The 72,089-nt window shown below is 33.2% G+C and overlaps 1 protein-coding gene and 1 non-coding gene across 3 annotated transcripts; one reads left to right on the forward strand and one right to left on the reverse strand.

Annotated features, from left to right (window-relative positions):
• Nucleotides 1-10,734: 10,734 nt before the first annotated feature.
• On the forward strand, nt 10,735-27,225 carry LOC120146356 (transcription factor MYB20-like). 2 transcript variants are annotated; one of them, XM_039159946.1, is made up of 4 exons: nt 10,735-10,952; nt 11,024-11,153; nt 11,854-12,556; nt 27,215-27,225. In XM_039159946.1, the coding sequence occupies exons 1-3, from the start codon at nt 10,817-10,819 to the stop codon at nt 12,542-12,544; spliced, it is 957 nt and encodes a 318-aa protein (XP_039015877.1). In that variant the 5' UTR covers nt 10,735-10,816; the 3' UTR covers nt 12,545-12,556; nt 27,215-27,225. The 2 variants fall into 2 exon arrangements, with proteins under 2 accessions (XP_039015877.1, XP_039015876.1); XM_039159945.1 differs by lacking the exon at nt 27,215-27,225 and having other exon boundaries at nt 11,854-12,644.
• A 20,204-nt stretch (nt 27,226-47,429) lies between these two features.
• Nucleotides 47,430-47,628, reverse strand: LOC120146375. Its single transcript, XR_005518215.1, has one exon. It is a non-coding gene; the product is annotated as a U2 spliceosomal RNA (small nuclear RNA).
• Between the last annotated feature and the right edge of the window lie 24,461 nt (nt 47,629-72,089).

Here is a 72,089-nt window from a genome sequence, read left to right on the forward strand (position 1 = left end):
AACCAAGGCCACTCCACCACCCCAACAACCGCAGAGGTCATCATTAGAGTCAATTGTTGAAACATTAGCTCTTTCCCAAGAAAAGTTCCAGATTCGTACTGAAGTCGACTTGCAAGATATAGAGAAGCAGATAAGTTAACTGGCTTAAACCGTAGGACGGTTGGAATCATAAGGTAAACTTCTATATCAAACCGAGGTAAATCCAAGTGAGAATGTCAGCGCCATCGCTCTTCGGAGTGGTATAGTAGTGGCGCCACTTGTTCCAAAAAATGAAGTAATCCAAAAAGGGAAGAAGACTGTTGATTCAAGATCCCAGAAGAAGAGTGACGAAGAACAAACGGATCCAACGCCATCTCCCTATGACGTGCCACCACATTTTCCATTGAAGTTAGTAAAAAGGGATAAACAAGCTGAGGAAAAGGAAGTACTAGACACACTTTGAAAGGTGGAAATCAACATACCTCTCATTGAGGTTATCCGAAAGGTTCCAAGATATGCCCGATTTCTAAAGGATCTTTTTACGACAAAGAGAAAGCTTACCAGGAATGAGAAGGTAAATCTAGAAGAACATGTCTCAGCTGTATTCCAACAAAAGTTACCACCGAAGCTAAACAAAACAAGGTATATTTGCAATACCCTGTAAAATTGGTAAAGTTGAGATAAAACGAGTCATGTGTGATCTTGGCGCTTTTATTAATGTAATGCCTCTCTCTGTTTACAATATGATTACTAATGAGCCCTTGAAGGATACAAAAATATCAATTCAGCTTGCCGAAAGGTCTTCATTTACCTAGAAGGACTCTTGGGAAATGTGCTAGTAGAGGTAAACAACTTAATATTTCCTGCTGATTTTTATGTAATTGACATTGAGAATGATCACACTACACTTCTTTCGATATTCTATTGGAGCGACCTTTCCTAAGTACTTCGCACACAGAAATTGATGTAAGAAGCGGGACTTTAACCATGGAATTTGATGGTGAGATCGTTAAATTTGATGTGTATAAGAAAATGAAACACCCAGACACAGTGGCGAGCGTAAATTTTGCCGGAATTATATATCCTTTGGAAAATGAGTTTGTAGAAACTAATTTTTTCGTTTGATCTATGCAGGGAGTTAACAGATCATGATGAGGAAATCAGAAAGTTGAAAAAAATATTTTCAGATTGTGCCGATTTAAAATTTATCTTTCTAAGTCTGAAGTTTTGCCTTCTTTTTTTTAGGCACCTGAGATAGAACTGAAACAAATGCTGAAAAACTTAAAGAGTTCATTTTTAGGAGAAAATACTACTTCGCCAATTATTTCGGATAAGTTTTCAAAGCTAAGAAATATCCGAAGAATGACCTATGAGAATGCCAAATTCTATAAGGAGAAAATAAAAGAATTATACGATCGTAGAATTTCTCATAAGGAAATTCTTAGTTGGAAAAAGTGTATGAAGTGGAAGAAGTATTTCTCTTAGAACATGTAGTCTGAACCAAGTCGTCGAGCTAGCGACGATAAACAAAAGTGCTTCATGGGAGGTAACCTATTGTTTATTTCTAATTTTTATTTTATTTCATTTCGATTGAGCAAGTTTCATTTAATTTTTATTATTATTTTACATGAACCAAATGTTTTTAATCAAACTTAAATGATGGAGATTTACAAAATTTTCATTCAAACAATGCCAATTTCGGACCCCAGAAGCAATGTGAATAACGCAGTATAGTGAAACAAGGTAAAAACCCATGCGCACTGTTTCATTAAACGGTGCACGTTAGCGCAACCCTTGAAGGCCGACACATGTTAGTAAAACCCACATGAAAATTTCCCCCTTTTTGTTAACATTCTATCGCCTACTTGACCCTATCCCCCTTTCTTTTACTTTGATAGTAGGCCCCACCCCTATCCCTATCTCTATCACTTCCCATTTTAATTTTAACTCCACTTTATTATAATCAAAAAACAATTTCACTCAAACTCAAACACCCCTATGCACGGCAGAAACAAATTAAACCCAACCTCTTTTCTCTTTTTCAAACCGATTATTTCACCTCTTCACCGACGCCGACCTTATCGGATTACTCCGCTCGTGTTACCATGTTTCAAATCATTTGATCCTCTTCACTCCACAATGGTACGCATAAGAAACCAATCAGATGATGACGTTGTTCCTCTGCCCGTCGTCCTTGGAAGACGTCGTCGCCTTAATACGCCGACCTTTGTTACCACACCAAGCGATTCTGACTCTGTTTCACCGCCATCTCAAGTTCGCTGACACGAGGTCGTGCCACGTTCCATCTTCGCCGTATCATTCGAAGTTTGCACCAACTACCTCATTACTTCTCGTGCCGAACACTTTTCGCTGTCCGTCACTGACGTGCTCCCCTTCTCCATCGTTTCAGTCAAAACTGACTGTAGGAACATCATCATCTCATCCGCGACCATCAAGCTTCCCATCGTGTTCAATGCATTCGGCGGCATCGAACAACACTCCGGAGGTAAATTCTGCTCTATTTCAGTTCAACATTTGCTATTGTACCATATGGTTTATGGTTTTACAGAGGATTTTAATGATGGCTTTCCGCCCCCGGATTATTCTCCTGTAACATCGAGCTCTCGGTAACAACCCAGGTAGCACGCTTCGCTAGCCCATTCCTCTAGCCCAGATGATTTCCCTTCTCCTAAAAGTCCACCGCCTGCCCACGAGAATCCTGAGCGCAACCGACAGGGTTGGTCATATGCTGTCCCTATCGAAGAAACTCTTAAAGGTTACTTATAGTTTTGAGACGAGGAATTGGTACGTTTTGAGTCAGTAAGACATCGTCCGTTTTGTGTAGGTAAATATATTCCGACTCGAACTTTAGAAACCTTACATTTATGTGAATATGTCCATACTTATATTGCTGCCATTGGTTGGACTTTATATCCGATAATTAATTGTGGCATGTTTTATGAACTTGTCTTTGAATTTTATGCCACTTTTAATTTTTGCCAAATCGTCTTATTAATGTTAATTCTCCCGATGTCATTACATTTCGATTATGCGGAAACTATTTTTCAATGTCTATTTTTGAATTTAATCTTGTTATGGGGTTCATGACGGATATCACAAATCATGTGTATCTGACTACTCTGCTTGAGATTATGCAGGACTTCAATGCCGATATGGCCTATGAGACACTTATCGTCTTGGCTAGTCATACGTTCAAAGCTCGCTCGACTTGAGCTCATCTTATCCACGACCCGGCCTTACGCTACATACATCGTTTCCTCGCCTACAATTATTCCGGCTGAAATGACTCGTCTTCCTCCTTAAGCTGAATTGAACTTTTCTTTTTATGGTGCATGTCAGCTGACCATCGGATGAACTTGGGATTTTGGTTTGCTTAGGCCTTTGAGATCGCTATTTGATCCAATCGCCCACTTATAATTGGCTTTTACATTACTCATTTAGCCTCTCGCATCGCTAATTTTGACGTTACAAGGTTTACTTGTGATTTTTCTACATATGCTTTGGATGAGTGATGCTTGGACTCGATGGGCTTACTTACTGGAACCCCGACCGCACCATACTTTGTTTCACCTGATGTTCTCACTCTATGCACGAGCAAGTTTTTGTTCGCCATAATGCGTCACAATCACCACCTACAACACAAATGGATAAAGTCCATAGACATTACCAAAATTCTTTCATACCTTCGTCCCAGCGCCTCTCACCACGGCCGTGGTCGTGGCCATGGCTGACATTAAATCCGGGGAGTAATATATTCCTTATCTTGTACTTTAATTTTATGTTTTGAGGCAAAGCGCTTTTAGTGAGGGGGAGTAGAGTGTAGATTGAATTTCCCTTTATTTTTCTATATGTTTTGATGCTAATATGTGTTGATTGGATTTGCGAAAAATTTCATTGAATTCTTTTGTCTTGTTGAATATTTTTGGTATGACATGATTGTTTGGGAACACATAATTGTTTAGGTTAGGATGTTCATGATAGTGAATAGTATGAATTGTGGTCACGTTGGTATTTTTGTGATACTCCATGATTTTGTTGGTTGAAATGTGCTTAACTCAATGCATGAAAACAATTTGGTGAGATTTGAGCTTTTACGAGCATATCATTTTGCTCTCATTTTGTTTGATTGAATCTGTGAATTTGGCATTGGTATTCTAGAACTTGCATTTTAATACTGTCGAGATTACACATGAACATGATACTTAAAATTGATTTATGCACTTTAGGATTAACCATTCCATTTTACCCACTAAAATTGCTTACCCATGCATTTTCCCCTAGTTAACCACTTTTGAGCCTATTCCCATTTCTTTGCTTTCACCATATTCATAAACCCAAGCCTTTTTATTTTATCACTCTTTTCTACCCTTTTCAGGGCAAGTGAATATGCTCCATGAAAAAAAAGAAATAAGCTTTTTGAAAAAAAGAGAAAAGACATGAGAAAAAATGGAAAACAAAACAACAACAAAGAGAAAAAAATCAAATGCATTTCGAAAAGAAATTTGTTGTTTGATAGTTTGTATTTTTATCTTGTTGTGCTTAATGTTTGATGGAGTTGAACTTGTTATTTGTTAGTTCCTTGCCTTGAATTAGCCATATATTTAGCATTTTCCCCACCTTTACCTAAGCCCCGTTACAACCAATAAAAGCCATTTGATTTATGTATCTTGTTCTCATTAGTAGTGGAGATTTGATTTACTTGCAGGCTTATGGTAATATCGTGGCGGTTCTGATATTGACGCTTCTATACCCCAAACACATTGAGTGATTTGAGTGAATCTCGGTAAGGTGTTGAGTTATGGGAATTGAGATTAATGAATGAATGGATGTTACAATTGCATTTAACTTGTTCCGATTGGTGATGTTCAATTGATTGATATCTTGGCTTGAATAATTCTTGTGTCTATACCTTGTTTCCTTGAATGTGAAACTTGACAAAGAAAGGTAAATGAAATTTTTGAATGATTTGATTTTGTCATACTTGATGACAAGCATGAGATAAGTGAGGTGGAATTTGATGAGTGTTCTGAATCGGTAATATTTGCTCGTTAATTCTTCGATCTTATGGATTTATTGTTGTTGATTTGGTTGTGTTATGCTTATTTTCATGCAGGGTCTTACTTTCTAGAATTAGTGGTAAAATAGGGGTATTATATTTTTTTATTATTTGGTCATGACTGGAGACATGGGCACGACTCTGGACATGACATGGTCTGACGTGGCAGTTTTTAGAAGGTCCAGTTAGCGGCAGTTTTCTAGAAGATCTAGTCAGCGCGCCTTCTAGAAGATGGCCGGGTAGAGTTGCATTAGGAGACTTATTTTAAAGTTTGAATTTAGAAAACATTTATCTTTAGGATTATTTTTATTTTAATTTCTTTGTTTATCTCTAGGTTTTTAGAGGCTATAAATACCCTCTTGAGGTAAGCCTAAAATTACAACTTAGATTACAATCTTCTTCTTCTTTCTAGTTTTTATTAAAATTCCCTCTTTTATTTTGTTTTTCAAGTTTCGGTTTTCCTTTTATTTTCAAGCTTTTTTTTTAAATATGCTAAGTATGACTTTTGTCATGCTTAGCTAATTTTCTCATAAGCCGAGAGCTGAAGGGATGACTCAATTCCAACGGGAGAATTTGAAAAAGGCCCTTAATAACTTTGGAATATCTCTCTCAATCTCTACGCTTATTTTTTCAAAATCAAAATAGTTTTCAAAATCAAGATTGACTTTGGTCAAGATTGTTGTTGCGATTAACTGTGTGGGAGGAAGGATTGGTTTGTTGAAAGCACATTCGACTTCCTGGGAACACACTTGGCAAGATAGCATTGCCAAGAGGGAATTGAGATCGAAATTAATGGTTATTGAAAAAACACTCTGAGTCGGTCGTCACGAACTTAAACTATAATTGATCTACGACAATTGATGTTGATCAGATCAGTTTTCGAAGCCAGAATCAAAGATTGCCTTAGGTATTTGGTATACAAAATAGAGTCAAGAGGATTGACCTTGTAGACAAAGTAATCGACGTGAATCTCGAAGGGAATATCTTATTCGATGATCTGAAGGAAATTGAGTCAAAGCGAGGCTTGAGGCTATTTTTACCGTATTCATTTACAATCTTTATTCTCTTATTTTTACTTTAATTGCCTTTATTCATTTAATCTCTTTTTACTATTTAATCTCATTTTACCAAAATCCCCCATTTTACTACTTTTCGCCTGGTTAAAACCATTCAAACATTAATTTGGAATTTTCTAAGTCCCTGAAGATCGATCCTTACTTCTCTTTACTACGTATTTCCTTATTCATTAATTGAGAAGAAGGAATTTATTTTGACATCAAAACGATAGTTGTCACCTATACTATTAAAAGAAAGAGCTTATGGTAGAGACTAGAGATATTGCATCCATGAGTGATAACTCAACCAAACCATGCTTTTGTAATAACCAGGATCTTAATTTCCGAATATGGTAGGTCCATTTCCCCACTCCATTGCTCCTCCTTAAAGCTAAGCATATAATGATTCAGGCCTTTCAATCCTTACCCTTCCCCTAAAGCTCTCTTTTAAAATGATTACTTTCAAAGCTTAGCTTGCGATGCATCCAAGCAAAATGTCTTTTCCTTTTTTAATTTTTCACATCAAATGCGGTGAGTTGATTCGAATCAATCAACACAAACCACCCCTTCCACTATCACAAATGTCTTCATATATATTTTTTATCCATCTACATGTACATTAAAAACGTTTCTCACACCTGAACAAACCATACAAATTCAGAAATTCCCTAGTTTTTATTTTAATTTCTAACTAACCTTGATGTATCACAAGACGAAAATCATATATAAAATATATAATAATCCTTTTTTAATCTTTGTTAGTGTGCGTTGCACTCTACCCATGATTGGGTACAATACAAATTTAGATTATTAGCTATTGAACCCCTAGTTTCCTATATTTCTTGGTTCTATTTTTTAGGGTAAAGTATGCATTGAATACCTAAATTATCAGTTTGATCCATTTTAATAACAAAACTTTCAATTTTTTTCAAAATAATACGTAACGTTTAATTTTTGTTTCATTTTAGTATGTCGCTGTTAAAAGCTTAACGGGTTTAGTACCTAAACTATCGGTTTTGGTCCGTTTTAGTACCTAAACTTTCAAATTTTTTTCAAAACTTAACGTTAAGTTTTTAACAGTACTAAATGAAACAAAAACTATACATTAGATATGGTTGAAAAAATTAAAAGTTTAAGTACTAAAATGGACCAAAACTGAAATTTTAAGTGCTAAACGAGTAATTTACAGTATTTTTTATCATTTGATTTTGGATATTGATTTATAGAACTAAGAACAAGGGAACTTTCTAAGGCAGTTGTTGCTGGTTTCGCTGTCTTTTGACGGTATTTTTTTTTAGAATCTTTAAATATTTGTTGAGGTCTTTAAATGTTTGTTGGGGTTGTAATATTTTTTCAAACCTTGATTGAGAGTTGATTAGTGAAACGATAAAAGATTAATAGATGCAATAATAAGAGATTCTAGAATTATTTTTTGATTTAAGTTTGGATCTTGTATGGATTTTTTGGACCATTTTATATTCATTGTATATAAATTTTTAAATAAAATAAAATATTTGATGCGCAAAATAATTTTTTATCAAAATTGTTTAAGAACTGAATATATATATATCAGAATGCGAGAAATTTATGCTGAAAGTTTGTGTTCATATAGCTTAGATTGTTACATACGATGGGAAGGAAAAAATAAATTTTGATTGAAACATTTCACAAAAGTTTAGTTGTTATCGATAAAGAAAGAATTATGATTATATTTCAAGTTATGTTCATCCAAAATGAGATTTGCAAACAAGATGAGGGCATTCGTTACCTTAAAATTTTCAGATTCATATATATTTTATATTTTTTTATATATTTTTTTATTAAAAATCTATTTCTATTCTCATAAAATTTTATATGTTTGTTCCTCTTAAAATTTTATAAATTAATCCTCTAATGTAAAATTTTATGTCCTGTTTAGATTCATTTTGATAAATCTCATCAAATCAAATAGGATTACATTACGTGACATTAACCATGCTACGTACGTATTTGTTGTATATTCACTTACGGTAAATATTTAGACAGTGAACCGCTCCTACAAGACCAGACAATTAACATATCTTTAGACAGTTACAGCCATAGTTTAATACAGGAAATATCTCAATTAATGTTACGTTTTTTTTCCATTTAATGAAGAAAACTAAATTAAGTTTGGTCTGAAATGATATATAGGTGACATGGAGTTTCATGAGTTACGTGATGCAACCGTCATCAAGATTAGTGAAACAATCAATAAAGAGAGAAACAATTGTAATGATAATAAATAAGAATTAGAAATGAGGTCATGTCTATGACAGGATTGATTCAAGTAGTAAGTAATTTGATATTGTTTAAATAAATCTTGAGTTCAAGTATATGTGTATGTCGAAAATCTCTGTTGATAAACTCACCCACCAAAATTAAATATGTTGTGTGTAATCCGGATCGATCAGGATTAATCAAGACAAAATTTTAGAACCGGAAGAAAAAAAAAGTCATGTTCTTTGAATAGTGGGTGATATATAAGTATTATCCCATGATTAAGCGAGTATGAAGAAAAATCAAAATTGACTTCATTTTCATAGCCTCTCAAATTGTCTCCCAACTCATGAGAGTCTTGTATTACAATCATTCCCTTTTTATATATAAACTTTGTGTTTCAACATCTCTCTGTCGGCATTCTTCTTAAACGGTCTTATAATTTGGACTTTCCGATATAACATTTATCGGCTTATAAAATTACTCTCCATTTATATATGGTATACTTTTGTTTCGATATATATATATAGAGAGAAATAATTATGTACAATGTAAAAAAAATTAGTTACACAGATTTAAGACAGTTGGATGAGTAAAAATAAATGGTTGAGATTAATATTAAAAAATAAGAAGATATTCAGTGATCTGTTTTCACTCATCAAACGGTCCTAAATCTATGTAAAACTAAAGAGTTTTACATTATGTAAGCGGATCCTAACCCATATATATATATATATATATATATATAGAATTAGGGGTCTTCACTTCTCGAAATTGACTTAATCGAAATAATTCGGTTGGAGAACGTTTTTTTAATATTCGGTAATAGTTAATTCTGTTCGAAATTTATTAATTAACTGAATTAACTAAAAATATTAAATATTTAATATATTATGTATATTAAATACACATTTTAAGCTCAAACTCATTAATAACTAAGACCAAATTATTTGTTAACTATACTAGACTCATTAAATTGTCAAGACTCAATTAAATTTTAACTCAAATAAAAAAATATCTCTATTAAACTCAAGTAATCTAACTAAAAAAAATTTAGTTAATTCGGTCACCGACGAAAGTAACTAAACTTTATTCGGTTCGGTTAATAGTCTAAAAAAAGTTTAACTAGATTAACGATTAAAAAAATTAGATTAATTTGATTAATGAATATTAGATCGGTTGGGTGACTAAACCGACCATTTAAACATCCCTGTATGGTATAATTTGCTGTAATTAATTTATAAGTTTACTTATCAAATTTAGAAGAAAAGTAAAAATGAAAAAGTATTAAAATAAAGAAAAATAGATCGATTAAATACATTGGATGAAGAATATTAAGAAAAAATATGAAAGAATTAAACTTCTCAAAGTTTAATATCAAATTTATATTAAATAAATAAATGATTATATCAATAGTAAAAGCAATAATTATATTTATGTATCAAAATTAATCAAGCAAAAGAGCCCCCAAAATAGAGTCCAATCTTTAAAGAAAATAAAATAAAATTTGCATCATGCAAGTAGTGAAGACCAACATGTTTAATAGTAATATTACGATTCACAAAAGTGTTATATTAAACGTGCCACACGGTAGAACTCTTAACTTTACCCTCTTTTCTAGGCATAATTGTTTAAAAAAAAGTTTTATAATCCCTATGTACACTGATTTTATAATTTAATCTTTATATTAAAATTTAATTGGACATAATTTCATATTTTATTTTTATAATATTATTAATAAATCCAAATTTCTATCATTAGTTTATTTTTATTGAGACGATAACATGTAATTTTTTAAAAAGTTCTAAAAAAATTCATAACGTCTAAATTTATTATCGATTAAATATGATTTTTTAACGATAATATCTAACATTATTATTAATTCTAAATACCTAAACACATTACAAGGAAGCTTCATTTTTATTAATAAATTATATTGTCACCGAGTAAAAATGTAACATTATAAAAGTATGCTAAATAAAATAATTAGAGATAAACGTAATGTAACTGAAAACGTGATCATAAGTGCAATTTAAATCCCTAATTAAAACAATAAATAATTAGAGATAGATTAAAAAAAAATAAGTGAGGGAAAACAAACAACAGGCTAAAGATTTTGAAAGAATTGAATGAAGGGTACGTGAGAACATGGTTATCTGAATTACGTAATACAACTCTATGTAGAAAATGTTGTTCTCCGGGTGAATAGAAGCTGATGAAATGTCTTTTTTAGGGTTAGATGAAAAATATTGTAGGGCCCCTTTGAATGATGGACCCCATCCTGTTTCAATGTCGGTATTTTGTACTTCTCCAGACATTTAAATGGAGCACCTGTTCCAAATCCCAAAGAACTATACTTGTTTTTTATATTTTCTTTTACTAATTTTGATCAAATTTAGCAAAAGATTGAGAAATCAGCCGAAACTAGAAAGAAGAAAGAAAGGGGTTTTGATCGAAATTAAATTATATGATGGGTCACCATTCATGCTGCAATCAACAAAAGGTTAAGAGAGGCCTCTGGTCCCCTGAGGAAGATGAAAAGCTCATTCGATTCATCACCACTCATGGCTATGGCTGTTGGAGTGAAGTCCCTGAGAAAGCTGGTGATTATATTCTGTCATTGCTCCATATATATATATATTCTTTTGCTAAGTGTTCTTCGTTTTGATTTTAGGTCTTCAGAGATGTGGGAAAAGTTGTCGGCTGAGATGGATTAATTATCTGAGGCCTGATATTAGAAGAGGGAGGTTTACTCCTGAGGAAGAGAAGTTGATTATTAGCCTCCATGGGGTTGTAGGAAACAGGTTAATTCCATTTATTTATAATTTTTTTCTTAAAATTTTGTATCGGTCTCTGATTATATATTGTTTCTAAAATTCTAAAAGATCATGAAAATCTTCTAATAACCGAATATTGGAGTTAATCACTTAAATAAGAAAACTTCACTATTAAGTCTTGTTTGTAAATGTCAATAGTTTTTTTTAAGTAAAAGGCAAGCTCCATTATTGTTGTTTAAGTAGTTGCGGTTAGGGTTATGACTCAATTCCTTCTTAGTTTTCGTTTTCAAGTTGCAAGCAAATCAGTAATAAAAGTGCGAGGCATGCTTCATTTGATCCCTATAAATAATAATTAAGGATCAGGATTTTGAGGTGTAACAGATGTAATAGATCTTGTATTTATGACATAGTGAACTTATGTTCTTCTCTGTCCGTGGCTGGATTTTTCATGTAAATTTTGATGTCTTTTTATTTTTCTATTCGAGCGTACTCATCTGTCGTTAATCGTTTCGACAATCCTAACAGGTGCTTCAAAGGGCGTTAAAAAGGCATTATCATGATGTTTAAACAAAAGTTTTCAGCTAGAAAATCACATGTTTAACATCTCTAGAACACGTTTTTTTTTGTTTTCATTCTCTACAGCTACAAAGACTTTCTCCCATTTTCACTACAATTTAATGGACTGATGTTTCATACTACTGATCTTTTCTGCATTTGTTTCTTCTAGATGGGCTCACATTGCAACTCACTTGCCTGGAAGAACAGATAATGAAATAAAAAATTATTGGAATTCATGGATCAAAAAGAAGATAAGAAAGCCTTCATCTTCACCGACGAACACTGCTCCGAGCATTCAAACTTTCCAGATAAATTATGCTTCAAATCAATTAGAATTAGCAAACCAGAACTTGGCAATCCCTGCTCAAGAAACCCTATTTTCATCTCAAGCACCATTATTTATGTTTGACACAACAATTACTCCACTAGATGAGGTGCTTCAAGATGCCAATGTAAGAGGAGAGGTTTTCCATGAATCAGCTCATTTAAACACTGAGACCACTTGGAATAATCTCAATCAGCTTCAAGTTCTACCATTTCCTCCTTCAAATTCATTCACAATGGACATAAATAATTATTTGCCACCATTGATAGATAACATGGTTCGTGTCGAAGTTCAGTCTTGTACTAGCATGGATGAGGAAGGTGGAGAAATAACACCGGAGAGCTTACGGATGCAGCAGCTGGAGTTGAATGAATGGGTTGAATCCCAGCAATGCTCCAACTTTGTGTTGTGGGATAATATTATTGAAGGACAAATTGGTGGCGGTGTTGGTGGTGGTATGGAAGCAACAATTTCGCCACCATCTTCATCATCAAATATGGGAGCCAGACTTTCTTCTTTCCCTTCCGCTCTATAAATTATTAATGGCGTCGTGAATGAAAAAAGTGTGGTTTTCTTTTCTGGTTTTTTTTTTTTTGGTTAACTTTATTGATTGGTCATGAGCTTGTAAAAATGTGAGGGACTGTTGCATATTATGCATGAGTTTTTTCTTTCTTTCTTTCTTTCTTTCTTCTTCTTCTTCGTGTTTGGAAGGACAGAAAAGGGAAAAATAAAAATGTAATGTGACAGCTGAAAAAAATGATTCTAATGAGAACTTTTATTCGTTTCTTTTGAAAAAAAATGACTAAGATTTATAGACTAAACGTAAATGGGTGAATGAAGTTGATCTTCGATAAGATCAATTCAAATTTTAGAATTAATTTTTAATTTTAGTCATACTAAATTAGATATAATATTAAAATTAACTTCCAGCATTTATTAAACTGATTATTTTGATTTATGTTTTTTTCTTTGAGTATCTTGCTTCAAACATTTTATTTTAGGGTAATAAAATCTTTAACGTTTGATCGAATAGTTACTTTCACTCTTATTCTTTCTTTCTAGAGCATTTTGACCCTTAACATTTTCATTTCAGGGTAAAAGTCTCCTATTTTGGAGCTTAATCGTTTGATAGTTAACGATTTTCATTTATAGAGGGGCCTTTTTGTCCCAAAATAAAATATTAGGTGTTAAAATGTTCCAAAAAAAGAATAAGAACTAAAATGATTACTAATCAAATGTTAGGAGTATCTTTTTATATCATGCCTTCAAATTAAGGTACGTTTACTTCGAATTTTTAAAATTTGGATTATTTAACCAATGTGTGTGGGGAAGGAAACTGCAATTAGTTTTTAATTATTATGAAGGTTTTGATGTCTCTGTAATGTATATTACTGATAACCGTCGTTATGTTATTAAAATAAATTCTAATTCTTAATAAATAGAAAGGAAAAGATAGTATAGAGAAGCAGAGTCAATCCATGGGGACTATGGTTTTTTGTGATTTAGTAAAACTCTTTGATTTAGAGGAGGATATAATTTCAGATGAAGTTTGAAATAAAATAAAAATAAATAATTATTATTTAAAAAGAAAAAATAATAAAATAAGTAATAATAAATAATAATAGTAAAAATAAAAAGGGGTTTTTAAAATAAAAGATAAGAATTAAATAAAAGAAAATAATTAAATAAATAATCTAATGAGATTGAGATAAAGAGAAACTTATAGTGAAAGCAGCCTCAGACTTTAGCTTTGTCTCAAATTCCTTGGATCATCGAAACATATTTTTACTTCAAGGTTCACGCCGCTTACAAGGACAATTCTTTGATGCCAAATCAGATTGTGTTGTTTCAACAATAATTGATTCCCATATCAGTTTTCTCTTAGCAAACAATTTCGCTAAGTATGTTCTCAGGAAGTCAAATGTGCTTCAATAAGCCAATCATTCTTCAAACATTAACCATAACAACATCCGGACCAATTTCGAAATTATTTTGATTTGAAAAGTAAGCTCAGAAGACAGAGAGAGAAATCTGAAGATATTTAAGTACCTTACAAGTCTCACGTTTGGAATTTAGCCTTCGCTTTAGCCTCGACTTAAAAGAAAATTATTTAACCATGACCAAAGTCATACTTAGCGTAATTTTTGAAAACAAAATTTAAAAGAAATAAAGAAGTGTGCGAAAAATAGAGAGAAAGCTAGAGAGAAAAAGAAGATTTAATTCTTAGATAAGAGAAATATGTTTCTTGGCTCACCCTTAGAGGGTATTTATAGCCTTCAAATTCCTAAAAATAAGCTAAAGATAATTCCTAAAATAATATCTTTTATCTTAATAAAAACACTTAAAACTATTTAAACTAAAATACCTAAAACAAAGATAAACTAAAATACTATCTAAAATAATATCCTAAATCCTAATTGAAATACTAACATCTATTTAAACTAAAATACAAAGATAAAATATAATGTTTAAAATATTATCCTAAAACTTGAGTTTAATCCAAATCCGTATTCCAGAAACGTGTGACCAATTCATTCGTTCATCTAGAAACACTAACTGGATCTTCTAGAAGGTGCTGACATTATTGCCATGTCGGATGTTTCATGCCCGAGTTCATGCCCATTAATCCAGCTTTGATTCCGAAAATAAAAAAAACTGCAGAATTCTTTCCTTTCAGTGCAATTTCTAGAATCTGATGTCCTGCACATAAAATGAATGAAAACGAACAATTAAGCCACAAAAACCAATGATTGAGGAGTAATTTAAAAGTAAAATATTAACTAAATTAAGCACTTATCAAATTCCCCCTCACATATTCAATGCTTGTCCTCAAACATTCATCAATTAACATATCAAAATCATAAGTTGTCATATTCAATTTCAATTTATTCCTCAAACTTCCAATCAAACTAAGTCAATGATATTTGCCGAATTAAAGTTACAATCAAGCAAAGACACAACTAAGAAAATTTAAAGTAAGCAAGACATCTCAATTAATTTCCAACTTCAATGAAACATGACTTAATACCTCACAAAAATTCAAACTTATCCGCTCAAAGTGTTTGAGGTAAATGAAATTGCTCAAACCGAAACTAACCAAAACATTACCATAGGCTTGGAATCCAATCAAGTCTCCACTACGAAAAATGAACATAATGCAATAATCAAGGGGTCTTAAATAATGTGTAACGAGGCTTAGATTAGGGTAGGGAAAAGGTCAAAAAGAAAGATTTAAAATACCAAGACAAGAAATCACAATAATTAAGAACAATCCACGAATTAACATGAAGCACAAATGGAAAACAAAACAAGGAAAAAAATAGATTAAAGACAATTGAAACGATCAATTTTTCCTTTTTTTCTTCAAACGAATGGTTTTTTTTTTTTTTGCTGTTTGAAACAGTGAACAACTTGTTATTTTCCGATTTTTTTTTGAAACAGTGATTTTTTTCGTGGAACATGATTGATACAAGATCTTCAAGTCTCGGCAAGGGTGTGAAAAGAGAAGAAAAAGAAAGGTTTCGGGTTTAATTATGAGGTGTAAAACAAAGAAAGGGAAATAGGCTCAAATATGGGTCACTAGTGGATATATAAACGGGTAGGCTTTTTGGGAAAAATGGGTTTATCCTAGGTTCCCCTATCACATTAAAACATTACGTTCAACATGTAGTCTCGATATACATTTTGATTACAAGTTCTAGAACATCCTAATTAGTCCGACACACACAATTCAAACAATGAGCAAGAAAGAAAATGTATGCTCGTTAGGCTCAAATCTTACAAGAAAAATTTATATGCATTGAGTCAAGTTCATCTCTATCGACAAAAGCATAAAATATCAATACTCAACAAAAAATTCACCAGCTATACCAATCACCAATCATGCAAATTAAATTCGATCAAAACATGATCACAATCCAAAAGGAAGCAAGAGTATAAGGTGAAGTTCAAGACTAACAACCAATGATCTCAACACATCAATATCAGAACAACTCAATTTCAAACAATCAAATAAGTCAAGGAAAAATTTGACAACATTCTTATCCTTCCCCCATCATTTATTCCGTTTTGTCCTAAAACATATATTGAATTGAAAATCAAAGAGAGGTAAAATGAATACTCCCCAATCTAGTGGCGACAGCGGCCTCCAAGGTTGAGCTGTGACGAATCTTGACCCGTGGTGATGTAAGGTTTATGGTGGCTGATCAAAAGAAACAAAGAAATGAAGGGTAAGGGGCGTGCGACTGGAATGAAGAAAGAAGATTGTTGGCTTATGGTGGGGCTTTTCACGTGGGGAATAAAAAAGAAAAGAAAAAGAGTTTGATTTTTAGTCAAACTAAAAAGTTGGAATGAAAGAGTGTTGGGATGGGTTTAGAATTGTAAAGGTTGAGATAGTGATAGATAAGGTGGGGCCCATAAATAGAAATTTGAAACAAGAGTAGCTTCAAACTTGGAATTTTTGACAGAGGATGGAACAAAAATTGAGGTGTGTTAACGTGCGCCTCCTGGGGTTGGGTTATGCTAATGTGCGTCTGCCTCCTACTTCCAGACTTGAAACACTATTCTTTCGTTAAATTTCGATCGAATTTCTGATATGTTTAGAGAAAAATAAAATAAAATAATCAAAATAAAATAAATATAATGAAATTTAGTTTGCTAAAAATAAAATGAAATAAAACAAAAATAAAAATAAAAATAAAATGAAATAAAAAAAATAAAAACAAAAATAGAATGAAATGGGTTGCCTCCCATCAAACGCTTTTGTTTAACGTCGTTAGCTCGACGACCTGATTTTTCAAAGTGTGGGCTCCTCTAAATTAATTTCTTCAATTAGACCTACCGGAGCATTCTCATAATACGGTTTCAACCTTTGACCATTGACTTTAAATCAAACTCCTCAGTTATCTTCAACTTCAACAAGACCATGAGGAAATACTTGAGTTACTGTAAACGGTCCGAGCCATTTTGATTTGAGCTTTCCTGCAAAAAGTTTAAATTTGGAGTTAAATAATAAAACCTTTTGACCGACAAAAAAAGTTTTAAAAGAAATTCTACTATCGTGATTTTTTTTTGTTTTTTCTTTAAATATCTTAGCACTATCATATGCATTTCTTTGAATTTCTTCAAGTTCTTGAATGTGTAATTTTCGAGCTTCGCCAATTGCATCCAGGTCCATGTTACATTGTTTAACGGCCCAATAAGCCCGATGTTCTAACTCAACTGGTAAATGGCGTGGTTTATCGAAAACAAGCCGGTATGGTGACATCCCAAAGGGACCTTTATAAGTGGTTCGATATGCCCAAGTTCATCAGTTAATTTAAAACTCCAATCCTTTCGGTCTAGTTTAACAATTTTTCAAGAATTATTTTAATTTCCCGATTTGATACTTCAGTCTGTCCATTATTTATGGATGGTAAGCGGTAGTTATTCTTTGATTTACTCCAAATTTCTTCATCAATGATTCGATCACTCAGTTTATGAAATGTGTTCCTCTATCGCTTATTATAGCCCTTGGCGTGCCAAACCTGGAAAAATAGTATTTTTCAAAAAATTAACTGTAGTTTTAGCATCATTATTCTGAGTGCCTTAGCTACCACCCATTTAGAAACATAATCTACGGCTAAAATAATATAAGTATTTCCAAATGACGAAATAAAAGGACTCATATAATCAATTCCCTAAACATCAAAAATTTCACAAACTTGTATAAAATTAAGCGACATTTCATTCCTACGGCTTAAATTACCTGTACGTTGACATCTTTCACAAGTTTTACAAAATAATAAGAGTCTCGAAAGATTTTAGGCCAAATGAAACCGCATTCAAGAATTTTATGGATGTACGTTTTGGCCCAAAATGACTACCGCAAGAGTAAGAATTGCAAAATTGTAAAATTGAATTTACCTCACTTTCGATAATACATCGCCGAATTACCTGATCCGAGCAGTGCTTCCATAAATAAGGATCGTCCCAAATATAATATCAGGATTCATTCTTTATTCGATTGATTTCAGCTCTCTGCAAATCTAATGGTAACTTATATGTGGCCAAATAATTAACCATATCCGCAAACCATGGAGTTATGCTTTGCAGCACTATCAATTTTTCTTCACAAAATTCTTCTCTAAGTGCTGGGACGGATGTGGAAAGGGGAATTCGACTCAAGTGATTTGCCACCAGATTTTGCATCCCTTTTTGTCTTCGATTTCCAAGTTAAATTATTGTAAAAGAAGGAACCATCGGATAAGCCTTGATTTTGCTTTACCTTAAAGCAACATGATTAGAAAAAATAATACTTTTAGTGCTAAGCAAATAAGATTTAAATTTTTCTAAAGAAAAAATTATAGAAAAATGTTCTTTTTCCGTAGTTGAATAATTTTTCTGAGCGGAGTCCAAAGTTCGGGATGCATAGGCTATGATATGTGGTTATTTCCCTATTTTTGGCTGAGAACGGCTCCTGCTAGTATCCGATGCGTCACACATAAGTTCAAAGGGGTAATTCCAAATGGAGGCTGAACAATTGGAGCTAAAATAAGATTTCCCTTTAATGAATCAAAAGACTCCTTCAAAGTCTTGATCCTTTTGAAGAAGATTGCATATTGGTTGTGCTATCTTTGAAAAGTCTTTAATAAACTTGCGGTAAAATTCTGCATGGCCAAGAAAAGAACGAATTTCCCTAATAGTTGTGGGGTAAAGAAGTGGCATATAATATATGTTTTAGCTTTATCAATCGCAATCCCTTTTGAGGAAACAATATGACCTAAAATTAACCCTTTATCAACCATAAAATGACATTTTCATAGTTTAAAACAAGGTTAAATTCTAAGAATCTTTTAAGCACATTAGTTAAATTATCAAGACATTCATTAAAAGAATTACCATAAACCGTGAAGTCATCCATAAAGACTTCAATGCCGTTATCCACATAGTCGGAAAATATACTTAACATGCATATTTAGAAGGCATTCGGTGCGTTACAAAGACCAAATGGCATCCATCTATAGGTCAATGTACCGAAAGGACAAGTAAAATTTGTTTTCTCTTGATCCTTGGATGATACTGGGATTTAGAAAAAATCTAAAAAAATCAAGGCAACAATAATAAGTTTTCCCAGCTAATCTTTCAATCATTTGGTCTATAAAGAGAAGAGGAAAATGATCTTTTTGAGTAAGAGAGTTCAACTTCATGTAATCAATACAAACTCGCCATCCATTTTGAACTCTTGTTGGCACTAACTCCCCTTCTTGATTTTCTACCACTGTGACTCTCGTTTTCTTGGGAACCACATGAATCAGACATACCCAATTATTATCCCATATTGGATAGATTACATCATCATCAAGGAGTTTTTGAATTTCCTTCTTCACTACTTCCATCATTAGTGGATTTAATCGGCGTTGTCCTTCTCGTGATGGCTTTGTTCCTTCTTTGATTTTAATCTTGTGCATGCAGGTCGAGGGACTTAATCTTTTAATGTCGGCAATGGTCCATCCTATGGCTTCTTTGTGAGAGTGCAACACTGCTACCAAAGCTTCCTTTTCTCCTTCGGATATTTAGTTGAGATGATCACTGGTAAGGTTTCATTTTCACACAAAAAGGCATATTTCAAATGTTCCGTTAATTGCTTCAATTCTACCTCAGGTGCCTGCAAAACAGAAGGTAAAATTTTAGTTTTAGAGGAAAATAAAGATAAATCAGAATTGATTGAATTAATATTTTCAAACTCTTTTTCTTCCTCTTCGTGACAAAGTTCAGGATCCTTGAAAAGATCATAAGAGAAATTAGATTCAATATATTCATCAATTAAAGGATCTATAACAACAACATAATTAATTCTTTCAACATGATCAGGGCATTTCATTGCTTTGTAAACATCAAATTCAACGATCTCACCATCAAATTCCATTGTCAGTATACCACTTCTAACATCGATCTTTGTATGTGTAGTGCTTAGGAAGGGTCGACCTAAGAGTACTCAGAATAAGAATCCGATCTATCATGTTCCATGTCAATGCATAGAAAATCTGCCGGAAAAAATAATACATCAACCTTTACTGAGACATTTTCCATTACTCCCACTGGATAGATCTTAGATCGGTTATTCCTTTTTTCTTCAAAGGCTCGTTAGTAATTATTTTATAAATATAAAATGGCAAAACATTAATTGAAGCTCCTAAGTCACACATTGCATGTTTAATTTTAAAATTACCTATTTTGCAAGGTATAGCGAACATACCTTGATCTTTCATCTTTAGTGGGAGTTTTCGTTGAAAAATTGCATATACATGTTCTCTCAAATTTACCTTTTCGTGTCCCATTGATTTCCTCTTTGTAGTGCAAAGTTATTTTAAAAATCGAGCATACCTTGGTACTTGTCAAATTACTTCAAGAAGAGGTATGTTGACTTGAACTTTTTGGAACACCTCTAAGATCTCATTTTCTTTAGCTCTTTTATCACGCTTCATCAAACTTGATGGGAAGGGTGGTGGTGTGATTTCATGAGAAGAAAGAGAAAGATGTGAGTCAGACGTACCTTGTATTTCTAGAGGTGGTGTTTCCTCTGGTTCTTCTGATGTGCAATTTTTTCTACTGGAAATTCGGGTTAGATAACTGTTCCACTTCGAAGTGTGATGGAAGTAACATTCTCTCTCAATTTAACTCCGTTTCAGAAGATAGTCTTCCTTGTGATTCCAATTTCCCCAATTTGAGCTAGTCGGCTCACTTAGTTATCCAACTCTTGAAGATGTGTCTGAGTTCGTCTTTGGAATTTTTCCTGGGATGTAATGAACTTTTCTTGGGATATAACCATTTTATCTTGTGAAATTGCTAACTTTCCTATGATTTCTTCCAATGATGGCTTTTGTGTTTGCTGTTGAAGAAGAGGTCTTGGTTGATAGGTTGACCTTTGGTTTATCGCACAGTTGAAGTTTGGGTGGTCTCGCCATCCTGGATTATAAGTATTGATGTATAGGTTGTATTGTCTTTGTGTAGGACCTGGAAAGTTCCCTACGGCATTGATTTCTGCATTTCCTCCTTCTTGTATCAACGGGAAACAATCCATCGGATGGTCTAGCTTTGTGTATATCCCACATGCTCTTGTTGCTCCAGAGTTTCCTGCAACAAGTGAATTAACTACTTCAGTTAATTTATCTAACTTATTTTCAAGGGAAATTATACTTATCTCGTGAACCCGTTGGATGGGTTCACTTGAAAAATGTTGAGAGTTGGTTGCCATTGTTGAAATCAATGTTCTTGCTGTTGTTGGGGTCATGTTGACTAATGCTCCTCCACTGGTGGCATCTACCATTTTCATTTCCATTGGTAAAAGGCCTTCATAAAAGTATTGAATTAACGTTTTCTCACTTAATTCGTGTTTCAGACAACGTGCGCAAAGCTTTTTAAATTGCCCCTAATAGTCAAAAAGACTTTCTTCAGTCTTTTGTTGATTGGAAAGAATACTCATTCGTAACTCGCTTGCTTTAGCCACTGGAAAGAACTTGTAAAGAAAAATTCGACTCATGTCAGCACATGAATTAACTGAATTTGGAGGTAAATAAAATAACCAATCTTTAGCCAAATCGGCTAAAGAGAAAGGGAAAATTCTCAATTTAATTTGATCCTCGGTAAATCCCTGTGGTTTCATGCTAGTGCAAACCATGTTGAATTTCAACAAGTGTTTGTGCAGATCTTCAGTGGGCAAGCCGTGAAAGGTGGGAAGAAGATGAATGAGTCCCGTCTTTAATTGAAACAGAGTCCCACCACTAGGAAAATTGATGCATAATGGTGTCTGAGTGACAAGAGTTGTGGCTAGTTCTCAGATCGTTTGTTTTTATTCTGCCATTGGGATGTTGTATGCGTCTGCTTCAGAGTTTGTCTCTGGATTTGATTATGTTTCTGAACTTTTTACTTGTTCTTGTCTTTTTCTCTTTTCTCGAAGCATTTGTGTGTGGATTCTTGGTGCTCGTGCTTCGATCTCCAAATCTAGATATGCTATTTCACTTGGGTTCCTTCTGGTCATAAATCAAAAATTAGAAAAATAAATTAGTACTTGCCATTCAATTCCCAACAACGGCGCCAATTTGATAACCATCGTTTTGCTATCAAAATAATTATGGCTTCTTAATAAATAGAAAGGAAAATGTAGTATAGAGAAGCAGGGTCGATCCATAGGGACTATGGTTTTTTATGATTTAGTAAAACTCTTTGATTTAGAGGATGATAGAATTCTATATGAAGTTTGAAATAAAATAAAATAAATAATTATAATTTAAAAAGAAAAAATAATAAATTAAGTAATAATAAATAAATGGGGAAAATAATAAAATAATAAATAATAGTAGTGAAAATAAAAAGGGGGTCTTAAAAGTTGTTTTTAAAAGAAAAGATAAGAATTAAATAAAAGAAAATAATTAAATAAATAATCTAAAGAGATTGAGATAATGAGAAACTTATAGTGAAAGCAGCCTCAGACTTCAGCTTTGCCTCAAATTCCTCGGTTCATCGAAACAAATTTTTACTTCAAGATTCACTTCGGCTTACAAGGACAATTCTTCATTGCCAACTCGGATTGTGTCGTTTCAACAATAACTGATTTCGATCTCAGTTTCCTCTTAGCAAACAATTTTTCTAAGTATGTTCTCAGGAAGTCGAATGTGCTTAAATAAGCCAATCCTTCTTCACACGTTAACCATAACAACATCCGGACTAACGTCAAAATTGTTTTGATTTGAAAAGTAAGCTCAAAAAACAGAGAGACAAATCCGAAGCGATTTAAGTACCTTACAATTCTCACGTTTGGAATTGAGCCTTCGCTTTAGCCTTCGGCTTAAAAGAAATTAGTAAGTATGACCAAAATCATTCTTAGCATAATTGTTGAAAACAAAATTTAAAATAAAATAAAGAAGTGGCGAAAAATAGAGAGAAAGCTAGAGAGAAAAAGAATATTTAATTCTTAGATTAGAGAGAGATGTTTCTAGGCTTACCATTAGAGGGTATTTATAGCCTTCAAATTCCTAAAAATAAGCTAAATATAATTCCTAAAATAATATCTTTTATCCTAATAAAAACACTTAAAACTATTTAAATTAAAATACCTAAAACAAAGATAAACTAAAATACTATTTAAAATAATATCCTAAATCCTAATTGAAATTCTAACATCTATTTAAACTAAAATACAAAGATAAAATATAATGTTTAAAATATTATCCTAAAACTTGAGTTTAATCCAAATCCGTATTCCAGCAACGTGTGACCAATTCAATCGTTCTTCTAGAAACCCTGACTGGATCTTCTAGACGGTGTTGATGTCATCGTCTCGTCGAATGTTTCATGCCCGAGTTCATGCCACTAATCTAGCTTCGATTCCGAAAATAAATAAAAAAATGCAGAATTCTTTCATTTTAGTGCAATTTTCAGAATCTAACGTCCTACATAGAAAATGAATGAAGACGAATAATTAAACTACAAAAACCAATGATTAAGGTGTAATTTAAAAGCAAAAATATTAACTAAATTAAGCACTTATCAATGACATTTACTGTTTGAAATAGTATATATTGGGTGAGCATAGGCAGAAAAATTTGTGAACTGATCTTGATTGCCCACATTTGGTATACAGAAAATAACTATCTCTACATGCATACAATATTGGATAGTTTCAGTTTGATGATATCATGAGTGCGATGTTATAGATTGGACAAAGTAATATTTTTGGTTGTAAGTCATAAATATGGTAATTTAACTTTTCAGTTGCAACAAAAAATGTTATAAATTTATATAATTTTTTTATTTTGAAAACCATTTTAAATTATATTAATCTTAAATTAGATGGTCACACATCATAACTACCCTGATAGCTCTGTCACCTATTTTTTTATAGAAGCCTTTTTCTGTCATTCTTTCTTCCTCCTTGCCTGATTTGATGCTGCTTGGGGGGGGGGGGGGCTTGTTCAGCCGTCGTTGTTGATGGTAGCAGTGTATGTGGTTTCTATTGCCGTGGCCATGTCTACATTTTGATCGTTTAGTAATGCTGGTATAGGCTTGTTCTTGTCTTTTGGTGTTTGAATTGTGTTTATAGCAGTGGCTATGTTCTTGTTTCATTTCATTCTCATGTTGTATCTTCGACTTGTATCGTCATGTTGCGTTCTTTTTCCTCCATCCAGAATTAGGGGATTCTTTAATGAGATTCGTGATGATGTCCTGCTTTGTATGATTTTTTATCTTGAATTATATAGATAATCTTTAAAAAATAGAAAATATTCAAATTACAATGAAACGTTAAAATTATAGTCGTAAACTAAGCACATAATAATGATATATTACTATAATCATTAACACAATACAACTAGCAACTTAAGATCACACAAGGACAATACAAGGAAAATTTAAAAAAACAAATCAAATGATCTCGAACAAATATAGATACGAACAGATCTGATCGCATTGAAAATTGAACCATAAAAGAATAACAAACTATTGAAAGACCATTGAAAAACCATAAATCAGAGTCGAGCGACGTGAATAAACTATCTACGAACGTAAATCAAAATCCAATCCAATATGATAGTCCAAAACAGGAAGATCAAATAATAAATAAGCGTCATCTTGATAAGCCGTGCGATATTAAATCCATCCCTGAGGAAAAGGATAGACGAAAAAAACGGTCACTGAAAACATATCATAAAGGTAGAAGAAAATTAAAAAGTCACAATTATGAGAACATATTTTTGATGTATATTGTTATCATAAAATATGACATAAATTAAATGACCAATTATGTTATAAAGTCATAAGGTATTAGAAGTATCATGAAAATAAAAGTGTAGATACTAATAAAGTTGTATTTATAATTTGTTGAGAGACAGAGTTATAAGTTAAGAAAATAAATGATTCTTAAATCACTATATAAAGGGTTATGGTTCTGATCACAACCAAGAAAGATTCAAAGATTTCAACTTATCAATTAATTTAGGTAGGCTTCCACGTCTAATATTTTAATTCTTGATGATTTGATATGTTTAGATCCTGATTAGTTTTTCATATTTATTAAGGTTCTAAAAAAATGGTATTATCATCTTATCATTTTGAATAATTGACAATCAATTGATTTTATGATTTATAATTTATGTGATTAAAACTCTCATACAAAATTTTGAAATAATTCTTATAAATTATGAACTAGGGTTTATGATTCATTGGATGTTGCGTATAATTGAAATTTTCGATTAAGTTTGTTCAATGCGTGTTTTCTTTTCCCCCCTTAATGCACATCGATTTGGAAAAGTATTACTTAGCAATTCAATTGCTTTTGGATTTTTGCATGTGAATTTGGAACTGTTTCAATTTCTTTTGATTTGCGCAATTTATGTATCATCGAAAGATTTTTATTTTTTTTTTTTGGAAAAGGGTAATTTTTTTGGTTTGAATTTTGGAACTGTTTCCTTTTTTTTTTCCTTCTGTTGCGTGACCTTTTTTTTCTTTTCATTCAATAATGGAATTTACTATTTTCGTTACAATTTAATTTTAGTTTTATAACCCATTATTTGAAGGGAATCATTTTCCATATGCAACTGAATTGCACTGCTTTAAGTGGTGGTGGTTGTTGTTATTTTTTAATTTGGTTAGATCAAAATTTTTAATTTTGATTGTTGATTATTAATGAAATTATTCAGTAATAAATAAAATTTGGATTTTGATTATGTTTGCTATTTTAATGAATTTGTATTTTGTTTTATTATAGCATGTTTAGTTTTATTTTGGTGAATTCATTATTAAGAAATTCTTGAAAATAGTCAAAGATTTAGGCTTTTGGTTTTGATGATGCCATTTAGACTTTCTTATTTCGGATTATTTCAGAAATTATGACTATATTTAAGTTTTGCTTTTTTACTGTTGTTTACTGCTATTTCAGTTATAGAATATAGACATGTATGCTGTTAATGTTATGGATTATGAAATATATATATGTCAATGATATATTCGATTCATTTTGATTAAAGATTTAATTCACTAGTATTTACTTTGACTTTGACTTCTAGTTAAATGTTGATTGTTTTGAATCCGATTTGTCTTTGGTAATTTATTAAGTTATGAATTAAACACATGTTTAAGGATTTTTTTTGAAAACAATCAAAGACTTGAGATTTAATTTTTTTGATGGCACCATTTACGTAACCTTGTTTTAGGTTCTTTCGAAGACTGTAGTGCAATAAAAAAAAATTCAATTTTAACATTTGATTGTTATATAAATATTAAATTTGAATATTGATATTTATTTTTGAGACAACTTAATTAAATCAATAAGTCGTTCAAGTGACCTCGGTCATGGAAAATATTTTATTTTAAAATATAGAAGGTTATGTACATGTAACTTAGGATATGTTAGTTTTAATTGACCCAAAGAAAGATTAATAGTTGACATAATTCCATGTACAACTTTGGTAAAGCATGTGATAATTATTCAGTTTGATGTGTGAGTAATGAATCAACCTACAAGAAGATTTTTTTCTTGACCAGTTCTATAATATCCCAAAATTTTAACTAGTGAGTGTAAATTGGGGAAAAGTTTAGGAACCAAGTTGTAATTTTTAAAACTTATGTATTTTGACCCGTAAATGAATAGTTTACCCCAATAATGATGTTTTTGTGTCTTTCAAATTTTCCATACGGAGTTTGTATTAAAAGTTATAAAACGATAAAACGATAAAGTTTGAGAAAATTTCGGATAATTGGATCAAATCGGATTTTTGAGATATTTTGAAGGATGATAAGGCAAAGTTAATAATGTCATTTACATGACTTTGATCCTTTTTGCTACACGGAGTATGAGTTTTCTCCGTTGGAGATTTGGGTGCGGGTTTACCGAGTTCATTTGGGCCTTATAAAGCTATGGCTTTGTCTCTTGGTGGAAGCATAGGAAAGGTGTTGGTTGTTGATACGAGAGTTCTTGGTGGTAATATGGGTGAGTTCTTACACATACGTATTCAGATTGATTTCATGAAGCAATTACCCCGATGTATTGCTATTGGAGTTCCAAGAAGTGCCAAGCCATGGTTATGCCCTGCTCGTTATGAGAGATTACCCATGTTTTGTTTTGGGTGTGGTTTGTTGGGTCACCAAGCTTTGTCATGTCGGAATGCTACTGTCAATTCTTCTACTAAACTCCAGTATGGTGAGAGGATATGTGTACCGTCTCAAAAACTAGCTGGTGGTGGCCGTATCAAGCGTGACGTGGAGTATGCTGTGGATTCAGGTGATGGTCAAGTGCCAATTCTAGTAAACAGGTGCTTTTTGAGGAGAACGAGCTGCATGATATCAATAGTGTTAATGATATTACTATGAATGGTGTGTTGATGCATAAGGAGAGGGATGTATCTAGCCCTTTATCTTTGAACGAATCTAGGCAGTTTGTGGACAATTCTGGTAATGAGGTGGTTGTTGAAACTCCTATGGGTAATAATATGTCCTCTATGTTGAAAATCAGCAGCACATGCACCGAAAGTACATGAAATGAAGTAAAAAAAATGAGCATTAAATGCACCGAAAGGTGCACAACATTTTTGACATATAGGAATGATAAAATCTCACATTTAGCCATTGTAATTTAGAGTATTTACAAATTAGTCCTTAAAGCTTCAACTATAAATACCCTAGCTTATTTAGCTTCAAAACCATCCCAAAACATTCTAGCTTTATTCCAATACTAGAGAGAATTTAGAGAGTTTCTTAAGAGTTGTTTTCTCCTTTTTATCAAGAAAGAATTAGCATTGTTTTCTCCTTGGTAGATCGAGAGAGGTTGTAATTCCTATTTTCTCATAGTGAAATTCTTCTACCGTTGCCGTGGTTTTTACCCTATATTATTTAGGGGTTTTCCAAGTAAGTTTTGTATCTTCTTTATCTTGATTTTTATTTTCTCAAATTATCAGTTGCGATTTTGCTCTATCCGATAGCCGTCTTCCGCAACAATTAGTATCAGAACTAGATTAGAGTGTGTAATATATGCTTATTGTCTTTGTGGTTGCCACCAAAAGGTGGATCCTCCAACATAAGAAAATAAGAAGTTATTACCCATTCTTTGAAGGTTACAGAGAACTATTCACAATAGTGAAATAGTGGGAGCTATCCGTAAAAGAAGCTATGGCAACGAAATTTGATATTGAAAAATTCAATGGGAGAAATTTCTCATTGTGGAAATTGAAGATGAAGGTTATCCTGAGGAAAGACGGTTGTCTAGCAGCTATCAATGAAATACCAGTGAATTTCACAGATGACAACAAATGGATCGAAATAGACGGGAATGCTATGGCAAACTTTCATCTAGCATTAGCGGATGAAGTATTGTCAAGCATCGAGGAAAAGAAGACAGCTAAAGAGATATGGGATCATCTCACCAAATTGTACGAGGCCACATCGTTGCACAATAAAATTTTCCTTAAGAGAAAATTGTACACTCTTCGTATGCCAGAATCTACTTCAGTGACGGAGCTCTTAAATACACTGAACACTTTATTTTCTCAGTTTACATCCTTAAGCTGTAAAATAGGAGAACAAGAACGTGTTGAACTTCTACTTCAAAGTCTATCGGATTCGTATGATCAACTCATCATCAACTTGACAAACAGTAATGTCACTAGTCTAGTCTTCGATGACGTTGCAGCTGCTGTTTTATAATAAGAAAATCGGCGCAAGAACAAGGAAGACAGAAAAATAAATCTGCAATAAGCAGAAGCATTGACAACGATGAGAGGGAGATCAACAGAACATGGCCAAAGCAGCAGTCACAAACATGGTAGATCGAAGTCGAGGAGCAAAAAGAATTTAAAGTGCTACAACTATGGAAAGAAGGGTCACTTGAAGAAGGATTGTTGGAGTCTAAATAAAAACTCCAATCCACAAGGCAATACCGCAAACACTTCAGATGACGGAGATGCTCTATGCTGTGAAGCGTCAACCACCGTGAAGGCATAAAAAGATTTACAGATATATGGCTCATTGATTCGGGAGCGACATATCATATGACTCAAGAAGAGAATGGTTCCATCATTATGAAACTGTCTCAGGAGGATCTGTGTATAGTTACAATGATCATGCCTTAGAGATCATTGGCGTGGGAACCATCAAATTAAAGATGTATGATGGAACAATTAAAGTTGTTCGAGATGTGCGGCACGTGAAAGGCCTGAAGAAAAATTTATTATCCTACGGATTATTGGATAATAATGCAAGAAAGATTGAAACACATAATGGAATCATGAAGGTGCTCTGTGGAGCGCTTGTGGAAAGGCGAAAAGATAGCAGAAAACTTGTAATGCTGAAGGGAGAGACTTTGCGAGAAGAAGAAGCCTCTGTTGCCTCATGTAGTTCAGATTCTGCAATGCTATGGCATCAGAAACTTGGACACATGTCAAAACAAGGAATGAAAGTCCTTGTGGAGCAAAACCTACTTCCAGACTTAACAAAGGTAGCACTTCCTTTGTGTGACCATTGCATAACAAATAAGAAGCACCGGTTGAAATTCAACAAATCAAATTCTAGAGGCAAAAGTGTTCTAGAATTGGTTCACTCTGACGTATGGCAAGCACCAGTTACATCCCTAGGTGGAGCAAAATACTTTGTCTCATTTATTGATGACTACTCCAGGAGATGTTGGGTGTACCCTATTAAGAAAAAGTCAGACGTGTTTTCAACTTTCAAAAACTTCAAGGCGCGGGTGGAACTTGATTCTGGAAATAAGATCAAGTGTTTCATAACAGATAATGGAGGAGAATACACAAGCGAAGAATTTGATGACTTTTGCAGGAAAGAAGCCATCAAAAGACAAGTCACAGTGGCGAACACTCCTCAACAAAATAGAGTTACAGAGCGAATGAACAGAACCTTGTTAGAAAGAACAAGAGCAATGTTAAGGGATGCATGCCTAGAAAAATCATTCTGGGCAGAAGCAGTCAATACCGTCTGTTATTTGGTGAATCGAGCTCCATCAACTGCAATAGAGCTGAATACACCAACGAGATGTGGACTGGTAAACATCTTATTATTCAAACCTCATATATTTGGAAGTATTGTATACGTGATGTACAACTCCGAAGAAATCTCAAAGCTGGATCCAAAATCCAGGAAATGCAAATTCTTGGGGTATGTTGATGGAGTCAAGGGTATCGCTTGTGGGATCCCACTGCCCTCAAAGTAATCATCAGCAGGGATATTATCTTTGTAGAAGATAAGCTACAAAGAAAAGAAGATGATGATATCGCTGAAAAGTCAGAGACTACACAGATACATGTGGAAAAAGAGGTTGAACAAGGAGATTCTTCTGAAGCAGAACAACACATGATGAACAAGAACCAGAGAGTTCTGAAGCTCCAACAACTCTTCAATCAGATCGTGTGAGAAGACGTCCCAATTGGCACTCAGATTATTTTATATAAGGAAATGTTGCATATTGCCTTTTAACAGAGGACGGTGAGCCATCAACATACCATGAGGCAATAAAAAGCTCAGATGCTTCACTATGGATGATGGCGATGCAAAAACAAATCGAAGCCCTTCATAAAAATAATACATGGGACCTTGTGCCACTACCACAAGGAAGGAAGCCAATTGTTAACAAATGTGTCTTCAAAATCAAGCGAAATGGTGACGATCAAGTGGAGAGGTATCGTGCAAGACTGGTGGTCAAAGGATATGCCCAAAAAAGAAGGTATTGATTTCAATGAAATTTTTTCTCCTGTGGTTCGACTAACAACAGTTCAAGTAGTCTTGGCAATGTGTGCTACATTGAACTTACAGCTAGAGTAGCTAGATGTTAAAACAACTTTTCTTCATGGAAATCTTGAAGAAGAGATTTACATGCTCCAGCCTGAAGGTTTTGAAGAAAAAGAAAAGAAAAACTTGGTTTGCAGGTTGAACAAATCTCTGTACGGTCTAACGCATGCACCGAGGTGTTGGTATAAGAGATTTGATTCCTTATTATGTGCCTTGGATAAAACAGACTTAATGCAGACCCTTGTGCTTATTTTAAGAGGTCTGGTAATAACGATTTTGTTATATTGTTGTTGTATGTGGATGACATGTTGGTGGCAGGACCCAACAAAGATCATATTGAAGAATTGAAGGCACAACTGGCTAGGAAATTTGAAATGAAGGACTTAGGATCAGAAAACAAGATTCTAAGGATGCAAATTCACCGAGACAGAAGTAATAGGAAGATTTGGCTTTCACAAAAGAATTACTTTAAGAAGATCTTGTCACGATTCAGCATGCAAGATTGTAAGACAATTTCTACCCCTCTTCCTATTAACTTCAAATTATCCTCTAGTATGAGTCCTAGCAGTGAAGAATAGAGGATTGAGATGTCTCGAGTACCGTATGCATCAGCAGTGGGAAGTTTAATGTTCGCTATGATATGCACAAGACCAAACATTGCACAAGTAGTGGGAGTGGTTAGTCGGTACATGGAATCCAGACAAAGAGCATTGGAATACAGTGAAGAGGATCCTAGATACATCAAAGGGACCTCAAATATTGCATTATGTTATGGAGGATCAAACTTACTTATTAATGGGTATGTCGATTCTGACTATGCAGGGGATTTAGATAAAAGAAAATCTATAACAGGATATGTGATCAAAGTTGCTGGTGGAGCTGTAAGCTGGGTTTCGAAATTGCAGTCAGTTGTGGTTACATCCACAACAGAAGCAGAATATGTAGCATCTACACAAGCCAGTAAAGAAGCAATTTGGTTGAAGATGCTATTGGAGGAGCTTGGGCACAATCAAGAGTATGTATCTATGTTTTGTGATAGTCAAAGCGCCTTGCATCTAGCAAGGAATCCAACATTTCATTCAAGGACAAAGAACATACTAGCTCAATACCATTTCATTCGTGAAAAGGTGGAAGAAGGAACTGTAGATATGCAGAATATCCATACCAAAGACAACATAGCAGATTTCATGACAAAGGCAATCAATTCTGATAAATTTACTTGGTGTCGATCCTCTTGTGGCCTGTCAGAAACATAAGCAACATGATGGTACAAGGTAGAAAGAATGGTGTGAATATATGATTGTTCCAATCAAATCTTCAAGTGGGAGATTTTTGAAAATCAGCAGCACATGCACTGAAAGTGCATGAAATGAAGTAAAAAAAAAGGAGCATTAAATGCACCGAAAGGTGCATAACATTTTTGACATATAAGAATGGTAAAATCTCACATTCAGCTATTGTAATTTAGGGTATTTACAAATTAGTCCTTAAAGCTTGAACTATAAATACCCTAGCTCATTTAGCTTCAAAACCATCCCAAAGCATTCTAGCTTTCTTCCAATACTAGAGAGAATTTAGATAGTTTCTTGAGAGTTGTTTTCTCCTTTTTATCAAGAGAGAATTATCATTGTTTTATCCTTGGTAGATCGAGAGAGGTTGTAATTCCTATTTTCTCATAATGAAATTCTTCTACCGTTGCCCGTGGTTTTTACCCTATATTATTTAGGGGTTTTCCACGTAAATTTTGTGTCTTCTTTATCTTTATTTTTATTTTCTCAAATTATCAGTTGCGATTTTTCTCTATCCAATAGCCGTCTTCCGCAACACTCTTGTTAGGATTTTGGAAGCTCAAATCGACAACCGGAACGGTTTGCAAAGAAGGGTCGGAACGGTTTTGTGTTTAGGGAGTAAAGAGATTGAAAGATAGAGAATTGCACAACAATTTATAGTGGTTCAACTTTCTTAACCAAAGGCTACGTCCACTACCTTAACTCCTCACCAAGGATTTTCCAACAAATTTATTAATTTGTTCTTTCTTTTGAGGATAAAGTGTAACCTTACAAACTCCCTAGTTTTTTCCGGGCTAAACTAGAACCTTTCCCTAATTTTACACGGGCTAAGCTAGAACCTTCCCCTTTACAAAATGATAAAAGATGTAAACAATAAAACCTCTTTAAGGTAGGTGTTTACAAGAATTAAGCTCACAAGAACACAATATTTACAAGAGAAAGATGAAATAAGAATGAAAAACTCTTCTCTTGTGTTTGATTGCTTGGATAGTTGTTCTTTTGCTTCTTCAAGTGTCCTTAGCTTGTATTTATAGCTTGGAATGTGTTTGAAGTTGTATATAGTCGTTGGGGATGTTTTGGAGCTGTTTGGGGATGAGAAACAATTAATAAAACAGCTTGGAGCGTGGGGGGAATCGGTACCCCCTCTTGGGGAATCGATTCCCTTATGCAATCTGTTTTTGACCGTTAGACAGGGGGAATGGTACCCCTTGGGGGGAATCTGTTCCCCCTGGGGGAATCTGTACCCCCTGGACAATCTGATTTTTCTTGAAACCCTTTTAAAAGAAAATATTTTTGGCTCGATTACGGCTTAAAATACTTTGTAAAATTGTTTTAAAATAGTTTAAGTATAAAACACAATTTTACACTTTAGTAAGGATTAAAATGAACTTTGAAAGACTTGGAGTAATATTTTGATATTCGAATAATTACATCGAATATACTTAGAAAATCTTTTGTAAAATCTTAAAATTCATTTAACTTAATTTGTTATATCGAAACATCAAAATGTTTTCAACAATATCCCCTTTTTGATATAACAAAACATTTGAGTAATTTTAAGATTTTAAAATAAAGTTTGAAATTACTCCCCCCTTACTTTAACACTTCTCCCCCTTTTTGTTAAATCAAAAAGGCTCTAATCTTTTAAGTTCAAAATAACATTGGAGAGTAAGTAGTAAATTTGACATTTTAAAAATCATTTGAAAAAAATCAAAGCTCTCCCTCAATAAATGCATTCCAAATAAAATTTTGCTTTTAGGATCTTGACACTTAAACAAAATTGAATTTCAACAAAGAATAACAAACATGTTAGTAGCATATGAAATTCAATATATCCAAGAATAAAATACTTTATGCAATACCAATTGTTGAATTTAAGATCATATGCATAAAGTTTTCTAAAAATGTTATGCATTTGAAAATTTTGATATCAATTATTAGAGAGATACCATTTTTATTTAAACCACATGCATAAACATTCAAATTTAGGTCAAAAATTTTAAAGATTTATAAAATCAAAGTATTTGAAAAGTTGATATCAATTGTTAGAGAGATATCATTTGCATTAAAACAAATTTTGACCAAAATTTTATTATGATGAACTAAAAATTCTGAAAAATCAATACAACTTTAAAATGTTCATCATAATCATCTTTTCAACATACATGAGATCAAAACAAATGATGCATAATCATTTAAAACCAAAACTCATGCATGCTTAAAATCAAATGAGCAACCAAATAATCCAAAATTAAAAGTATTAAGCTTAGAGGTTACCCATTCCTTTTTCATGTGTGGCTAGAGCATCTTGAATATCATCATTTTCATCACAATTGCTTCCACAGACCTACAAGAGACATTTAAATAGATTTTGGTATCCAAATTGCTTTGGATCCTTGAACATTAGTTACAATGCCCCTTGTTCCTTTTAGGACCCATACTTGCCTAATTTTAAAACGTTTTCCTTTCTTCAAAGGACAAGTATCTTCCATATGACCATGATAATTGCAATGTGAGCATTTTCCTATATTTAAACATAATAGGTTGTTTTTAGAAATTAATTCTTTTTATTTTATTAAGCTTTCAAACTTAACACCTAACTCAAAATTTTCTTTTTCTAAATCATTTATTTTGATTTTTGAAAGCTCTAAATTATTTTTCAAAATTTCATTTTGATTTTCAAAATCAACTTTTGCTTTCAAAATCAAAATATCTTTATTTTTGAGTTTTGAAATTAATTTCGTATATTTGAATTCATGGTCTCAAATCCCAAATACAACCTATTATAAGCATCTTGTAACTCATCAAAAGTAAATGAATTAAATACATTTGAGTTAGAAGATACCTCAAATTCTTCTTGAGTGGTCATGAGGCATAGGTTGACTACTTCATCTTCATCATTGGAATCATCTTCATCACTCCAAGATGCAACAAATGCCTTCTTCCCCTTTTTCTTTAGAAGAGGACATTCATACATGACATGCCCTTTTCTTTGACAATCGAAACATACCGTGGGACTCTTCTTCTTGGTTGATTCATGTTTCACTTCCTTGGAAATCATGAATCTCTTGAGTTCCTTCAAGAGCTTGACCATCTCTTCTTTTTGTTCATCATTGTCTTCATCCACCTCATCACTTGAATCTTGATATCTTTCATTGATGCCTACGTCCTCATTCTTCTTCTTCTTCTTCTTGTTTTTCTTCTCTTCCCTTTCTTCATTTTTTTTCACCATCATCTCATGAGTGAAAAGGGAACCAATTAGCTCGTCGAGAGTGAGAGACTTTAGGTTTCTTTCTTCGATAATGGCCGTCTTCTTTGATTGCCACTCCTTTGGAAGAGAGTAAATCATCTTCCTCACAAGCTTCTCATTTGGTATTACTTCTCCATATCCCTTGAGACCGTTGAAATCACGGAAAATCTATCCGTTATAGATTTGATGTCTTCATCGGGTTTCATCTTGAAGTTCCCGTAGCTATGGTTGAGAAGCTTTTTCTTTGATTACCTCACTTCGTCAGTTCCTTCATGAGTGACTTGGAGCTTATCCCAAATCTCTTTGGCACTGGAACAAGATAAGACTCTTCCATATTCATTTGGGCCTAAAGCACAAAATAGAATATGTATAGCCTTAGAATTAAGTTGAAAATTTTTCTGCTCTTCTCTACTCCAATCGTTTTACTTGCCGGGTAGAGAGGAGTAACCATCCATGATTGAGTACCAAGCTCCTAGATTGTATGATTGAATGAAGTACATCATCTTATTCTTCCAATATGCATAATTTACTCCATTGAAGAAGGGCGGCTTGTTGACCGGTTGTGAATCCATAATAGGATATTCTTCATATAATAAGCACCGGAGGAAAAAGTCATTTCTTTGTCGGTTGCGTCGGGAATTGGTAGAGCTTCTTCTAGGATCGTCTCAAGGTGGTTAATCCTTTTTAACGAGAACGGTTTGCAAAGAGGGGTCGGAACGGTTTTGTGTTTAGGGAGTAAGGAGATTGAAAGATAGAGAATTGCACAGTGATTTATAGTGGTTCGACTTTCTTAACCAAATTATACGTCCACTACTTTAGCTCCTCACCAAGGATTTTCCAACAAATTCACTAATTTGTTCTTTCTTTTGAGGATAAAGAGTAACCTTACAAACTCCCTAGTTTTTCCGGGCTAAACTAGAACCTTTCCCTAGCTTTTACATGGGCTAAGCTAGAACCTTTCCCCTTTACAAAAGGATAAAAGATGTAAACAATAAAACCTCTCTAAGGTTGGTGTTTACAAGAATTAAGCTCACAAGAACACAATATTTACAAGAGAAAGATGAAATAAGAATGAAAAACTCTTCTCATGTGTTTGATTGCTTGGATAGTTGTTTTCTTGCTTCTTCAAGTGTCCTTAGCTTGTATTTATAGCTTGGAATGTGTTTGAAGTCGTATATAGTCGTTGGGGATATTTTGGAGCCGTTTGGGGATGAGAAATAATTAATAAAACACTTGGAGCGTAGGGGGAATCGGTACCCCTCATGGGGAATCGGTTCCCTAAGTGCAATCTATTTTTGACCATTAGACAAGGGGGAATCGGTACCCCCTGGGGGGAATCTGTTCTCCATGGGGGGAATCTGTACCCCTGGACAATATGATTTTTCTTGAAACCCTTTTAAAAGAAAATATTTGGCTCGATTAAGGCTCGAAATATTTTGTAAAATTGTTTTAAATAGTTTAAGTATAAAACACAATTTTACACTTTAGTAAGGATTAAAATGAACTTTGAAAGACTTGGAGTAATATTTTGATATTCGAATAATTACATCGAATATACTTAGAAAATCTTTTGTAAAATCTTAAAATTCATTTAACTTAATTTGTTATATCGAAACATCAAAATGTTTTCAACAACTCTATAACAGTTGTGCTAGAGGATAATGAAGTTGTGACTCCTAATTCTGTGGTCCCGAAAGGGTTTGGGAAAGATGAACAGATTGGTGCCACTAGTCGTCTTTCCAAATGCGGTGTACAGGGTAAATATGAGGTTACTAATCCGATAATATCGAAGAGGACAAGGCCTACACAGACATCAAACAATGACGCTGGGATGAACAGTAATAAAAACTCTTCGGAGGTGGTTGAGAGTCAACACCACCGAGATCAATGATCATTTTTTGTTGGAACTTTCATGGTTTGAGCAATTTCGCAACAGTTTATGCGGTGGGCCGATATATCGGTCGAAAGGAAGCCAATGTTATTTTCCTAAGTGAAACTCAAATAAAGAAACATAAGAGTATTATATTCGATGTACGCTCGGTAAGGATAATTATTTTGTAGTTGACAAAAGCAATTAATGTGTTGGGTTAATGCTCTTATGGAATAATAATTTTAATATTTTGGTTTTTTCATTTTCATATTGATGCAATTATTGAATTTGGTAATGACAAGTTTCATTTTTAAGGTATTTATACAAGTCATCAATCTAAGTTGAAACATGCAATTTGGGCCACTATTGATTCTTTGTGAGGTGCTTCTTCTCTTCCATGGCTTTTAGGGGGTGACCTCAATGCTATACTAAGTGACTTGGAAAAACAAAGTGGAAAGAGGAAAGATAGGATTCAAATGGAGGAGTTTCGAAAGGTCATTGAACGAAATGGTATGTTTGATTATAAACCGTCTAGGGGCTAGTTTACATGGCATTATGGTGGTACTGTTGAACATTCAATTAGGGAGAAACTTGATAGATTTTTTGCTACTCAGTGTTGGTTCCAGGCGTTTCCAATTGGTAAGGTGATTTCAGAGTTTGCGGACACTTCGAATCATTCTTACTTGCTTATAGATACGGATTGGGTAAAGAATTACAAGCGAGGTTCAAATGGTGATTACTTCCGGCTTAAAAATTGTTGTGCTCATGAGAAGAGTACAAGGAAAGAGTGCGAGACGCGTGGATGGGTGCTTCTTATAATACAATGAAGAAAATTCATGTGGTTGAAGATGCCCTTGACACTTGGCAATGTGAGCGGTTGTCGTACTCTCAGGATAAAATTCAAGAGTTGCAGGATTTTGTTAATATTGCTTTACATCATCACCTTTCGGATAGGGAGATTCATTATTGTGTTAGGAAGAAGGTTGAGCTTAAGCAATTGCTGGATAAGGAGGAAGTGTATTAGTTACAACGTTCTCGAGTACAATGGCTTTCTAAAGGAGATCGAAATACATCTTATTTTCATGCACTGGCTAATGGATGGAGGAAGAAGAATTATATTCTTGGTTTATTTGATGCTCATGGATGTTGGAATGAAGCTAAACAGGCTATTATGAATATCATTATTGATTTTTAAGAACTTGTTTGCTTCGTGTGATCATTTGATTGATGATTCTATTATTGATGTTGTGAGCCCTATCATAACTCCTAGTATGAACTAAGCGCTTTATTTAGATTTTACTTCTGATGAGGTTATTGTATCTTTCTATGACATTAATCCTAGGAAAGCTCATGGTATTGATGGTTTATCGGCCAATTTCTATTGAATGCATTGGGACATTGTGGGGAATGATGTGGTGAATCTTTGCCTGCAGTTGTTGAGGGGTACTTTGGATATGGGACTGGTTAACAAGACTATGATTGTCCTTATTCCTAAGATGTCAGATACCCAAGAAATGAAGCATTTGCGTCCGATTAATCTTTCTAACGTTGTGTATAAAATTGTGTCGAAAGTGTTGGTTCGTCACCTGATAGGTCTCATGCCGCTTTGTATTAGTGAAAATCAAGTTGTTTTTCTTCCCGGTACATAGATTTTTGATAATATTTTAGTGGCTCATAAGTTGTTTCACTATATGAACTCGTCCAAGAATAGGTCGAATAAAGGCACTTAAATTAGATATGGAGAAAGTATATGATCGAGTGGAGTGGTCTTTTTGAGGAAGATTATGTAGCAATTAGGGTTTTGTGCTGATTGGGTTTCTCTTGTTATGTGGTGTGTGGAAACTGTTTCTTTTTCGGTTCGTGTGAATGGTGATCTTATGCATGAATTTCGGCCAAAGTGAGATTTATGTTAGGGAGAACATTTATCTCATTTCCTGTTTGTTTTTTTGTACTCGGGTTATATGCTATTTTAATCGTTTGCAGGTTCAACGGAAGATTCGATGTATAAGTGTTAGCCAGAACGAACCCAAGGTTACTCATTTATTTTTTGCTGATGATAGAATTAATTTTCCTAAAAATTCCACACACGAGGATACTCAGATCCGAGATGCTTTGAGAGTCATGAATCCTCTTCTGGTCAGAACGTGAACCTTGAGAAGTCTATTTTATATTTCAATCCAAGTACAAGGCAAAGTTGTAAGAGACAAATTTCAGCTATTTTGGGTATCGTAGAGGTGCGTGATTTGGGGCATTATCTTGGTATGCCACTTCATATAGGGAAAATAAGACAATACTTTTGGTATCTTAAGGACAGGGTGTAGAACAGGATTGATGGTTGGACAAAGCAACTCCTCTCATATGGTGGTCGAGAGATTTTTATTAAAACTGTGGCTCAAGCTTTACAACAATATGTTATGTCATGTTATCTTTTGCCTGACTGTTTAGTGCAAGATATGGCTAGTGGTATGCAACGATATTGGTGGTCTGGTGATGTTTCTAAGCGTGGATGGCCAATGGTTGCTTGGAAGACCATATGCAAACCAAAGAGGGAACTACGGCCGGTCCAATGAGTTTTAATACCCTGGGCGAGATAATAATTTTATACCCCTATACTTGTACCGTATAATAGACAAAACATAAATAATTTTTTTAAAACAAAAATGTAATAGAAATTATAGTCAAACAATATCAATACTAATACAAACCAAAACCTACAAGGCTACAAATATCACCTAAAACGATGCTTTCGTGCATTTTTTGAAGCAAAAACCTCTATTATTTTACGATAATCAAGACTTCGTAAAAATTGACTTTCAATGCTTAGAATTGCTAATCCGTTCAATCTATCTTGAGTCATCGTGCTTCGAAGATAGGATTTCAAGAGCTTCAATTTTGAAAAACTTGTTGTTTACAAAAGTCAATTTTTACAAGGCTTTGCTTTTCTTGGGATGATATTTGTAAAAGGCTTTGCTTTTCTTAGGAAAGTCAACATACCAGAGATAGATAATTATAGTGGTGCATGTGTTAGTTGTAGGGTGATAGTGCTACCCTTGGACTAGCATGATAAGTGGATACAATCTCGAGATAGTGAATTTAACTCTAGTAGATCACGCGAGTTTGTCAGATGTCACATCGTGACTTCCTGAGGAATGTTATACATCGATTCTTTTCTACAGAGACGTTCCCTTTGTATCTTTTGGGATTCTCGATGTGCCAGAGACTCTAAGATACTTTTAGATTCTCTAAATGTCCTTAGATACGGAGTCGACCTAAGACATGCCTTTAACGAAGGTATAACATGTAGGTACTACAATTTCAATTGTAGCCCATCTGACTTAGTATCAAGTATAATAAACGTATATTATAAAGCATATTTTAGAGCTAAAATTTCTAAATCAACGACGCCTCTGAATCTAAATTTTGAAAACCAAGCTTTCTTAAATTCTAACACTTGTTTTATTAGCAAGAGCTGTTAAAGAACAATACGTCTCGTAGAGAAGAAAGAACTTGTTACTAAACAACAAGAATTTTAAAACAAAAAATGAAAATCAGTATAATTAATAAGTCAATATCTTAAAGTATAAAGTAGATTTCTTTACATAGAAATTTAACTTTTGTAAAAGGCTTTGTTTTTCTTGGGATGATTTTGACTAATGCGCTAGTTTCCAAGTAAACCATGGCATAAATTCTCTAAATCTTTTGTTGCCCCTCAAACATGCTGTGTTGCCTGGACTAAGGCCCATCTGGCACATGTATTGGGCCGGGCCTAGAGGGAAACTGGACTAGTTTAGGGACCTTTATAGCTTCAACATGGCTCTTTTGGGTAAACAATTGTGGCGATTTATTAAAGAGTCAGATAGCTTATTTGCGCGAGTCTATCGTGCTAAATATTTTCCAACTGAAGATATTTTGAATGCTATTTTGAAATATAGCAGTTCCTTTGCATGGAAAGAGTTATATCACACTTTACAAGAACTGCATGGGGTCTGTTTTAGAGAATCGGTGCTGGTAGCCGTTGGCAAATTCTTTGTGAAAAGTGGGGTGGCTCGAAAGCTGTTTTGCTCACATGGAGTTATATTGTTTCAGATGCTAATCATGTTTATTGTCATAAGTTTACGATTCCTGGTACTAATCTATGGAATGAATCATTTATTCGCAGGATATTCTCCAATAATGATGCTTTACAGATTCTCAATGTTCGTATAGCTCCGTGTTCTAAGGATATGATCATTTGGGGAAATCATGACTCTGGAGTGTATTCGATTCGTTCCAGCTACTGGTGGCTGCAAAAAATAAATAAATAAATAAAGCCATGATCATGAACAAAGGTCTAAGTTATGGTTGTCTATTAAGAAGTTACTTCCTAAGAACCAAATATTTGCAAGGCGCTTGGCTCAAGATGTTTTACCGGTGGTAAGTTAAAAGGTGTTGGTTTGTCTGATGGTTTTGTCCGATGTGTTCTAGTCATGACAAGAAGATGTGGCATGCTTTGCGTAGTTGTCTACTGTTAGCAGAATGAAGGAAGAAGCGAGTCGTATTGCTATGCCATGCTGGCAATAGCTGTTAAGAAACTGTTAGGAAGTTGTTGAGCTGTTAAAGAACGGTTACTCTGTTATAGAGCAGTTATTGAGCTGAGTGTATTGTATATAAACACCAGCCTTACTCTGTAATTAGTGTGATTTACTTCAATAATATGTTATGTCTTTATCATCTCTTCAATATGGTATCATTCGCCATGGATCTTGGGATTTGAAGGTTGTCTTCTGCTGCCTGAGCTGCCTTTGATGGAGTCTATCATGGGCTCGAAATCATTTACAAATAAAAAGGTAAATGTAGTCCTCGATGAGATGAACTTCCTCCTTTGGAAGTAGTAAATCCTACTCACCGTCAGAAGCCATCGACTGGAGCGGCTACTTACAGGAATAGCATTGACTCCGTCGGAGACAGTGGTCGATGATGATGGCACGGTTCGTATCAACAACAACTATGAAGATTTTGTAGCACAAGACAGTGCTTTAGCCTCATGATTGCTGTCCACAATTAATCCACATCTTCTTCCTCAATTTGTAGGCGCTAAAACAACAGCAGCTGTGTGGAACACTGTTCTAAGTTTCTTTGCCAACCGTTGAACAACGGTAATTATGAGCCTTCACTACAAACTTCAATCCTTAAAGAAAGGGGGTGACACCATGTGAACTTACCTTACGTGTGTAAAGAAGGTATGTGATGCGTTAGCTTCTTGTGGTAGCATAATTCCTCAAGCTGAACAGATTGCTAGAATTTTGAAAGGACTCCCTCGAGAGTATCAGCCGTTCATGGCGATCATCACCTCAATGAGGGACACCATGTCTTTAGACGACATCTCTACAATGCTACTTGATGTAGAAACTCAATTAGAAAGTTTCGACGATCAGCTTGAAATGTTGCCTATGGCTGCAAATCTTGCACAAGGTGAAGTAAAAAATAACTCAATGGTGCACAACAGTTCTAATCAAAGGACTGGTTACTCATATAACCCTCGGTCCAGTGGTAGAGGTCGTGGTAGGCCCAGGGTTTAGTGCCAACTGTGTGGAAAGATTGGCCACCTGGTTGATCGATGTTGGCACATATATGATAAAGATTTCTCCTGTACTCCTTCTGTTCAGCAAGGCCAATATTCGTCTGAATACAAAGCTGCATCTTCTTCTGGCACTTATACAATGTCACCTGCTGATGAAGGTTGTGAGTGTTGTGCAAAGAAAATGAATAATTCAGGTGCAGATGATCAACCATAAGCCCACACTACTTCTGTGCAATCTGAGCGTTGGGTGGTTGATACAGGAGCTACGCACCATGTTACTGCAGATGCTAATAAAGTGCTAAACTCTTCTGAATATCTAGGTCCAGGTAAGCTCTTAATTGGAAATGGAATGCCCCTTGATGTTGCCTTGATTGGCCATGCTCAAGTCAATACTTCTTCACGTATACTTTTCTTGAATAACTTGTTGCATGTGCCAAAATAACAAAGAATCTACTCTCAGTTTCAAAGCTTGCTAGGGATAACGACGTTTTCATTGAATTTCATGCCAATCGTTGTTGCGTTCGAGACGAGGCTACTGGACAAATGCTGCTTGAAGGAGATAAACTGATGCCTATACTCATTTGCAATGAATAAAGAATCATTACAAGCTCATGTAGCACAAACAAATGCTGAATTGGAATCAACCCCATTAGATGAGTTATGGCACAGAACTTGGCCACCCAACAGCTGAAACTCTAGCAAGAATAGCTTCTGAGCTAAGCTTTCCAGTTCATTCTCATGTAAATAAAGAATGTGTGGCATGTCATTTAGGAAAAAACCACAAGTTACCTTTTTGTAACTCAAATACAATGACAGCATCCTCGTTTGAACTTGTATATTCTGATCTACGGGGACCCCACACGTGTCTTCGAATGGGTTTAAGTTTTATATTTCCTTTGTTGACGCGCATACACGTCACACATGGATTTATCTCTTGAAAACAAAGGTGAAACATACATAGCATTCCAATTATTTCAGAAATTTGTAGCAAATCAATTTGGCATCACCATAAAAGCACTACAAACAGACTGGGGTGGAGAGTTTCGCAGTGTTTCGCCCTTACTAGCTCGAGAAGGCATTGTGCACAGACTCACTTGTCCACACACCTCTGAGCAGAATGGTGTAGTTGAGAGAAAACACCGACACATTGTCGAGCTGGCTTTGGTTTTACTAGCTCAAGCTTGTTTACCAATCAAGTATTGGTCATATGAAGTCACTCATACAGTTTATTTAATTAATCGACAGCCTACTAAAGTTCTACAAAATGCTTCACCATTTGAAAAGCTCTTTGGAAAGAAACCTGACTACACTATGATGAAGGTTTTTGGATGTCTTTCCTCATTTGAAGATGTTTCAAAAACACAAATTGTCATTCAGGTCACAAGTGTGCACTTACTTTGGAGTTAGCCCTCAGCACAAGGGGTTCCAATGCTTGGCAAATGATGGACGTATATATATTTCTTGTCATGTTGTGTTTAACGAGTCTATATTTCCGTTTGCAGGGAAAAGTAGTTGTGATCACTTAAACTCAACAGGCAACTCCATAACTCATACTCAGTCTCTGCGAGTTGTTACATCAGCCAGAAACTCACGTGCTCAGTCTTCGCCCAATACTACCGCAATACATGAAGAATATGATGGTACAGTGGCTCCCAATGAAGTTGAAATGGACAACAATGTATCTCAACAAATCCCTGCAGACACGTTGCCACATGTTTCTTCTGATGCTCAGCCAGAAGAAACTGCTTCTACTGGAGATATAGATGTAGATGTAGATGCTGACAATATATCAGGTGATGGCCTACAAGGTGGTGTAACTGAATCATGTATTAATATCCCTGAGTCCTATACTGTTCCTGTGCCCTCTGAGCCTACTGATAATGCTTCTCAAACTCGTGTTCATCATATGATGACACGCAGCGGTGTGGCGTCTTCAAACCTAAAGCATATTCAATCAGATTGGATGATGAGATTCCAACTACAATTGATACTGCTCTTCAATCACCTCACTGGGCTAAAGCAGTACACGATGAATACAATGCTCTACTCAACAATGGCACATGGACTTTAGTTAAACTTCCCAAGAACAGGATGGCTGTGAGATGTAAATGGCTTTTTCGTGTCAAGTACAATCCTGATGGATCGATAAATAGGTATAAAGAACGCCTAGTAGCCAAAGGATTCTCACAAATTCCAGGCCAGAACTTCAAGGACACCTTCAGTCCGTTTTGTAACATTCAACTCAATTCTAGCCATAGCAGTCTCCAGTGGGTGGAAACTCAAGCATGTTGATATCAACAATGCCTTTCTCAATGGAGAGTTGAGTGAGGAGGTGTACATGCAGCAACCCCCTGGATTTGAGCAAAATGATGAACTTGTTCAACCACTTGTGTGTAAACTGAAGAAGGCGCTTTATGATCTTTGACAGGCGCCTCACAATTGGCACTCGAAACTTAAGGACAACCTACTGCAGATAGGATTTGTAGTCTCTCGAGCAGACTCATCCTTATTTGTACAACATGTACATGACAGCTTTGTATATGCTCTTGTATATGTGGATGATATAGTGATCACAGGTTAAGATTCTAATGCTGTACAAAAAGTTGTCTCGATGTTGTAGGATCGGTTTTCGCTAAAGGACCTTGGGGAGCTAAGCTTTTTTTGGGAATTGAGGTCAAATGTCTCAACAATTCCATCATATTAAGTCAAAGAAAATATGTGGTTGAATTACTTGAAAAACTAGAATGGGGAATGCATCAAGTTGTGCTACACCTATGGTAGTGTCTCCTAAACTCTCTCATGAGGAGGGTGAACTAGTTCAGAATGCCAGCGAGTACAGAAGTATAGTTGGTTCACTTTTGTATATTTTCCATACAAGGCCTGAGATCTCATTCAGTGTTGGATAGGTTGCTCAACATATGCATGCACCAAGGGAGACTCACTTTGTTGCAGTAAAGCGGATACTACGCTACCTATCATCCACGCTTAATTTTGGACTTGTGTTTTCACCTGCTGTTCATGGATCAGACATAACATCCTTTGCGGATGCAGATTGGGGAGCCAACATTGATGACAGGCGTTCCATCACTGGTTACGGGGTGTTTTTTGGCAAGTCCCTTGTTACTTGGTGCTCAAAAAAACAAAGAACAGTCTCACGCTCAACGATGGAGGCTGAATACAAGAGTGTAGCATACACAGCTGCTGACATTACACGGGTTCAGGTGTTTCTATCGGACCTTGGTATCTGTCAAAGCCATAAGCCGATTGTATGGTGTGATAACACCAATGTAGTGGCTATGAGCGCAAACCCAGTATACCATGCACAATGTAAACATGTCGACCTTGATGTCCACTTTGTGCGCGAGAAAGTTGCAGCAGACCAACTAACGGTTAACTATATTCCAGCCATGCATCAAATAGCCGATGGATTCACTAAACCATTGGCACGAGCTGCATTTGAAGAATTTTGGTCCAAGATATGTGTATGTCAAGTTTAGTTTGGAGGACAAGAAAAAGTAGGAAGAATGTTAGCAGAATGAAGGAAGAAGTGAGTCGTATTGCTATGCCATGGTGGCAATAGGTGTTAAGAAACTGTTAGGAAGTTGTTGAGCTGTTAAAGAAAGGTTACTCTGTTATAGAGCAGTTATTGAGCTGAGTGTATTGTATATAAACACCAGCCTTACTCTGTAATTAGTGTGATTTACTTCAATAATATGTGCTGTCTTTATCATCTCTTCAATATCCACGAATGGTTGAGGTTCTTTGGCTAGCTAAGATTTTGGCTCATGTCTTCTTGAGTTACACGACTACTTCCTTAAGGTGGCTTGAGGAAGCCTTTTTCAATTCTAGGTTGTAATTATTTTGCAGATTTTTTTATTATTTTATGGAATATTTGGAATAATCGGAACTCTTTTATTCATTCTAATAGGTTGCAACTGCCTTGGGTTCTGATTACAAATGCAAAAATGCTTCATCGTGACTATTTACATTCGTTTGAAGTAGGGAGGTTGCATCATGGTTTCGATGGTAAGGTAGCTTCTGGATTGTCTTCGAATGTGGTCTTTAACTGATGAAAAACCCCAATTGCAGGGGTGATTAAAGTTAATGTGGATCGAGCCTTGGATGTTGCTTATCCGGTGGTAGCTGTTGGTGTTGTGGCTCGTGATCGGAATGGGAAGGTGTGTGGAGGCTTGGCACAACCTACTTTTCGTATTTTTGAAGCGGGATTCATGGAATTTCATGCCTTGCTTGTGGGTTTTCGACTTGCTTGTGATATGGGTTAGACGAATGTTTAGTTTGAGACTGATTCCTTGATGTTAGTGCATAATATTAAAATGGCTTCTACCTATATTTCAACTTTGAGAATGTACATGCAGGAGTCTAGAGCGATTCTACAGGACCATCCTTCTTTTTATGTTGCATTTGTAAATCATGAATATAATCGTGTTGCTTATACACTAGCTAGTAGGGGTGTAAACGAGCCGAGTTGAGCTTGAGTATTACTGAGCTCGACTCGAACTCGAAAACTATAAGAGTAAGCTCGACTCGACTCGAAAACTCGACGAGCAAACTCGACTCGAAAACTCGCGAGCTAAAAATTATCAAACTCGACTCGAACTCAACATATATTATTAAAACTCAACTCGAACTCAAAAAGGCTCAAATTAAAAAAAAATTCAAGAGGTCAATTAAAGCTCGAGACTCGAACTCGATTAAATTCGATTTTGAGCTCGATTGAAGCTTGATCCTCCCCTGAAGCAAGCTACTATGAAAGGTTTTCACACTCAAAAAATAAATTTAATATCGTGTAAGCCATTAGCCTACGTATCAAATATTAAACTAATAAACAGATACTAGATCTTAGCCAAAAGGCCAAGAAATATATAATTAACATAAGCGGTAGTCCACTCCTTTTATATTGCTCTCCAGTTTAACTCTCTTCAGCGTCCGGTGTGGGATATAAATTCAAAAGGCTTTGGAGTTCTGAATGGGAGCTCGATTCTTCATGAAAGAAACGCATAATTTACAACTTCGATGACATTGTTAATTGGTTTTCATTAAACATCGATGACATTGTTAATTGTTTTCACTTAATCTTTGTACTTTGAAGTAGCATAGCAGAAGAAGAGGAAAACGAGAAGCTGTTCGTAGTCTCTGTTATCACTTCATCATCGTTCCCCTACTCTTTACAATACCCTTTGCATTCCTGCAAATTGGACCTTCTTTATAAAACTCAGATGAAATTCTATTGAGATGGAAATCCAACCATGAGATTGATGCCAAAAATGAGGGGGAAACGAAAGTTGACAGAAAAGAAAATTTTGGTCTAAACTGAGGACTGTAGACAGAAGATAGCAGTGAATTTTGATCTAAACAAGACCCTACCTGCAAAACAATGGTTTGTTGGAAGTATATGGTATTGTTTCTCTCAGATCTTTGATGGCCGAGAGAAGAAAAAGACATGGTCTCACTGCAAAAAATGGAAGGACATACATGAATGAGTTTAGCATGATTTTTTTGTTGGAGTGCAGCTGCAAGTAACCTTCGAAAATTCACTTCTGTTTTACTGATTCCCTTGTCTATGCCTGTCCTGTAACCAGGTTTTCCCATGTCTATGCCTGTCCTGTAACCAGGTTTGCCAAATAAAGAATCTAAATGATTGACTTAAATGTAGATTATGTGCTTATTAATTGAAGTTGTTGAACTTACTGTTCCAATGCAGGGACATGATACGGGCTATATGTGCTTGCAAAACTGCAGCAGAAGAACGTGCTGTTGTAAGGAAAGAATGTGCTGCTATTCGTGCAGCAATTCTTGAAAATAATCATGACTATAGGCACCGTAACCTGGAAAACTCATGTTAATTCACATGCTTGGGTATCCCACGCATTTTGGCCAAATGGAGTGCCTGAAGCTGGTTGCATCTTCTGGATTTCCAGAGAAGAGGATTGGATATCTTGGTCTTATGTTGCTTCTTAATGAAAGACAAGAGGTTTTGATGTTGGTGACAAATTCATTAAAGCAGTATCCTACATGTAGACTTTCTCAAGTTTAATTTGTTCCCATTTCCTTTTCCCTATTACCATGTGAATACAAAGGTTTTGATGTTCGTAATTTTGTAAATAAAAAGGTTTAAAAATCCATGTGAATCCATGACCACATGCCACGTGACTGAGACCTCAAACTGTATTATGTAATTATGTTCCTACATCATGAATAGTGTGATTTTTGCTCAATAATATTCTGCATTCTTCATAAGGAATACTAAATTTAGGGTTTATGATTAGTCAAAATAATTAAAATGTTCATTCTTCAAATTGGGAGTTTAGGGTTTATGGTTAGTCAAAATCCAATAAGGAAATATGGTTAGTCAAAATAGTAAAAAAACAGCTAAAATGTTCATTATCAGTTTGGGAGTTTATAGTTTAGGGTTTAGAGTTTATGCTTTATGGTTTAAGTTTAGGGTTTAGGGTTTAGGATTCATTACAAATACATTAATTAATCGACTTGGTATCGATTTATGAGGTAAGTACAATATAGTATATTGATATTAAATGCTCAAACTCTTGATATTTATGATATTTGAACCCGAAATCTCAAAATATAACAACAATTTAAAAAATTAGTTATTAAAAATATTATCATTAGAAATATATTAAATATTTGTCATTAGATAAATATTTTTTATTAATTTGAAATAAATATAAGAATATTTATTCAAAAATAATTTTTAACCATTTTCAAATTTTCTATTGTTTGGTTATTTTTATTATTTTTTCTACGTTGTCAAGTACTTGTGCAGTAAAAAGTTAAAAAGAAAGAAAAAAATCAACCAAACACGTGTAATCTAACATGTGCTTAATTATATGGGCTTTTATTTTTCTTTTAGTAATATACAATGTAACAATTGAACTTAGGCTGGTTAATTAAAAAATAAATTTGAGGGTAGTTATATTATAGAATTTTTAATATAAAGTGTATTTTTAATAATGTAATTTTAAAAAATCTAAAATTATAATATAACATTTTTTCAAGCTTCTCACGAGCTTTTCGAGTCGAATATCGAGTAGCTCGTTTCGGCTCGTTAAGAACTCGAGTCGAGCTCGAGTCGAGTCCATTCGATCCGAGTATTTATCGAGCCTTGATCGAGTCGATCTCGAGTAGCTCGCGATCTGTCTCGTCTCATTTACAACCCTACTAGCTAGTTGGGCCTTAAGAACGGGTGGTTCTTTGAGTCAGTTTGTGATATGTGTTTTATTTGGTTAATATTTTGTTTTTAAATTATTCCTTAATCATTGGTTTTTGTGGCTTATTTGTTTGTTTTGATTCATTTTCTATGTAGGACACTAGATTCTGGTAATTGCAATAAAAGGACAGAATCTGTAGTTTTTTATTTTTGGAATCAAAGTTGTTTTAGTGGGCATGATGCATCTGACGTGGCGATGATGTCAACACCTTCTAGAAGGTCCAGTCAGCGCTTCTAGAAGAACGAATGGACCAGTCGCACGTTTTTGCAATTTAGATTTGATTTAAACTTATGTTTTAGGATATTATTTTAAATATTATATTTTATCTTATCTTTTTTAGGTATTTTAGTTTAAATAGTTTTAAGTATTTTAATTAGGATTTATTTCTTTATTTTAGGAATTATCTTTACAGGATTTTGAAGTCTATAAATACTCTCTCAGGGTAAACCTAGAAACATATATCTCAACAACTGAGAATTTACTCTTATTTTTCTCTCTAGTTTTTAATAAAAGTTTTTCTTTTCTTTTTCAAAGTTCTTCTTTGTTTTATTTTTATTTTCAAATATGCTAAGGCTAATTTTCTTTAAAGCCGAAGGCTAAAGTGATGGCTCAATTCCAAACGTGATAATTGTAAGGCATTTAAAATCACTTCGGATATCTCTCTCAGTTTTATGGGCTTATTTTAAAATCAAAACAATTTTCAAAACCAAAAGTTGACGTTGGTCTGGATGTTGTTATGGTTAATGTGGGAGGAATGATCGACTTATTGAAGCACATTCAACTTCCTGGGAACACACTTAGCAAAATTGTTTGCTAAGAAGAAATTGAGATCGAAATCAGTTATTGTTAAAACACCATAATCCAAGTCAGCAGCTTTTCGAGCCTTAAAGTTTTTAGATCTACAACATTGTTGCTGCTTAGATCAATTCATAAACCGATATTAAAGATTGCATTTGGTATTCGGTATACAAAACATAGTCACAAGGATTTGTCCTTGTAGACAAGTAACCAGCGTGAATTCTGAAGTAAAGATCTATTTCGATGATCCAAGGAAACTAAGTTAAAGTAGAAGCCTGAGGCTACTTTTCACAATAAATCTTCTTTTCAAACTCAAATTACTATTTTATTTGTCTTTATCTTATTTTCAAACAGTCTTTCAAAATCCCCTTATTTTATCTTATTCTTATTTCACGTTTATTTTTATATTTTTATATTTATTTATTTTTAATCTTGAATTTCATCCCTATCAAAGCTCTACTGTTCAAAAACAAAAAGATAATTAAATCAGAAACTGTAGTCTTTGTGGGATCGACCCTTACTTTCCACTTGCTATATTTTTTTATATATTTCTTTTGGGATTAAGGAATTATTTTGACGTAAAAACGATGCTTGTCAAATTGGCGTCGTTGTCGGGGACTAACGGCAACTACTGATTTATTTTTCTTTGTTTTTAATTTTTGACCAGAAGAAACCCGGGAGAATTTGTAGATCTTAACCCGAGATCGAAGAACAAGCAAGAAGAATCCACACACAAACGCTTCAAGAAAAAAAGGAAAAGGAAGAAGAACATAGTTTAGAAACGAAATCAAATCCAGAGACAAACTCTGAAACAGACGCATATAAGGAAGATCAAAACTCGATGGCGAAGAAGAACAAACGATTCGAGAGCTAGCTGCAGCTGCTTTCATTAGATGCCATTATGCATCATTTTTCCTAATGGCGGGACTCCATTTCAATTAAAGACGGGACTTATTCATCTTCTTCCCACTTTCCATGGCCTCCCCAATGAAAATCTGCACAAACACTTATTGGAATTCCACATGGTTTGCACTAGCATGAAACCATATGGAGTTACCAAAGATCAAATTAAATTGAGAGCTTTCCTTATTCTTTAGCTGACTTGGCTAAAGATTGGTTATTTTATTTACCTCTAAATTCAGTTAATTCATGGGCTGACATGAGTTGAATTTTTCTTGACAGGTTCTTCCCAGTGGCTAATGCAAGCGAGTTGCGAAGGAGCATTCTCTCCATTAAGCAAAAGACCAAAGAAAGTCTTTATTACTATTGGGAACGTTTTAAAAAGCTTTGCGCAACTTGTCCACACACGTATTAAGTGAGCAAACGTTACTTCAATATTTTTATGAAGGTATTTTACCTATAGAGATGAAAATGGTAGATGTCGCTAGCGGAGGAGCATTAGTCAACATGACCCCAACAACAGCGAGAGAGTTGATTTCAACCATGACTGCCAACTCTCAATAGTTTTCAAGTGAACCCAACCGACGGGTTCACGAGATAAGTACTTTTTCCATTGAAAATAAATTAGAAAATTAATTGAAGTAGTTAACTCACTTGTTGCAGGAAAATCTGGAGTAACAGAGCATATGGGATATGCACGAAGCTGGACTTTCCGACAGACTACTGCCCGATGATACAAGAAGGAGGCAATGCATAAATCAATGCCATAAGAAACATTCCAGGCCCTCCACAAAGACCATACAACTCATATAGTAATACTTATAATTCGGGATGACGATACCACCCAAATTACATGTATGCGCCGAATCAAAGGACAAATTATCAACCAAGACCTCCTCATCAACAACAAATTAATAGCCATCATTGGAGGAAATCATAGAAAAGTTAGCAATTTCACAAGAAAAGTTGGTTGCATCCAAGGAAAAATTTGAAAGTCGAGTCGAAAACATTTTTAAGAGATGGATAAACAAGTGAGCTGACTAGCTCAAACTGTGGGGAAATTGGAATCAAAAGGAAGACTACCTTCTCAAACAAAGTTAAATCCGAGAAAGAACGTTAGTGCCATCACACTCCGAAGTGGAACAGTCATCTCACCCGAAGTTCCGAAAGTAAAAGCCGCCAATTCCGAATAACAAGTAGAAATGCCGCCTCCAGAAATACAAGGTACATCTGATGCACATCCTCCTCCTTCTTCTCATGAAATCGCACCACCCTTTCCATCAAGATTGTTAAAGCGTGATAAAAGAGCTTAAGAAAGGGATATCTTAGAGGTGTTTCAAAAAGTTCAAGTTAACATACCTCTTCTTGAAGTAATTCGACATGTATCGAGGTATGCTCGATTTTTAAAGGAGCTTTGCATTACAAAGAGGAAATTAATGGGGCACGAAAAGGTAAATTTGGGAGAACATGTTTCCCTAATTTTTCAATGAAAGCTCCCACCAAAAATGAAGGATCAAGGTATGTTTGCTATACCTTGTAAAATAGGTAATTTTAAAATTAAATGTGCAATGTATGACTAGGAGCTTCAATTAATATTATGCCATTTTCTATTTATAAAATGATTACTAACGAGCCTTTGAAGGAAATGGGAGTAACCATACAGTTGGCTGATCGGTCTGTGATCTATCCAATGGGAATAATGGAAAATGTCTAGTGATGGCCGATGTATTATTTTTTCCTGCAGATTTCTATGTCATTGGCATGAAACATGTTAGGTCGGATATTTATTCCGAAGTACTCTTAGGTCGACCGTTCTTATGCACCGCACATACAAAGATCGATGTTAGAAGTAGTATACTGACAATGAAATTTGATGGTGAGATCGTTGAATTTGATGTTTACAAAGAAATTAAATACCCAAATCGAGTTAAAAGAATTAATTCTATTGATATTTTAGATCATTTAATTGATGAATATATTGAATCTAATCTTTCCATAGATCTTGAACTTTTCCACAAAAAGGAAAAAAAAAGGAGTTTGAAAATATTTTCCAATCAGTTCTGATTTATTTTTACCTTTCTCTAAAACTAAAATTTTACCTTATATTTTGCAGGCACCTAAGGTAGAATTGAAACAAATGCCGAAACATTTAAAGAATGCCTTTTTAGGAGAAAATGCTACTTCACCGGTTATTATTTCGGATAAGCTTTCAAAGCTAAAAAATATATGACGAAAAGCCTACGAGAAAGCCAAAATCTACAAGAAAAAAATAAAAGAATCATACAATCATAGAATTTCTCATAAGGAAGTTCTTAGTTGGAAAAAGCGTATGAAGTGGAGGAAGTATTTCTCTCTAAACCTATAGTCTAAATCAGGTCATCAAGCTAACAACGTTAAAAATAGCTCTTTATGGGAGGCAACCCATATTTATTTTTTTCCGTTTGTTTAATTTTTATTTTTATTTTCAATTTTATTTTTTTGATTTATTTTTGTTTTTATTTTTCTTTGATTTTTCAGGACCCCGTTATTCCTAGTTGAATTTTAAGCAAGTTAGAATCAAGAATTCTTCGAACCGAATGCGAATAAATGGCGAAAACCCGACCCCAAGGCATGAAGAGATCATGTGGCAGCGAACAAAGGATGAACCATTCGGGAAAAAAAATTGAAATACACTGTTTGAACATTGCAGAAAAAATTGATTTGATTAGAATAGTGTAGAAAAATACACAACATATTCGAACAATGCAGTGCAGAAAAACAGTGCAAAAAAAATTGGTTCGAATTGTGCTGAAAAGTTCAAACAGAACAGTGCAGAAAAAATTGATTTGATTCGAACAATGCAGAGAAATACACAATAGATTTGAACAGTGCAGTGTAAAAAAACAGCAGTACAATTTTGGTTCAAACAGTGAAAAAAAAGAGAAAATGATAAAAACTTGATTTAGTTCTTTTCTTGAGTCTACTTCCTTTAGAATAAAATCTTGGAATGATCTATTCTTTTCTTGATTTTTGTTTTGCATAAAATTTTAATATATCTTCTGGTGGCTTATCGATCAGACATTCTATTCTACAACAGTTCTTCTCACCGCGGTCGCCATTAAATCAAGGGAGTATTCCTTTTCCCTCTCTTTGTTTTTAAATTTGATATAAGTTTTGGACAAAACAGATTAAGTGAGAGGGGAAGGATAGCATGTCAAATTTTTTCTTAACTTGTTTGATTGATTGAAATTGAGTTATTCTGATATTGATGTGTTGGGATCGTTAATTGCTATTCTTGAATTTCACTTTATACTCTTGTTTTCTTTTAGATTATGACCATGTTTTGACCGAATTTAATTTGCATGATGGTTATTGGTATAGCTGGTGAATTTTTTGTTAAGTATAGTTATTTCATGCTTTTGTTGATAGAGATGAACTTGACTCAGTGCATATAAACTTTTCTTTTGAGATTCAAGCCTAACAAGCATACATTTTCTTTCTTTCTCATTATTTGATTTGAGTGTGCCAGACTAATTAGGATATTCTAGAACTTGTAATCACAATGCATATCGAGACTATATGTTGAACGTAATGTTTTAATGTGATATGGGCACCTAGGATAAACCCATTTTTCCAAAAAGCCTGCCCATTTATATATCCACTAGTGAACCACATTTGAGCCTATTTCATTTCTTTGTTTTACACCTCATAATTAAACCCAAAGCCTTTCTTTTTATTTTCCTCTCTTTTCACACCCTTGCCGAGACTTGAGATCTTGTATCACTCTTGTTCAAAGAAAAAAAAGTCAAAAAAATATTCACTATTTCAAACAACAACAAAAAGTTCACTGTTTCGAACAGCAAAACAATTATGACACTTTGTTAAAATGAAAAAAGGAAAATCGATCGTTTCATTACCATTTATCTATTATTTTTCCTTGTTTTATTTTTCATTGTGCTTCATGTTAGTTCGTGGATTGTTCCTAATTGTTTTAATCTCTTGTCTTGGTACTTAAACCAATCATCATGGGCTTTTCCCTACGCTAACCTAAGCGCCGTTACACCTTGTTTAAAGACCCCTTGATTATTGAATTATGTTCATTTTTAGTAGTGAATACTTGATTGGAAGCCTATGGTTATATTTTGGTTAGTTTCGGTTTGAGCTATTTCATTTACCGCAAACACTTTAAGCGGATATGTGTTAATCTTTGTGAGGTATTGAGTCACGTTTCATTGAAGTTGACAATTAATCGGGATATCTTGCTTGCTTTGATTTTTCTTAGTTGTATAGCTTGATTGTACATTGAATTCGCAATTTTCATGGACTTAGTTCGATTGGAAGTTTGAGGAATAACATGGGATTGAAGAAGACAACTTATGATTTTGATACATTAATTGTTGAATGGTTGAGGACAAGAATTGAATAAGTGAGGGGGAATTTGATAAGTGATTTATTTGGTTAATATTTTGCTTTTAAATTACTCCTTAATCATTGGTTTTTGTGGCTTATTTATTCGTTTTGAGTCATTTTCTGTACGTGACACTAGATTCTGAAAATTGCACTAAAAGGATAGAATTCTGCAGTTATTTTATTTTATTTTTGAAATCAAAATTGGATTAGTGGGCATGACTTTGGGTATGACTCATCTGAAGTGGCATGATGTCAGCACCTTCTAGAAGGTCCAGTCAACACTTCTAGAAGAATGAATGGATCAGCCACGTTTCTATAATTCAGGTTTGGATTAAACTCATGTTTTAGGATATTATTTTAAATATTATATTTTATCTTATCTTTGTTTTAGGTATTTTAGTTTAAATAGTTTTATGTATTTTAATTAGGATTTATTTCTTTATTTTAGGAATTATCTTTACCTTGTTTTAGGATTTTGAAGACTATAAATACCCTCTCAGGGTAAGCCTAGAAACATATCTCTCAACAACTGAGAATTTATTCTTCTTCTTCTCTCTAGTTATTAACAAAATTTTTACTTTTCTTTTTCAAAGTTCTTCTTTGTTTTTTTTATTTTTATTTTCAAATATGCTAAGTATGACTTTTGTCATGCTTAGCTAATTTCCTTTAAAGTCGATGGCTAAAGCGATGGCTCAATTCCAAACGTGAGAATTGTAAGGCACTTAAATCACTTCGGATATCCCTCTCTATTTTATGGGTTTATTTTAAAATCAAAACAATTTTCAAAACCAAAAGTCAACGTTGGTCTGGATGTTGTTATGGTTAACGTGGGAGAAAGAACCGGCTTATTGAAGCACATTCGACTTCCTGAGAACACACTTATCAAAATTGTTTGCTAAGAGGAAATTGATATCAGAATCAGTTATTGTTGAAATAACATAATCCGAGTCAGCAGCTTTTTGAGCCTTAATGTTTTTAGACCTACAACATTATTTTTGCTTAGATCAATTCACAAACCGATATTAAAGATTGCACTTGGGTATTCGGTATACAAATCATAGTCACAAGGATTTTTCCTTGTAGACAAGTAACTGGCGTGAACCATGAAGTAAAGATTTATTTCGATTATCCGAGGAAACTGAGTCAAAGCTGAAATCCTGAGGCTACTTTTCACAATAAGTCTTCTTTACAAACTCAAATTACTATTTTATTCTATTTATTATTATTTTTATTTGTCTTTTTCTTATTTTCAAACAGTCTTTCAAAATCCCATTATTTTATCTTATTCTTATCTCACCTTTATTTTTATATTTTTATTTTTATTTATTTTTAATCTTGAATTTCATCCCTATCTAAACTCTTATGTTCAAAAACAAAAAGACAAATAAATAAGAAATTGCATATTCTCTGTGGGATCGAACCTTACTTTCCACTTGCTACATATTCTTTATATTTCTTTTGGGATTAAGGAATTATTTTGACGCGAAAAATGACGCATGTCAATTTGTCCCATTATTATCTCTAAAGACATTCAAAATTGTGTAACTCTTTCTTGATCAATTCTATTTGGGCACTTTTTTCCCCTTATTAGGATTAGAAGGGATTTTTAATGAGGCTCACTCATATTTTCTTTAAAAAAAAAATAGTATGGGCCATTGAATTTAAGTTGATTTTCCATGCTAAATTTAATTTGTTTGATGAAAAATGGCAAGATTGTAATTTTGGAAGTTTTCAAGGGCAAAGTTAGTAACTACTAACTTATTGTTTTAATCTTGACCATTGGATTAAAAATTGACATGTGGCAAGTTTTGGAGCATGTGATTGTAAGAGAAAAATGGTCATTTGACATTAAAATGACTTTTTAATTCATTTTAATTAAATAAAGGACATATGACTTAAAATTTTTATCATGGAATTTTGAAGGCTTTTCTCTTCATTTTTCTCACTTTTTGTGAGCTTCTCCTAAAGTAAAGGACATATGACATTAAGATTTTGGATGAAAGCATGAAATAGAAAATTATTCTACATGAAATTCTTTATCATTATGTGTAGGTTGTTCATGTTTTCCTTGCTTGAATCTTAAGTTATTGAATTGGATGGATGAAGGGGATATTATTTTTTGATGTTTTAAAGCTTTATCATGGTGTAGATGATGTGGTATAATCATTTCCATGCTTGAAAGTTGACGAAAAACCATTAGAAACGATATATACAATATTTGACCAACCTAGGGTTTTCATGAAATTGGAAGTTTGATTTTTTTATATGAGATTGATTGTATATCCTTAGAAATGATGTTTGGAATTTGAATTCATGCTTGAATCAAGTTTTAAATCATGTCTAAAGTGACACTTCATATTCGACTATGAAGAAATAATTAGGGAAACTATTGAATTTTTTTAAGGCTAGACTTGATGAATGTATGATTGTTCAAGCTTTAGAATGTGTTTGGATCAATTTAGAAGTTTGTAAAAGATAAGGGACCAAATCACAAAGTGTAGGAATAAGGGACTTGTTGTGGAAATTGATGTATCATGCTTGAATGAATTGTTGGAAACTTGAATTTGAAGTAAAATGGAAAGGGACCATTTTCAATATTTTGGAAATTTTAGGATGAATTCTAAAAGAATTTATTTTGATGACTAAATTGTGAAATTTGAAATGGTTATGTCTATTATTCATTGAATGGATATTGAAGGATTTGAAGTCGTATTTTGAAGTGTTAAGGTCGATACGGATTATATGAAATGGATTAAGTATCGAATAAGCATAAAAAAATATGCTAATGTGAGTTTATGTTCATGTTAGTAAGATACTAACATGTACTTTGAAAATGTATGTGTTTTGTAAATGATGTACATATAGATTTTGATCAAAATCGAGATCAAAGAAAGCTTAAAGCTAAAGAAAAAGTTCAGGAGTAAAGCTTGAATTGTTAAGAAGGGTTTGCTAGTAAAGTATACCAAGTGAGAGCATTCTTACCTATACTATTATAAATATGATTTGAAGAACACTTGTAATGAGACAACCTTGAATAATTTGAAAAGAAAATGATTTTAAATCATATTTACTATATTTCATATTATATTGCTAAATGATATAGAATTATTTAGGGTATGGATTGCCAATGCGTTGTTATATGATATTTTGATATTTTTGTACCTATGGATACTTTGATACTTTAATGGTATATGGATTTAAATATAAAGCCCATTGTATGTGTATTGAGAGTTATTGGCACAATTGGCATGCCATGAGGTGGCGTGTTTATCGATCGATCTTGTATTGGTACATTCGTGTACATCACAGTGACATAATACATTTATGACAATATATGATATTGTTTCCCACACGTATATGTTTTGGTGGGATGTACTCTTGATTATAGGTACAACGATGTTGTGTTTTACAGTACATGTACACTCATATGGCACCTATGGTGCAAATGATCTATATGGAACTAAAAGTGCAATTTATTCATTGGGTAGTTAAACTTCATATAATACACTCGTATATGACTCAGTCCCATGCATTCTCATTCATTATACATTGGGCTATGATTTGAAATGAAATGGAAAAGTAAAAGTTTGATAGATTCGTCGAGAACTCTGGTTTAGCTTTGAATGCCTCATATGTGAATTGATGAATTACATGTTAATTTTATATGAAAATGACTTCGATAAGTCGGATTAATTTTATTAAAGGTTCTTATATGATATTTTCATATTATAATACATATTATATTTTATTACACATATGTTTTATTACTATTATTATTATTATTATTATTATTATGTCTCATTAAGTGTATACCTTGTGTATTATGGTTTCACACGTAGGTGAAACAAAACATTCAGAGTAAGAGCTAGGTTCAGCATCATCTTTTGAGGATCAGATCAACTTCCTAGTATCAGTATGACATCTTTTGATGTTTTGATATTTCTAGTTGGCATGTATATTTATGTGTTGTGTTTGCTCAGATATAAGTATGTTAAAACTAGTCGGTAGTAGAAGTTAATAAATATATATATTGACTTATAATGAATACTATTAAAAAACTACTAGATATAAAAAAATGATTTACATGGTTAATATTTTATTAAATTATATTTTAATTGCTATCTAGAATAATTTTTAATTATGTAGTTGTACTCTTTGTATGAACAGTATTGAATTGTCATATTGTTGTCTAAATTTGAACTTGATCCAAATATTAAAATAATTTATTTCAATTTTACGCGATTAAGTATTTTTATTTTTATTGTTAAATTTGATGAGTTTAAAAAAACAAAATTTTACAACTTTTCAAATAAAGAATGTTTCGAAAGAATCTTGTAACATCTTGGAATCATATTCAGTAACGTATATGAGAAAAGGGGAGTTACATTTATTGGTATCAGAGATGCTAGTTCAGTCGATTCTAGGACTAAACTGAGTCTATTTTGAATTGAAAAGTGTATACATACCAATAGGATGTCAATATTACTAATATGATGATTGTGATTTGATTGATGCTACTCTTTACTAACATAATTTGAATATGTGTTTGTCTTAGATGTCTCAAAGAGAGGGATCATGACGAAAGACCAAACAGGAGGTTCCGAAAAGAACCAATAGAGGGAGTTATGAAGTTAACCATGAGCCTCCTGCTCAATTAGATTATGGTGGTGCGCTTGCACAACAAAGAATGTTAGTGCCAATATTATCGTCTGATAATGCTGAGAAAAATGTTCTAATTGATTAGAATAGACCAAAAAGAATTTTAGTTATCATCCTAGAAAGGGAGCCACTGTAGTGAGAGAGTTCCCTCTATTTTTTGGAAGAAATGCCCCACCTCTTAGTGAAGAGAAACGTATTAAATGGTTTAATTCTCTGATAAACAAGAATATTAATATAGGGAAGTCTAATGTTATATTTCAAGAAGAAGAAGATGATCCAAAGATAATTGAGATCAGTGTAGGGACATTTTATCTTTTGATGAACCTGTATTTGTTTTGATTGATCCTGGTTCTAAACACTCGTACACAAGTACTAAGTTGATTAAAGAAAGATTGATTTGGTTAAAACCTATTTCTAGTGATATAGTAGCGATTAACACTTTAGGTCAAAGTGCTAAGGTGAGTTGTATGTTTAGAAGTTTCCCGTCAATGATTCAAGGAATTGAGTTTCCAGCGAATCTAATAGATTACCTTTCGAGGAATTTGAGATAATCTTGGGTATGGTTTGGCTATCCCCCTATCATGCAATTATGGACTGTCACTTGAAGCGGTTAATTCTGAGAGACTTGGAAGGTTATGAAATCATAGTGATTGGTTAAAGAGTAAATGCACTATCAAATGTGATCTCATTGGTAACAACCAACAAATTGTTATGACAAGGTTATCAAGCTTTCTTAGCTAATGTGGTGGATACTCGAGCTTCAGAAGTTAAATTGGAAGATATTTCGACTGTTCGGGAGTATCCAAATTTATTTCTAGATGAGTTACTAGGTTTACCTCTAGATTGAAGGTAGAATTTAAAATAGAGGTGCTACCGGATGCTGTACCTATATCGATAGCTTCGTATAGAATGGATATATTGAGTTATGGGAATTAAAAACATAATTGCAATAATTGTTAGATCGGGGTTTTGTAAGACTGAGTGTGTCACCTTGGGGCGCACCTATGTTGTTTGTGAAAAAGAATGATGGGTCTATGTGATTATGATTAGATTATCGTCAGTTGAATAAGGTGACAATGAAAAATAAATATCCTCTTCCAAGGATCGACAATCTTTTTAATCAGTTAAAAGGTGCATCAGTGTTTTATAAGATTTATCTTTGATCGAGATATCATCAGTTAAAGATTAAAGATGAGGATATTCCTAAGATAACTTTCAAAACTCAATATGGACATTATGAGTTTGTAGTGATGTCGTTTGGGTTGACTAATGCTCATACAACATATATGGATATGATGAATTGAGTATTTAAACCATACTTGGATTAATTTATGGTGTTGTTCATTGATGATTTTCTATCTATTATAAGACAAAGGAGGACCATGATGCTCATCTTCGCATTATTCTTAAGACTCTTCGAGATAAAAAAAACTTTATTCCAAGCTGTCAAAGTGTGAGTTTTGGTTGTCGAAAGTTGCTTATATTGGCCATGTCATTTTAGTAGAAGGGATAAGATCGGATCCCAAAAAAGTACAAGCTATTATTTAATGGAAAACTCCAAAGAATATTTATGAGGTCTAGAGTTTCTTCGGATTAGCTGGTTATTATCGAAGATTCATAAAGAACTTTTCGATGATCGTCTCTCTGCTTACTAAATTATTGAGGAAAGATATTTCATTTGTTTGGATTGATATGTGCCAAGAACGATTTGAGACACTTAAAAAAGATATTAACAGCAGCCCCTGTGCTAGTACAACAAGAATTCAAAAAGGATTATGTAATCTTTAGTGACATGTCTTATAATGGTTTGAAATGCGTACTAATGCAAGAAGGAAAAAGTTATGGATTATGATTCAAGGAAGCTTAATATGCATGATAGGAATCAACCTAATCATGATTTAGAATTAGTAGTAGTCGTGTTCACTTTGAAAATATAACGTCATCAGCTGTATGGTGAACAATGTTATATCTATATTGATCATAAAAGTTTGAAGTATATGTTAAGTCCAAAGGAGTTGAACTTGAGACAAATAAGATGGATTGAGCTTCTTAAAGATATTGATGCGATGATTGATTATCATCCAGGAAAAGATAATGTAGTAGCTGACGCTTTAAGTCAAAATACATTTTCTGCCTTACGAGGTTTGGATGCATGACTGTCATTAAAAGAGAATAACATTCTAGTTGCAAAATTGAGATTAAAGCTTACTTTATTGAAGAAAATAAAGATCTTCAAAGAAAGAATGAAAAGTACATGACAAGACTCGAACAAGTAAAAAATGGTGAAACCAAAGACTTTGAAGTTAAGTTTAATAGATGCTTGTACTATCGAGGAAGAGTTTGTATTCCAAACGATGAGGAATTGAAGAAATAACTCATCTCTGAAGCCCATTCTAGTCCTTTGATGATGCATCTTGGAGGAAACAATATGTATCATGACTTAAAGAGCCGATATTCAGTGGTCATACATGAAAATGGCCATAATTGAGTGTGTTTCTAAATGCTTAACATGCCAACAAGAGAAAGTAGAACATAAAGTGTCATCTGAATTCTTGCAACTTATTTCCATTCCTCAGTAGAAATGGGAAAAAGTTACAATGAACTTTGACGAGACCTCCTTTGACACCAAATAAAAAATTCAATATGGGTGATTGTGGATATATTGAATAAGTCTGCACAATTACAGTTCGAGTTGATTACTCTATGGATAACTATGTTGAATTGTATGTTAAGGAAATTGTTCAACTATATGGAGTACCTGTCTTGATTCTGTCTAATATAGATCCAAGGTTCACATCAAAATTTCAGAAGTCTTTGCATATGACATTGGGAACTAAACTTAACTTTAGCACTACTTTCCATCCTCAGACGAATGGACGGTCATGGCAAGCTATTCAAATTCTGAAAGATATATTGAGGGCATGTATATTTAAATTTAAAGGATCATGGGAAAAGTACTTATCTTTAGTGGAGTTTTCTTATAATAATAGTTATTAGTCAAGTATCAAGATGGCTCCTTATGAAGCCTTATATGGAAGAAAATGTCGAATGCCTTTGAACTGGTACGGACTCAAGGATCGAGACATAGTTGATCCTGGTCTAATTAAGGAAGTAGACAAATTGAAGATTATTTATGATAATTTTAAGATTGCAATCGATCTACAGAAGTTTTATTTAGACTTCAAAAGAAAGGAAATTGAATATTAGGTTGGTGATAAGGTATTTCTTAAACTATCGACATCGGAAAAGGTATTGCGAATTGGATAAAAAAGGAAGCTAAGTCTGAGATTCATTGGTCCATATGATATTGTGAAAAGAGTTGGTCCAGTGGCTTATGAGCTAGCGTTACCTCCAGAAATGGATAAGATTCATATGTGTCTCAGGTATTGATGCTTCACAGGTATCGTTCGGATCCTTTACATGTTATACACTAGAGGACATTGAGATTCAACTAAATATAACTTACGAGGAATAACCAGTTAAGATACTAAAGCATGGAGCTAAAGAACTAAGGAATAAAATAATTCCACTTATTAAAGTTCTTTGGAGAAATCATAAGGTCGAGGAAGCTATTTGGGAAAAAAGAAGAAATGAGAAATCAATATCCTCATCTTTTTGAATTAGGTACATATTAAAAATCCGAGGATGAATTTTCTTAAAGGGGAGAATTGTAATATTCCAAAATTTCGACTAATGACCAAAATGAAAGTTTTGAAATTTTTATGGCCAAAGTGTAAACTTAGGAATATTTTGAATACCAAGTTATAATTTTTAAATGTTATGTATTTTAACCTCATAAATGAATAGTTTACCCCGCAAGAATGATGTTTTCTTGTCTTTAAGATTTTTCGTATGAACTTTGTATTAAAAGCTATAAAATGATAAAATGTAGTAATGTTAATCGAATCGAATAAGATTTTTGAAGGATGATAAGGCAATTTTAATAATGTCATTTACATGTATTAATTTTTAAGGATTTAATATGGATCATTGGATTTATGTTGATTTTCCATGTTAAATCTAAGTTGTTGAATGAAAAATGGCAAAATTGTCATTATGGAAATTTCCAAGGGTAAAGTTGGTAAATACTAACTTATTGGTTTAGTTTTGACCATTGGATGAACAAATTGACATGTAGCAAGTTTTGAAGTATGTGATTATAAGGGAAAATAGTCATTTAATATTAAAATGAATTTTTAATTCGTTTTAATTAAATAAAGGACAAATGGCTTAAGATTTTTATCAGGAAATTTTCAAGACTTTACTCTTCATCTTTCTGCATTGACATGAGCTTATCCCAAGGTAAGGAAAAAATTACTTTTTGATTTTCAAGGTAAGGAAAATTTTTCTTTTTGATTTTCAAGCCAATTTATTAAGATTTTGGATGAAAGCATGAAATACAAAATTGTTCTGCATGAAATACAAAATTGTTCTACATGAAATTCTCTATCATTTGCTGTAATTTGTTCATGATTTCCTTGCTTGAATCTTTAGTTTTTTTTACATGGAATAATGAAAGGAATGTTAGGTTTTGATGTTTTAAAGCTTGATCATGATGTAGTTGATGTTGTAGAATCATTTTTATGCTTGAAAGTTGAAGAAAACCCATTAGAAAGGATATATACAAGATTCAACCAAGCTAGTGTTTTCATGAAATTGGAAGTTTGAATTGTGTTTGATATGGGATTGATTATATATGCTTAGAAATGATGTTTGGAAGTATTATCCATGCTTGAATCAAGTTGGAAATTATGTCTAAAGTGGCTCTTCCTATTCTTCCATGAAGAAATAATCAGGGAAAAAATTGAAAAATTATTTTAAGGTTAGACTTGATGAATGGATGATTATACAAGTTTTAGAATGTGGTTTGGATCAATTTAGAAGTTTGTAACATATATCGGACTAGATCACAAAGTGTAGGAATAAGGAACTTGTTGGGGAAATTGATTAGACATTGATGTATCATTCTTGAATGAATTGTTGGAAACTGAATTTGAAGTGAAATGACAAGGTATCATTTTGAATATTTTGGAAATTTTAGGATGAATTATAAAAGATTCATTTTGATGAATAAATTGTGAAATTTGAAATGGTTATGTGAATTATTCATTGAATGGAATATTGAAGGATTTGAAGTCATATTTTGAAGTGTTAAGGTTGATATGAATTATATGAAATGGATTAAGTATCAAATACGCATCTAAAATATTTTAGAAATTTTTATGCTAATGGCGTTTATGTTCATGTTAGTAAGATACTAATGTATACTTTGAAAATGTATGTGTTTTGTAAATGATGTACATGTAGATTGTGATCAAAATTGAGATCAAAGAAAGCTTATAGCTAAAGAAAAAGTTTAGGAGTGAAGCTTGAATCACTAAGAAAGGTCTGCTAGTAAAGTATACCAGGTGAGTGCATTCTTACCTATACTATTATAAATATGATATGAGGAAGACTTGCGATGAGTCAACCTTAAATGATTTGAAAAGAAAATGATTTTAAATCATATTTACTGTATTTCATATTATTATTATTATAAATGATATTTGTCGAAATGATTTCTTAAAAAACTAGGCGATTTAAAGTCTTGTCTGGATTAATTAGAGGTTTCCTTTTTAAATCCAAAAAATGATTCGAGTAGTTTCCGTCAATCTTTGATTAGAGTGTAATTGGGCACACAAGAAGGTTGTCATTTTAATAAAAATTAATTTTAATTTTATTTAAACAATGTTTTAGGTCTACATTCCAAAAAATTAAGTTAGGGAGTCGAATATGCATGAGAATGGGTTAGCACCCCCACAGCGCCCTAAATTGGTACTGAATCAATTAGTTAATTCTATTTGCAATGAAACTTACAAGTTTGAGTTTAATTTCATTTGAGATACCTTTAAATAATATTCCTTGAATTTTAGGACGGAAAACAATAATATTTAATTATTTCCTATAGAGAAGATACAACCTCTCATACCTTAAAGTAGCAAGTCCTCAGTCTAATAGAAATAAAGAAATATTACTATTCCATTCAAAATTAATTATTAACTCAAATTTCAAATGCATGAATAATAATAAAAAATAAAACAAATTAAATTAAAAATTACCAATCATTTTAGAGAGAATAAGGATGTTAGATTATTTAAAGACGTCGAGATCGAACCTTTTATAAGTTCTAACGATCTTTTCTCAACGAATTTAAATTGACGAACATTTCTTTCTCATTCCCAAATTTTAGGTGTGGTCAAATTTTTAGGTTTTCACTTGTCAGTAAACAATTCCATTTTAAAATTGTTGGAAATAATCTTCTTATATGTTAAGACAGTCATTTCACAACAATCATAAATTGAAATGGCACCTAATCCTATATGTACATCTTAATTCAAACAAGATAAATAGAACCTAACACTATATGTACGTCAAAAAATATGCTTATATAAACATTACAAAAATTAGATTAAACAATATGCTATCTTGTCTAAATTAAATTACATAAAATTTATAGGCATGCATAAACATAACATATTCAATACCATAAATTCTCAACACGATGCGTTATACTCAACCAACAAAAAAACTTATATATATATATATATGCATAACAAAAGGAAGAAAAAAAGCATACATAAAGGGGAACAAATCTAATGTCAAAATCATAAGCTAAGCAATTTCAGGTCATGAAGTATAAAAAAATTATATTTCAAGCACTAAAACCATAATAAAACCAAAAGAACATATGGACTAAAGTGAAAGTCTTAAAAAATTACATGTCAAAAGCATAATCATGCATAAACTTAAAAAACTAAGCTTAATGACCACAATGAAAAGCACGGAAACAAGGAGACAAAATTAGGAATTTCAAAAACCTCAATTCGAGGAGCAAAATGAATTAAAATGAAAATGGGCGGAGCCCTTACAACAACAATAATCGTACACGCAAAAAATGGGATGCCCTAGATCTAGATGGAAAGGCGTCGTTTCACACACCCCACTTAAACCTTACTTAGGCTAAAATGAAAACCCTAATCTTATCATCATTCTTTCTAACCAAAATACCCCCCACGCCCTTCTCTCCTCTCTGCCCATTCTCTCTTTCTTTTTGCTTTCTTTCACTTCTCCCTTGGTTGCAAAACCACTACGGTTGCCGCCGCCTATGGCTCCGACAAGGGGCCAAAAACCTCCTAAAGCATTCTCCCTTCAAACCCAAACCCAAAACTACTTTAAACCTGAAGAAATCAACCCCCTATTAACCTCAAAATTGTTCGATAATGGCTAATGAAATGAAGGGTTTACCTTCGAAGACTCAGGGATATTTTGGGTCCGAGGGACGAAAACGTTCTTCTTTGGACGAGAAAGGTGAGGCCCTTTCTTTTAGGGGTTTATTCTCTCTTTTGGGTGCTTGATTCCTCTAACATAAAAAGCTCTCCTTTTTTTCTTTCTTTGGTTGCTTTCGGTTATGTTGGCTGTCCAGAGAAAAAAATGATCCTTTTCATTTTTCTTTCCTTGCCGTTATATACCCTTCGAAAGGAATGATAAAAAATTGTCCCTTTAAAAAAAAAATTCTGATATTATTTCTTAGCATGTCTTGCATGTGAGAGAAGAGGGGAAATGTGCAAATTTCCCCTGTTGATCTTTGATAAGATGGCATAATCGAGTGTTGAGGGAGGCCTCATCGTCCTGTTGTAGTCTTGTGGCAGCAGAACGCCCCCTGCAATCTGCCATTTTCGTGGTAGGGGGCTGCCATAGTCGTGCGGGCTTGGGTACAACAAATGTGGCCTGAGAGGGCGGCAGTGTGAGCATGTGGGGACCAAAACGGGTGCGATCTGAACCATTGATGCCGCTTCAATTCAACGATTGATACTCTTTGACGGCGGTAGACGTAAGATTACCAGTGGGAATGTAAGATTATCAGGGAATAACATTACTTGGAATATTGTATTTTGTCTTTGGCAGATTTAACAGGAATGTATGATTACTGTGTTTGGTTAAAGGAATAAAAGATTATTTGAATGTATATTTAACCAAATTATTCTTATTATATATTTTATAAAAATTAAATAAATAAAATTTATATAATTTTTTTACAAAATTAAAAATATAAAAATGTTTAATGAAATGATAAAATTTTATTTTAATTATTGAACTTTATATAAATTTTAATTATATTTTTTATAAATCTAAAATAATTTAAGGATAAATTTGTAATTTAACTATAAATTTGTAATTTAATTTTCGTAAAATTTTTATTATTCAATGACAGAATAAGGATATTTTTTTTAAAAAAAATTAATGGCATTTTAGTCCAAAACGTCGGTAATCTAATAATATCTAAGGAAATGGAGGTAATGACATTCTCGGTAATATACCAAAAAAAATTCACTATTTATAATCTTATATTACCGGGAATGAGATTCCCTGCTAACCAAACGGGGGAATGTGGATTCCATTCCCATAGGGATCATACATTCTTAATGGAATCCACATTCCTCCAACCAAACGTCTCCTTAGAGTAAAAACCCTAAACTTAGGTGCTCAATCTGAGTCGTTAATTGCTTATTAGATCTAACGGACGTGGTTTGACGACGCCAAAGGCATCCTGGTAGCTAGAATTTCTTCCAAAGTTTAACAAGTGGGCTTCTCTTTTCTTTGGGCTCTGTTGTTTAGGCCTATAAAGGAAATTGATAAGAATTGGTCCCTTGTAAAGTCTATTAATATTTTATGTACATATAGTCAATTTAATTATTTATAATATATATGTTTATACGTATATAATATATAATCACATACAACCATGCTTTTATAATTATACATGCGTAACCATATAAACATATAATATATATATATATATATATATATATATATATATATATATATATATATATATATATATATATATATATATATACTAACCCATATATAACTAAATATAATATGCTAATATAACAAATAATATATAATCGTAACTAATATTAATAATAATTAATAATTAACCCATATATAAACATATATGTATATTAACACATAACCAATAACAATATAATACGTATACCTATATTTAAATAATTAACACAACAATCTCTTATATTTAAACTAATTAAAAAGCTCATTGTATGTGCATTGAGAGTTATTGGTACAATTGACATGCCATGAGGTGGTGTGTTTATGGATCGATCTTGTATTGGTACATTCGTGTACATCATAGTGACATAATACATTTATGGTACATATATGATATTGTTGCCTGCACGTATATGATTTTGGTGCGATGTATTCCTTATTATAGGTATAATGATGTTGTGTTCTACAGTACATGTACACTCATATGGCACTTATGGTGCAAATGATCTATATGGCACTAAAAGTGCAATTTATTCATTGGGTCGTTAAACTACATATTGTACACTCATATATGACTCACGTACCATGCATTCTCATTCATTATACATTGGGCTATAATTTGAAATGAAATGGAAAAGTACATTTTTGATAAATTTGTTTGAAAGTAAATTTTCATCGAGAACTTTAGTTTAGCGTTGAATGCCTTATATATGAATTGATGAATTACAGGTTAATTTTATATGAAAATGAATTTGATAAGATAGATTGATTTTATTAAAGGTTCTTATATGATATTTTCATATTATAATACATGTACTATATTTTATTACACATATGTTTTATTACTATTATTATTATATGGTCTCAATAAGTGTATACTTAGTGTGTGGTGGTTTCACGCGAGGGTAAAAGAAAGCGTTCAAAATAAGGAGATAGGTTCAAGATCATCTTTCGAGGATCATATCAACTTCCCAATATCAATATAACATCTTTTGATGTTTTGATATTTCTAGTTGGCATGTATATTTATGTGTTGTGTTTGCTCTAATATAAGTATGTTGAAACTAGTCGGTAGTAAAAGTTAATAAATATATATACTAACTTAAAATGAATAGTATTAAAAACTACTAGATATAAGAAATGATTTACAAGGTTATTATTTTAATTAATTTATATTTTAATTGCTATATGGATGAATTTTTAATTAGGTAATTTTTAAGTAGTTTCACTCTTTGTATGAACAGTATTGAATTGTCATGTTGTCTAAATTCAAACTTGATCCAAATATTAAAGTAATATATTTTGATTTTACGCGATTAAGTAATTTTTATTTTTATTGTTAAATTTGATGATTTTTGAAGAAACAAAATTTTATCAATTGTTAAATATTGATAATTTTTATTGTTAATGTAATATATGTATATTTTAAATTTGATTTGATCAAAATTTCAGTTTTCATTGTTGGTTATTAAAATATATATTGAAACAAATTAATTCATATTTTGACCAGGTATAATATTTTAATAGATTAGTTGAAGCAAAATACCGCCAAAGTGACCTCTTTTGTGTAGACAGATTTATACAAAATATCAAGATGATTATGTTTTCTTGTAATTCATGTGTTTATTACTTGACCCAAAGGAAAGTTAATATTTGGTTGTATTTAAATCGACACATGTGGTAATAATATGTGACAATTATAAAGTGAGCATTACATTAATCCAAAGATTAGTATATTGTTCGACATAGCTTATTGTCAATGTTCAGTTACTACAAAAAGAGTAACGTTTACTATTAATATTACTGTCCAAAGACTTGATATTGATGCAGTGTTTGTTATCTTGTAATGGAAATTAGCCGTTATTTTTTTATTTATTTGTTTACTTAAGAATATTAATGTGAGCTTAAATTTAATGTTTTGTTCTATATTTAGCTAATCAGTTATTTATTGCTACCACAACATCTGCTAATATAAATTTTATACTCATTCTTAGAAAAACCAATCTCAAGGAATAAAAAAATCCACTTGCATAAGGTTTTGGTTGTATAAACATATATTTTGCACTAAGGAAAGAACAATTTCCACCTCTCATGGGGGATAACATCCTTAATTGGTATGAGAGATTTTGAGAGGTGAAATTTGTTCAAATTGCATGAGTCAGTGGTCATGAAAAATAACATTTTAAAAGTCTTTAAGGGCACATAATCTGAAAAGATTACTTAGGCCAATGGTTTCCTTGACAAAATTGAGAAACATTTTTCAAAAAATAAGGTTTAAATTACATCCTTTGGACTTCTTTGATTTCTATAAAGTATAAGGATCAAGGAAATGTGAGAGAGTACACTATGAATATGTTTTATATTGCTTTAAGACTTAAGACACTTAAGTTTGAGTTTTTCTAAAGAATTAATTGTTCTTGTAATTTCAATATCGCTTCCTATAGAATTTAATCAACTGAAAGGGAGAAATGAACTCTAAATGAACTCATTTTTCATTGTGTGTAAGGGTAAGAAAGGTTGAAGC

The sequence above is a fragment of the Hibiscus syriacus genome, unplaced genomic scaffold (assembly GCF_006381635.1).
Source record: "Hibiscus syriacus cultivar Baekdansim isolate YM2019G1 unplaced genomic scaffold, ASM638163v2 tig00110912_pilon, whole genome shotgun sequence".
Lineage (NCBI taxonomy): Eukaryota > Viridiplantae > Streptophyta > Magnoliopsida > Malvales > Malvaceae > Hibiscus > Hibiscus syriacus.

Excerpts from the sequence above, each read along its gene's own strand:
- LOC120146356 (XM_039159946.1), top strand. The coding sequence starts at position 10,817 with ATGATGGGTCACCATTCATGCTGCAATCAACAAAAGGTTAAGAGAGGC. Across the intron at positions 10,953-11,023 it reads TGAAGTCCCTGAGAAAGCTG|GTCTTCAGAGATGTGGGAAA; the intron begins GTGATTATATTC and ends TTTTGATTTTAG. Across the intron at positions 11,154-11,853 it reads CATGGGGTTGTAGGAAACAG|ATGGGCTCACATTGCAACTC; the intron begins GTTAATTCCATT and ends TGTTTCTTCTAG.